The sequence below is a fragment of the Amphiura filiformis genome, chromosome 2 (assembly GCF_039555335.1).
Source record: "Amphiura filiformis chromosome 2, Afil_fr2py, whole genome shotgun sequence".
Taxonomy (NCBI): domain Eukaryota; kingdom Metazoa; phylum Echinodermata; class Ophiuroidea; order Amphilepidida; family Amphiuridae; genus Amphiura; species Amphiura filiformis.
In genome coordinates, this window is record NC_092629.1 from 39,550,108 (window position 1) to 39,622,196 (window position 72,089).

General features: G+C 36.7%; 1 protein-coding gene across 1 annotated transcript; it reads right to left on the bottom strand.

Moving 5' to 3' along the window:
- Nucleotides 1-13,504: 13,504 nt before the first annotated feature.
- LOC140136004 (uncharacterized) lies at nucleotides 13,505-16,744 on the bottom strand. Its single transcript, XM_072157714.1, is given in 3 exon segments — nucleotides 13,505-15,072; nucleotides 15,075-16,256; nucleotides 16,259-16,744. Coding segments are annotated over 3 exon segments (3,213 nt in total). The 5' UTR covers nucleotides 16,722-16,744.
- Between the last annotated feature and the right edge of the window lie 55,345 nt (nucleotides 16,745-72,089).

Here is a 72,089-nt window from a genome sequence, read left to right on the forward strand (position 1 = left end):
TTGCTTTCCTTGCTATCTTCTGTAGATAGCATTTAGGGCCTTGATTCACACCTCTAATTTTTTTTTTTATGTTTAATGATTTTTTTAATGATATGACTGTCTACCGAAGATAGCAATCATGCCGGGTTTATATGAGACAAAAAGTAATTTTTTGCGTACTGAAAGAATCATCATTGTTTTTTGTTTTGTTTTCTTTTCTTTTTGTTTTCTTTTTGTTTTGCTTTATTGTTTTGTTTATTATTTTATTTCCTTCATGGTCCCAATAATCTCTGCTTTATAAGTGCCGTTTTAAATTTTGGTCAACTTCTTCATTTTAACATTTCTTTATAGCTTTGAATTCGGCCTAATGCCGATTTTTTTCCCCCTAGGCGCGCGGCAAATTAATGCCGTTTTACCGGCCCCGGGATTTTTCGCACTGAATCCTCCCATTTTGCCTTCTGAATCATCATCATCTAGAACGCGTGTTAGGCAATGTTATTTTGGAACATTATTATTTTGAATGTTTTTTGCTTTCCTTGCTATCTTCTGTAGATAGCATTTAGGGCCTTGATTCACACCTCTATTTTTTTTATGTTTAATGATTTTTTTAATGATATGACTGTCTACCGAAGATAGCAATCATGCCGGGTTTATGTGAGACAAAAAGTAATTTTTTGCGTACTGAAAGAATCATCATTGGGAGTAACTACAGAATACCCCTCTCGGGGGCATAGTTGTATAAAGTTGTAACATGTTTGTATGTATTGGAATAGGGTGTTTTGTGCTTGAGTGGGGTATTCTGTTTTAATGATTTGTGTATGGTAATGTTGTGAGTGTGTTATTCTGGAGACTAAGTATAGGTCTTGGTTTTTTGTGGGCGCAGTTGGCGCAGACGTAGTCGAAAAACCGACAGAGTTGGCGTTTGACGTGGACGCAGTTTAAATTGGCGGGTTGATCAATGCAGCGTAGATGCATTATTTAAGTTGCAGATGAAACAAAGGAAGTATGTTTGCTGGTACTACTCGGGAGTAGGCCTATAGGCCCTAGGTGTCGGTTTTTAACAAGGCGCAGTCGGCGCAGACGTAGTTGAAAATTGACAGGTTTTTAAAAATGGGGCGTGGACGTAGTATTGCGGGGGGATTTGTCCCCGTTATACCGTTGAAGGAGTTCAAGATGTGGTATTTATTTGTGTGATTGTATTTGAATTAGTTGTTGGTACATGTATAGGCCTACTAGGACAAATTCTATGTCTAGTTTTTATGTCGGCGTAGTCGGCGCAGACGTAGCTGAAAATTAACAGGTTTGGGCTTTGGGCTTGGACGTGGATAAAATTGGTGATTTTATGAATGGGACATAGTGTTTGGGGGATTTGTGCCCATGATGTTGAATTAGTATAATATGTTAAATTGTGTGTGAAGTAGTGGTGGCAGACTGGCAGTACATGAACAGTATGTTGGACATAGGTCTTGTAAGTCGGCGCAGTCGGCGCAGCCGTAGTTGAAAATGGCAGATTTTGCGTTTGGGCGTGGACGTAGTTAAAAGTGGTGATTTTAAAAATGGAGCGTGGACGCAGTATTGCGGGGGGATTTGTCCCCCAATGGCGTTGAAGGAGTAGGCCTACAAGATCAGTGTTGTTTTGTGTTTGAATTTGTTGTTGGTACATGTAAATTGGACAAAGTATAGGTCCTGGTTTAATGTCGGCGCAGACGTAGTCGAAATTTAGCATGTTTGGGCTTTGGGTGTGGTCGTAATTAAAATGGGTGATCATTGGGGCATGGACGCAGTGTTGGAGGGGGATTTGTCCCCGTTGAAGTTGAATTGGGATGGTATGTTGTTTTGTGTTTGATACCAGAAGTGTTTGAGTGTTTTGCTGCTACATGCAGTGTTTGGACCGTAGGTCTTGGTTCAGTTTTATGTCGGCGCAGTCGGCGCAGACGTAGTTCAAAAATAGCAGGTTTTGCGTTTAGGCGTGGACGTAGTTAAATTATGTTAACTGTATCAAATAAATACCCTTATCTGGAATGAACTTTTGTTTTGGTTTTTAATACTGGAACATTTACGAAAATATTGCAGGCTATTCTTTATTTTTTTGCTTCAGGACTAATGTTGCTAAAGTTTTTACCCCCCCCTCTAAGTGCACAAAACTTTTAACCTCCTCTTCATACACCCAAAACTTTTGAATCCCCTATATTCAGAACTCCAAAATTTTATAACCCCCCTACATATTTTTCAGCCCCCCTAATAATTGAAGATTCAGTATGTTTTGAAAGTGATATTAGTTCTTTAAGGATGACTTTGGCTATAGGGGTGGGCTTTGGCACGATTTTATGGCACATGATTATTTTGTTCATTGCAATTTTTTCGCGCGCATTTGTCCTGGTAATTAATGTTTTTAGTTGAACGATGCGATGTGGAAATTTTGGCCCCTGGCTCGGCGGTGATCCCCTTCGCATTTTAGCATTGATAGCAAATTTTCACGGGAAAAGAGATTTTTTGGGACAGCTTGGAAAAGTTAGGTTACAGATCTGAAGGGCCAAAGCTGAATCATGTTGCCTTGCACAGGGCACCCCGAGAAAATGGTCTCTGGCAGGAGTGATGATGAGTTCACTGACCTTTTAACAAGTTCAACCATGGTTCAACAAAAGTCAATACGATTACGTAATTGTTCATGTGATGACACACACAGAGGGAAAGTCAATATTTACATTTCTTGGTCATAAACCTCACCTCCATGCAGTAGCCTTTATTATACGCATTATAGCTGATCTGGGTAATCAAAACAAATCTACCCATCGTGGCTTAGGGTTTTAATAACATGCTTAATTTCCGGGATTGATTGAATTTAAATAATGGATACACATTTTAAGTTTAGCATCAGTTTTTGTTATTTAGTTAAGTTGTGTTTTTGAGAATTAAAAAAAAATATTTTGTTTAAATCATTAGAAAATATGTACCATATTGGCTGAAATTTTTAGGTTGAAAAGTCGGGTGTGAGAAGTTAGGGTCACAAATTGTACCAACCCGAAATTTTTATCACTTTGTAATATTTTCATTTGGTATGTTTCTTATTAATATTTTTTGAGGAAAAAGTGAGGATTTTTATCACTTTGTAATTTTTTCATTTGTTATGTTTCTTATTTATAGTTTGTGAGGAAAAGTGATAGTTTTTCATCACTTTGCACATTTTGAATTTTTATGTCTTTTAATATTTTGTGAGGAAAAAGTGAGAATTTTGTCATAACTTTGCAAATTTTTTATTTACTATGTTTCTTATATTTTTCTGGTGAAAAAAAGTGAGGATTTTTACTACTTTTATATTTTTGATTTTTAATGTTTTCTATCATTTTGTGATGACAAAAGTGAGGATTTTTCATCACTTCGCAAATTTTTCATTTGTTACGTTTCACATTATTTTGTATGGAAAAAAGATTTTGAAATTACTTCGGATTTTTTTAAAATTTTCTGTATAATGTACAATGTTGCTTTAAGCCCATGGATTGAGAAATTTAATATTATTATTCCATGTCTTGATATTGTTTGATTGCATTTTGTAATATTGTTTTCAAAGTGATGAAAAAAGTGATGAATTATATATTATGATGTCCAAAAAATAGGTGCCAAAATTTCTCCCCCAAATCGTGCCATATCTAATTATATTTCGAATGTGATAGAAATCCTCACGTATCTCATCACAAAATAATTTTAAAAATGAATGAAAAATTGGCGTCGTAATGAACAACTTTTTCATCACAAAATAATAAGAAATATAACAAATGAAAACATTCCAAAGTGATAAAAAATCCTCACTTTTTCCTCACAAAATAATAAGAAACGTTAAACATAACAAATGAGAAGTTGGCGAAATGATGAAAATAATTCTCACTGTTGTCATCACAAAACATGATGATAACAAGTGAAAAATTTCCAAAGTAATACAAAAATTCCTTACTTTTCCTCACAAAGTAATAAGAAACATAACAAACGAGAAATTTCTAAAGTGTTAAAATATCCTTACTTTTATCATCACAAAATAATAAGAAACATAAAAAACTGCAAAGTGAGGATTCTTTCTCATTTTTAACTTTCCTTAACGGGCCTCAATTGTCTGAAATTGATAACGTTTTATTTTTAAAGAGGGACTATGAATTTAATTCCAATATCATATTATTGAAATTCTCATCAATATTAACTGTATAGTTACTACTAGCTAAAACTACTGTTCTTTGAATGGTACAAAATGCAGATGTTCAATCGAAATACATATTATGCAATATAGGACTGTCCGCATTTTTTAGGTGGGTAATGTGTATAAAACAAATGAATATCTACGTCATTATCATTTGTTTCCCAATTTTAAAACAAGATGTTTTAGAAAAGGAAAACAAATCATACATACAAAAAAAAATCACATTTTTGACCAAAAACACCTTCCAACCCAAAAATCACATTAATTTTGACCAAAAGTCACATTTATGATTTTTGACCAACAAAAAAATCAAATTATTGATCAAAAAGCACATTTTAGACCAAAAACTAATTTTTTGATCAAAAATCACATTTTAAACCAAAATATCACAATGTAAACCAAAAATCACATTATAAACCAAACATCACATGAATTGAGTAAAATTACCCGGTGTTGAGTAGGCCTAAGGGGAAAGATTTTACTCTGCTGTTTAGTAAAATTTTGCACAATACCGTACCTGGGCAAATGATAGCATTTTTTGCAAATCATTTATTAGACGAGTGGATTCTATAGCCATTTTGGGTGCTGAAACCGAATCCGGAAAGCTTTTTTGCCGGGTTTTTTGCATAAAATGTATCTACATTGGTTCAGTGGACTTTTTCAAAATGGCCGGCAGTATATTGTGGTAGGGTTAGGGTTAACCGGCCAATATTAAAAGTACATGACCTAAAATTACAGCTATAGGTTAGATGTTCAGAAATTTGGTACTTTGGTAAAATAGTGAGTGAGGGCAAGGCATAGCTAGCCAACTCCCGTGTTAATTGAATGGAGATTTGACCGAAAATTTTGGTAAACGGACCGCTCACTTCTGAAGAATGCCACACGAAAACGGTACAAGCTACATTTAAAGTACTCTCTGTTCGATCATCATGATGAGTTTCTTATATAGTATGCCGAAATGGGGTACTGAAGGTGATTGACAAAGGGTCGTACTTCGCTGATGAGTAAGTGACAGTGAACATGAAAATCAGCGCCCATAACCCAAGTTAGTAGCTAGTTAGCGGAGACCGTCGCGGGACTGATTATTGATTATTGAAGTGCCTTATTTTATAGATATACGCACGATTTAGGGCAAGAAAAAAAACCCGGGACACTTTTGGAGACATCTATACTAATAAAATAATAAGCGGTCTCTATCTGTCTGTCTATCTATCTGTCTGTCTATCTGTCTGTCCAGCTATGCGTTTCGCCGTGCTTCGACGCATCGCGCTGAAATTTCGCATATAGATATGTATCGGGAAAAGCATGTTGGCCATGTGGTTTTGAAGGTCATCGGAGGTCAAGGTCACAGGTCAAAATTTCAAACTTTGTCCGATCGGGCCCAAACTTGGTGGGTGGAATCCTTGATAGGAAGGGAATATAATGCGAGAAATAAAATCGAGGTCAACCAAGGTCAAAGGTCATTACGGAGGGGTCAAATTTCAAACTTTGTCCGATCGGGCTCAGACTTGGTGGGTCGAAACCTTTGTATGAGGGGAGCATGAAAAACATTATATGGAGGTCATCCGAGGTCAAAGGTCAAAGGTCATGGATTTCAAACTTTGTCCTATCGGGTTCAAACTTGGTGGGTGCAATCCTTGATACGAGGGGTAATATATGCGCAAAATAAAATTGAGGTAAACCGAGGTCAAAGGTCATGTAGGGGCTAAATTTCAACTTTGCCCTATTTGCCTTAATTTATAGGTGGAATCCTTTGTATGACTGAGGGGAGCATGAAAAAAATTGCACCAAGGTCATCCGAGTTCAAAGGTCATCTGGGGTCAAACAGTATCGCTATCATGCCAGTGCTCTCACAGCATCTGGGCTCTCACAGCCGCAGGTGCACTAGTTATCATCATCATCATCATCATCATCATCATCATCATCATCATCATCATCATCATCATCATCATCACTTTCTACATTTTTTCTAAACAACATACTGTTTTAATAAGATTTTTTCTTAAAATGCATGTAACTATAATTATTGTTTAGAGCGTGATGAAATAAAACATCACGATTTTCATCACAAAACAAATATAATGCATAAGAAATCGTTTGTTTTAGAGCGTGATGAAATGAAAATTGAAAGTGTTATACAACTCCCGGATACATCTTAAAAAACAAATTTCCATCTCATGATTGAATAGGAAGTTTGGTCAAACAGAGTATAAGGCATGATATTGATAATAAATACATAGTCTTAGGAAGCAAAAACATTTAATATTTCAACCATTTACTAGAAACATTTTACCTTCATTTGTAAATATTTATAAAAACGAAATATTTGGAGCAAACATGAATAGAAATTTACAGATCTGAAACATACTTATGAGACCTACCTAGAAACAAAAATTCAGCTTTGGTACTCAACTCCATCATAGTTAGATGGCTCTTGAAAATAGGGAGAAAAACCTGTTATTTCTTGTTTAAGGGTGTTGAATTCGGCAACCATGGCAACAAAATATGCACAATTTTACTTAGTATATGTGCATATTTTTGGGTCGTACATTACAGACCACTCTAGATGTGTGTATTAGCCTCTAAAACACACCCAGAACAAATTTCATATGACACTTGTGAAAAAACTTGGTCAAATTTTGCTGATTTTGTTGTCATGGTTGCTGAATTCAACACCCTTAGACAAGAAATAGTAGGTTTTCCACCCTATTTTCAAGCTGCCATCTAACTATGATGGAGTTGAGTACCAAAGCTGATTTTTTGTTTCTAGGTAGGTCTCATAAGTATGTTTCAGGGCTGTAAATTTCAATTCATGTTTCAACTGTCAACATGGTCAACCATTGGTCTGAAAGAGGGGGGTCTCCAGCAAATTTTCACCCGAACCCAACTTCGTATACCGCCCATTCCTCCATTAATGGTTTGATTTGCTCAAACTTGCTTGTGGGCTTAGATATGTACCTATAGACAATGTATCTATGACATTTGAGTCATATGACCACATATTTTTGACACCAGGGGACCCCCAAAATGACAAAATCACACTTGCGGTTGAATAAATGACCAACTTTGGGTGCTCATAACTTTAAAAGGAAAGCAGATATCTGAAATTTAGAGCCAGATTCTGAACATATGACATAAGGTTAGCTAGAATCCAAGATTGCGGCTTTATATCTGTTCAGAACAAGAAGTTATGAGCCACCAAAGTTGGTAAAAATCACCAATGACACTCGCGAGTGCCAAAAAGGGGGGTGGTCGGGCCAAAATTCAAAGGGCCATTTCTCAAAAACGACATGGCCTATGAAGCCAAATTTTGTATGGGTTCATTGTGGCCACAAAGAATATTCTGATGGAATTTCATCAAAATCTGAGAGGGTCACCTGGGAACTTTTTCAGAAATTGGTTGATTTGATATGGACTGACCCTGTTTAAAATTTCAACCATTTACTAGAAACATTCTACCTTCATTTGTAAATATTTATAAAAACGAAATATTTGGAGCAAACATCGTTTTCAAAATAATTTTTCAACTCCAAAATAACATTATGTTTAGAATGATTTGTACAAAGTTTTCAAAAATGTTTTTGGAATGTTATAAGAACGTAAAACATTTTAATAACATTTAAATGTCGCGTTATATAAAGGTCGTGAAAAATTTTTAAAAACGTGATTGTAAATACTTGGACAAACATGTTTTTCAAAATATTTTTGCAACTCCAAAATAACATTCTGTTTAGAATGATTTGTACCAAGTTTTCAAAAATGTTTTAGGAATGTTACAAAAACGTTTTTACATTGTTGAGCAACGATAATGCTGTAGGATGTAAAACATATAGCCCTTAAGTTAGGCCAAATAAACAAAATTAACATGTTTCACGTCTTCTTTGTTTCCTTTGTTGAGGTTTCTTCAATTAAATTTGTATTTTGTGAAAGTCAGTTATTTTAACAAAACAATATATGCCTTGCTAATAAACTAGAAACACTTTAGGAATAGGGGTCCTATATGTCAGTATAACAAATAAAAAGATTTCTCCTCTTTTGTGCAGACATAGTGTATGCTAGAATAACTATGATTATGGGTATTCACGATTCTGCTCTAAAAAATAAAATGCCCTTTCCTCCACCTTGTTTTGAATAAGTCGGATGGAAAACAGGTTGTTTATTATTGAACTTGGCCTTCACTATATAATACATTAAAACATATTAGAAACACTTTGACCAAGTTTCAGGGCAAATTTATGCAAAATAAAAGTACCCCGAACATTTATGCATGGATTTTTAGCAAAATATTGGCAAAAATTATATGTTAATGAGCTTCTCCAGTCATTTTAGCTTATTGACTTGATTGATTATTGATAAAGACAATACGATACAAAGAAAATATAAATTGATGTATTTTGAAAACTGTAGGCCTATGTCCGATTGATTCCAAAGAAAAGGCATATTGATCAGTGTAGGCCTACTTTGGTCTACTCAATTAATCTGTTTAGAGCACTTTTATAATGCCTGCATAACCACCTTAAACAGCTCAAGACACAAAATGTTAGGCAGTAAGTAGTCCAGTTTAAATATTATTGTCTTCATGTATTAATTTGTAAGTATTTAGTGGTGGAGGGTTTTATGTAATGTTATTCTTCTATTTTGTACAGAGCGCAGTAAACATACGAACACATTGTTCACCCAATTGTAATTAGGTAATGTAAAACAAAGCTTTAACATAGAACTTATTATGTGTTACAATCAACAATATCATTCGGAATCCGGCAATCGTACTTTCGTTTAATATAAGACATCAAGAATGTAGCAATGGAAACAGGCCTTCCTGTTGAATTGTCAAAATGACAATGGGCTGAGATTGAACGTACCAGCCCAGAGGATGATTTAAGGAAGCCCCATCATGCACTGTAAAAGTGTTATCACTAGAGTTTCAACCAGAGGATGATTTAAGGAAGCCCCATGATGCATTGTAAAAGTGTTATCACTAGAGTTTCAACTGCCACTTTACTTTTCAAATCCCATTGAACTCTGTGCAAAAGATGTTGTTTTAGAATTGCCCGTGTGTCATTATTACTTGGTCGATTTCAGATCTAAAGTGATGTATGCATGAAGGATAATTCACACCTTCTGTAGATAACATAAAATGTGAAATCGACCAACTTTTTGAAGGTGTTTTTATTGTAAATATATCTGTCCAAATTCAAATTTAACCATGCACATGTGTATGCAGTGGGCGGGCAGTGGTGTCATGTTCACTCACACAGCTGTGCTAACCGCAAGACTTGCTGGGAAGTGCTTTTAAAATCATCCTCTGAGTTTCAACTGCCACTATATTTTTCAAATCCCATTGAACTCTGTGCAAAAGATGTTGTTTAAGAATTGTCCGTGTGTCATTATTACTTGGTCGATTTCAGATGTAAAGTGATGTATGCACGAAGGATAAATCACACCTTCTGTAGATAAGATAACATAAAATGTGAAATCGGCCAACTTTTTGAAGGTGTTTTTATTGTAAATATATCTGTCCAAATTCAAATTTAACCATGCACGTGTACGTGTGTATGCAGTGGGCGGGCAGTGGTGTCATGTTCACCCCACAGCTATGCTAACCGCAAGACTTGCTGGGAAGTGCTTAAATCATCCTCTGGTACCAGCCGTGGGACGTGCAATATACAGCCTCCCCGTTTTGGGCCCGTGCTCCATAGCCAAAATTATCAAAAAAGTATCATTATCACCTTCAAAACATGCGGAATCTACAATTACATGCTTATGAAGCTTGCATATTTTCAAAAGAATGACACATAGCCATGATTACCATTATCAACTCTATTGTACACCTTTCTGTATTTCTTAATAAGGCAAACAAATTCGTGTACATTCTAATCTTGTTATAACTGTATGACTACAATCATCTCACTTATATTTGCATCCAATTTTGTAAGTATATTTTGTTATTACTATCAATAAACCATCAAGAATTAAACAATAATTGTGTATATGGTATATCTCTGTCTTTGAGTCACATTTGTATACCATATCCAACTTGAACCTCGGGGGGAGGGGCACTCAATTTTGGAAGTGACGGGTATGTGCCTACCGGAGTCGCGAAGTAGGGGCATATCGGGTACAAAGCGTTATTTTTAAAACTACGGGGGTCATTGGGTACAAACAAAATAAAAAAGGGGTCATCGAGTATAAGATTTAAAGAAAGGGTCATCGGGTAGAAAATTGTGACAAAATGTAGCAAAATTTTGAAACTTTCGGCATAATTGTGAAAAAATGAAGCAAAATTGGACAGGTTTCTGCATTGTTTAGTTGCATTTAGATGATGCTATTATAGAAAAAAGGGGTTATGGGTAGCCGCAACCAAAGAAAGGGGTTCATTGGGTAGCCGCAACTAAAAAAAAAGGGGGGGGGGGGTCATCGGGTATGGATTGTAAAGTCCATTTTATCAAGTTAAAATTGGGAAAATTCTCCCGCGAATTGATGGCTGAACTACATTCTAAAAAATAATAGAATCCAAATTATATGACTTTGGTCTTGTTGCGATGCATTGCACTTACTATTACATATTTTCTTATATCAACAAACAGCAAAATACATAAAAATTAATGAGACTGATTGAGACTCTTTTTATGGTTTTTACAACTCAAGTAAAAATTTGATACGATTGATTCTAAATATACTACAAAAAATAAGGTATCTCGTCCCAACGCGCAGTCGGGCTTTCTTGTTAGAACGAGGCATTCCCTCATACATTATGTTTAGTCGTGCATTGTGTTTACGCAAGTGTGTCTATGTCCTGTTAAGAAGCATGCTGTTTTCAAAGCCCCATATCGAATTCAGAACTACGTCTACGCCGACTGCGCCAACATAAAAGCAAGACCTATAAGCCCTCTATCGAATTGAGAACTACGTCTGCGCCGACTGCGCCAACATAAAACCAAGACCTACACGCAAGTGTGTCTATGTCCTGTTAAGAAGCATGTTGTTTTCAAAGCCCTATATCGAATTCAGAACTACGTCTACGCCGACTGCGCCAACATAAAACCAAGACCTATAAGCCCTCTATCGAATTCAGAACTACGTCTGCGCCGACTGCGCCAACATAAAACCAAGAATTGCGTGCATATCAGTAGTATAGGTATGGAGGTTTCCAGGAGGGTGAATGAGCAAGTTTCAGGGGCAGATTTGGATATGCTTGGATATGGGACAAATCCTGCCCTCTGATTGGACAATCCCAATGGGTCAAGGGGTGAGTCATCAAAATCCTGCCCTCTGATTGGACTGTTCAAGGTTATGGGGGCGTGGTTAGTGACACGAGCAGAAAATACAGGGGCAAGAGCAGGAACAGCAGGGGCAAGGGTTGGAAATCAGGGGCAGTACCAGGTTGTTTATAGGATGGTAGTTAAGGACAACAGTATAAATATTTGTTTTTGTTAAGAATCCAAAACAACTGCAGTAGGTTAAAGTGAAATAAAATTTTCCGATATTTCAAGAGGTGTTACTAGTGTGTAAAGTACTGTAGGGTATTGTAACCTATGTTGTATTTATACTAACTTACGGGTATCTTGTTTGGTCGTTAAAACCTTAAGAGGGCTATTTAATAAATTGTTACTAGCAGTTATAATGTTATATACCTATATTTTGTAGCGATACCTATTCTAAGCATAAAGAACTCAAACAAAACCACAAGAAATAAAGTAACATTACAAGTAGAAATATATGTTCTGTATTTTAAAAATCTTTTATTATAGACTTTCAAAGGCTGTTTGTAAACATTACATGATATGTCTTGTACAGTATACATTTAATTAATAAGTATATTAATCATACTATTATACAGGTTGCGAATTATTTTATATGAATGTCACTTTACATTTTGAAATCATAATTTTAAGCACATTTCTCATGTTTACACATCATAACTTGCATCCAATCGGAAGCGACCTGAAATGTTAAGTCCCTTTTGGAAACGGAACATTACTCTAAATGGTTTGTGTTAACTCTCCCCATTGTTTTGGCTTGAAATGGTTGAAACTGAAAGTGATATTAACATCATTTACAGTTGTTTTATGTGTTTTAACACTTAAAACGTTTTGGTGTTGGTAAAGCAAAGTTTAGTTCCTATTTAAATGCTGTCTTCATCATCAGCTTCCATTCCTTCATCAGCATCTTCATCGTACAGGAATAGACCATCGAATTTGGCTTGATATTTAGCCACCACTCTTTTGATAGCTTTGTTAATATCCACGCCTTTGTCCAGTTTGTCTTCAAGCTCTTCTGTGAGTTCTTGATACAGGTCATCATCTTTCAAATGGGCATAACTCCATAAAAATGTGGTAAAATGTTTTAGAAAGATACGTTTAACAGACCACAAGGTCTTCGTGTAGGCTTTCTCACTGGCCTGCTCTTGGTCCAATCCCTCGGCAATGTACTTTTCATATTTTTCAGCTCTCATCTCTACAGTGGCTTCCATGGCTTGTGCATACCATTCTTGATATGCACTATTATCTTCCAGCTCATCGCTTGTCTCTTCATCCGATGACTCCTCCTCAGATTCAGAATTATCTACTTCAGAATCTTTGGATTCGTTGTTGTCATTTACTTTTGAATCATCCAAGTCCATATCATCATCTTCTGAATCACCTTCCTCTTGGTCAGACTCTTCTTCATGATGTACATTTTTCTCATGTCGCCTAAGATCATATTGGCGAGTGAACCCTCTATCACACAGGGAACACTGGTGAGGTTTAGCAGCAAGAACATTCATGTTGACCCTTTGATGGTTTGTGCACAAATGACGAGAAGATGGACTGACATTAGCATAAATTAACTCATGATTCAAGCGATGATAAAACCCATTTTGATGGACTATTTATAATATGGTGCAATGTTTTTGAACGCACTATCGACGCTGCGTAACGCTTTTGAATGCATTATCGACGCTGCGTAACGCTTTTTGAACGCATTATCAACGCTGCGTAACGCTTTTGAACGCACTGCAAACGCTGTGTAACGCTTTTGAACGCACTATCGACGCTGCGTAACGCTTTTGAACTCACTACAAACGCCGCACAACGCTTTTCGACAACTACTGATACTACACAACACATTTTGACGGCGTAACGCTTTTTTAAGCACTAAGTACGCGGCTTAACACATTTTAGGTTGCAGACGGCGCATTTGCTCATTCTACCCAGCTACTTGAGATTTTCATTGATTTTATTAACAGATTATTTTTCTCTTTTAAAATGTACAACATTTGATATAGTATACATTTACATTTAATTATAAGTATTAGGCCTACAGATTTAAAAATTATAAAAGTTAGTTTTCATTTCATCATATGTCTAAATATGTTGTAGACACCCCATCTTCTAGGACTTTTCGCTTTGGGTAGAAGAAGGTGAAAGCATCTCTTGTTTGGGTGTATGTGAAGATACTGTTATCTTTCACTCTGAAACCACGATTAACACCACTTTGCGCCTTCTTCTCTGTCAATACCTGAAGATAGAGATCTTTGTTAATGATGTTATTATTTTTGTTTACACCTTTGCAACTGAATTTATCTTTAGGCCCAAAACAATAATATGTTTTGCTACAGAGGGCGATCATACCGTCTCCTTCCCACTCCACTTTAAAAAGACCAGGGGTTCGCTTATCGTAATGTCTGTGTTCTTCAGTATCAGTCCTGGGAATCCAGTTTGGCTTGTCGTGTTGAAACCGGTCTTTAAGGTCATCTTTCACAAGATCATCAAGGTGTTCTGCAGAAATAGCTATATATGCGGAGTCTGTGTCCATTTCTATGTATTGGTAGTCTGATCGATCAATGTATTTATCTAAGAAGTCAAAATAAAATTGTAGCATGCGTAGCTTTGCATATTGATACACAAAGAATCCTATTTGAATTGGTAAGTCTTCCTTGATGTATTTTTTTGCCATGATCACCTCATGACAATCACCAGTAATTTCATTGATATCACGGAAGAGATGTTCATTGATTCTTTTCCTGGCCTCTATAGTGTCTGCAATTTTGACATTTGTGTGTCTCTCCTTATTGGTGATAGTCTTTCCATAAGAAGAGTTGCCGATAAGTTTCATGGTGTCAGCAATTATTGTTTTGGAAGAATTCATGTCCCCAGCTCTGCGGGCTTCTGATACAACATTGCCAAACTCTTTGAAACAGGCCTTTGGCAAATATTCAATCACCTGATATATTTGTGTAACCTCTAAACCATGCTGAAGATACCACTTCAAGAGAGGAGTTGAAAGCAGGATCTTTTCTCCAAACATGCTTCCAATTAAACTTCTTCTTGGAGTAGACATGATGTTGTTGTCTTCTGCAAACTTTGCCATGAAGGGACCTATGTCACTCATGGAGATGTCAACATTTTTGAAGATAGGTGGCATTTCTTCAAAATACGGTTTGAGACGTTCTGGCACACGAATGTCGCATTCAATACATCCAAATAACTTGTCTTGAAGAACCCCCTGTATGATTTCATCTTGAGTCAGAGTGGTTTTCTTATAGAGAGGTGGTCTAACAGAGTGGACAAAAGCTTGTAGCTCTTTGTTGGATCTTTTTAGTCTGGTAAATTCACATTCCCACATCTCCACAAAATCATATCCCTCATTTTCTATATACTGTTTCTTCTCCAAGGTCCTCTTGTAACGTTCCTTCATTTCTGGTGTTTCATGTTGAGGATTCATTGCACACTTGTGCCCATGAAATCTACATCCTTGCATTTCGAAGACTTGGTTGGTCTCAGTACAAAAGCCATCAACTGGAAGCATACGTGGCCCGATTCGCTTTTCAGTGTTGTTGCCATTGTGTCTAATGTTGATTCCTCGAGTGTATGCCTCCCATCTCAACCATTCTTGAGCTACCATTGAAATTTTGTGTGTTGTTCTCGCTTGAACCCAGTTTCCTGACGTCTTCTGATATACATTCCTGTCGGCATGTCTTGTGTAATGGCCCAAAGATATAATGCGTTAGCATCATAGCCCACTATCTTCTTACACAACTTGCCACCACGAATCTGTGTTTTTTCAATTTCATGATACCTGTGAAAGATGATCGACGGGCCGCCTACTAGGTTTTTTTCTTTAAAGAGCTGGTGAAGGTCTTTGTTAGTCTCATCAAACAAGGTGAATGTGGCTTCAGGACTCGTCTTAAATAGGTACTTCATTGTTAGGCCTGGAACTGACATCCCATCCTTAAAGGTATCTATACCTCTCTCCCTATAGAAAGAATCCATTTTGTCAAGTGCTTCAATGAAAGGTTCTACGTCTAGATTGTTGTACCACACCAGAAAATCGTGCATGGTAACCATACCATTCTCTTTCCAAACTTGCTGACAGTATTGGTAGTCATCATCTGATATATTCGTACCTTTGAGTCGACTAAAGAATGCATCTTTCGGTGGTAGCTGTGTTGTATCTAACTTTTCTATCGAATCCAACCATTCATAAGGAAATATCCCCTTCTGGAGTTGACAGTTATAAGCCTTCAGGAACTTATCGTAGCTGGAGCCTGGAGCTAGATAGTTCGTAACATCCAGAAACTTGAAACAGTTGGTCTTGATACACATATGATTATGGTTTCGTTTCACAATGAATTGAATCTTGTCATTGTTCTGAAGGAAGCTATATATGTATGGTTTGATGACATTGATGTCATACTTTCCGCTGTTGAACCCTATCACCGGGAGTTCAGTTATGTAACTTTCCAAGCGAGTTTTCAGTTTGACAAAATGTTTGCGTTGCTTTATACCATTGTCAGGTTTTGAAGTATCTTCCCTTGGAGTCAGTGCTTCTATTCTTCTATCTAATTCTTTGAAAATGGGTTGGTACAATTCATGCAACAAAGCTGTGCTATGCTGGCTTATATCTAGCAAATAATTCATCATTTGGTTGACCAACTCCTGAGAATTACCATCGGATACAAAGCATTTTGGCACCTCAAAGTTAGGAATGTTGCTGCATACAGATACGCTGACTGGAACATGTTGGGCTTCCCATGTCAGTTTCTCTGATGTCTGTGAAGCAGTAGACTTGTCTAAGAAACACTCGAAGTCATATACAGCTCTGTAGGAAAGAACTTCATGTGCTCTGGAATACTGAAACCTTCATCCTCAAGCAGTGCAAAGATTGTAGGTGGGCTAATGTAATATCCTCCTGGGTAGATATGTCTTGTTCCATTTGCGTCACACGTAGCCTCGTGGCGAGTCAATTGCCATCCTGACTTCCACAATTTGTGACATTTCTTACATTTGAAGGATTTGCTGTACTGGGCAAGATTTGTTATGTAACTGAAGTGGTTTTCATATTTGTTGATATACATAGTACTATCATACTTGTTAACACTACGCTGCACCAGTCGGGCTACTACATTCAGAGATCCACATCTATCATTTTTCATATCATGATAGTATGACTTGGTTGCTTTACCATTACCTTTCTCTACATCTTCCTCTTGTATCTCTCCTTCACGATCCTTCTCTATCATAACGACACTATCTGCTGCTTCGTTTACATCATCTCCATAGTCTCCCATCATAAACTCGTCCTCAAAAGCGTCAGCATCACCATCAGAGCGTGATTCAATAAGCTCATAAACAATAATATTGACTTTGAAAAGCTCTTCCAATGTGCTCAGCTCTGAGAGTCTCACCCCTTTGAACTTCTTGACTGGTTCTTGTGTGTACTCATGATATAACTTCTTCGTTAATGTCTCCAATCCCTTCCGATGACAATTCCGATGAAGAGCCAAGCATCTGAAGAAGCATAAATTGTCACTATATCCCTCTTGTTTTTTGTTTGGGTCATTGATCAAAGCCAGGACTGCTTGATTCTCTTGAATGTAGTTGGGCAATTGTACATCCCTTGCACCTATGGGATGATCTGGGATTCTATATACATACAGTGTCATGTTTGTTATGAGATCTACTACCCACTTAGAATTAGGTCTCTCTGCTTTTGCATATTCCAAGGGGTCTCTTTTCAGAAGTTCTGCCAAAAATTTCATGAAATCTGATCTGTTTTGAACAAGCATGGGCGTGTTTAACAATCTGTTATTTGAGGAAGCATAATGATATCTAAGCTTTCCATCTTCGTTATTCTTCAGTACAAAACCATATGCAACATTGATTTTAAATGCTGTTTTTTGCTTATCAAACACACCTAGTGCTATCTCACTCAAATAATCCAAATCTAGAGATAATAGTCTAAAGTTATACATGTCTCTAATTCTTCCTTTTGTTTTAAAGTCTTTGATTTTCTGCCACTGTTTGCGGTAAATATCTTGTAACACTTCATCATCCCTCAGATGTTGAAACAAATCCTCAGTCGGTAGTTCTTCATCAGCATCAGTTGTTTCAAGTCGTTGTCGCTTTGCTGGTTGACTTTCCTCTTGGCTTGCATCTTTGCCACTTTGAGCCAATGTTTCTGTGAGACAGAAATGAAAAAATGTGTACAGACTATAATTATGTATGATCAATATCAACATGCATGGGTCAGTGGAAGTGATTATAAACATATATAATATAGCAAATATTTATACTAGCACAGTTGCTATGTACCTTTGCACACTCAAACTATATAAAATAAAGAATTAAAACTTTAATAAAAACTTAAAAGAAGATATATTGCCAAAATTCTAAACTTCTTCCTTTTTTCATTTCTTTTTTCTTTATCGTTTAAAATATTGCAGGATATCATGAGTATGCTATTACTATAAATACCATAATTGATCAGTTATGATAAATTGTGTGTGTGTCTGTGTGTATTAAATAAATTGTATAGCTTCTCAGGTCAGCGATTGATCAATATTGTGTAAAAATAACTTCCAGCTACAGATCTGGGAAAGCCCTGTGCTATATTGACCATAGAGCCATGATAGATCTATTATGTCAATTGACCAACCTTACTAAATAAAAGGTCTTACTATTGATCATTTCATCAAATAACTTTAACAACTACTATATCTAAGTGGGTGCAGGTACATGGGTCACCACATTTCACTCTTGAAAAGGTGCTTCATAAACATGGGGAATTATTTGTGTGGAATTACTAGTCAAATTTGTCTCTGGATTTATCTTTGATAAAAAAATTGTAATTCATTTCTTTGTCAGGAACAATAATTTAACTGTACAAAACATTATCTCAGTTGAATTGTGTGTTCTTTTATAGAATGAGTTATTATTATCTTCATTATGCGTATTCTACCACGTCTAGCTTCTTGAATCTTCTAGCATTATGGTGAGTTTTAAAAGCTATGCATTGCATAGACACACTTGTGTGGGGGTGTATGGGTGTGGATATGCATAGTTTGATGTTTGAGTGCGTATTTGTTTATAATGGTGTTTGTCACAGGGTTTGTTGTTGAAGTTGTTGTGTTGCTCTTTCTGTGTAGGGTGTGTATTTGACTGTCAAACAGAGTTCGAAACTTACCTTCTGTATGTTCTGTAGGGAAATTCTGCTTGGGAAGTCTTGCACCACAACCTTCCGTATGGGTATGAACAGTCCGTTGGTGACGCTTAAAATTATAGGCACGTGTAAAGGTCTTGTCACAAACATAACATTGTAGAGGCTCCTTGTGCCTCACATTAATAATTTCACCTCTGTCATCAAAATGAGATTTCCGATGTGCTTTTAAATTATCAACTCGTGAAAATGATTTCGTGCAAATGTCACAAACGAAGGATACTCTCACTTGGCTATGCTGGGTACGTAAATGGCGTTTCAAATGATAGTTGCGATTAAATGTAGCATTACAGAAGGTACATTGGTGCTTTGCCATGATTTTTAACTTTAGTCTCTTAAGATTGGCATGAACTTGCTGGATACGAAGTATCTTAATCAGGTAGTTTATGTTGTAACTTGAATTAAAGCGAGCTCTAAGGCTGATTGGATCTTGGTAAGATCAGGAGAGTAAATGACCACCAGTCTTAATCAGACGCTCTTATATAGATAGGATCTGTATTGATCTAGACAAGTCCAGACATGTCTCCATAACATCATTGCTATTTTTGGAATCAATTCTTTTGTCTTAAAACAAGTCTAAACAAGTTCAAACTAGAAATTTACATGACGTCCTTGAGCTTAAGTAAATAAGAACGAGTCGTTGTCAAAATTCAATAAATATTATTGGAGAAGATGGTAAACAGAGTAATTTATTGATGATTGATCTTAATATTGATTGGAAGTCCTTGGTAGCATAATGTTCTGTTTTGTAAACAAAATATTGATACCTGTTGTTGTCAAGGACAGCAAGTATTGACTTTTTGCCTGAAGCTTTTCAGTAATGAGCTAGAATGAACTATTTATATTAAGATTTATGACAAGTTGAGAGTACTATTACTTTCTAATGTTTTTGTTGTTTGGGTCTATTTTATAATATGTTTCAGTAGCATTTAGCCCATTATAATAGGCACGATGTACTCACTATAGGTGTAATTTATTAAACGACCAAACAAGATACCCGTAAGTTAGTATAAATACAACATAGGTTACAATACCCTACAGTACTTTACACACTAGTAACACCTCTTGAAATATCGGAAAATTTTATTTCACTTTAACCTACTGCAGTTGTTTTGGATTCTTAACAAAAACAAATATTTATACTGTTGTCCTTAACTACCATCCTATAAACAACCTGGTACTGCCCCTGATTTCCAACCCTTGCCCCTGCTGTTCCTGCTCTTGCCCCTGTATTTTCTGCTCGTGTCACTAACCACGCCCCCATAACCTTGAACAGTCCAATCAGAGGGCAGGATTTTGATGACTCACCCCTTGACCCATTGGGATTGTCCAATCAGAGGGCAGGATTTGTCCCATATCCAAGCATATCCAAATCTGCCCCTGAAACTTGCTCATTCACCCTCCTGGAAACCTCCATACCTATACTACTCATATCCTATTTGGACATGGACGCACTTGGTTAATGGCCCATGGTGTGGAACCTTGGACGTACTCAAATAATGAGTTTTCAACTGAGTCTACGCCGACCAACACCGTCGGGCTGTTTTCAACCAACACGCCCTCTCTGTCTGAAATTATTTGTCCAAATACCAGAATCCAAAAAGCCATGTCGTGACTGTAGGGGATTATTTGTCCAACTACTAGATAGATGGCGCTTCGTTGAAGACATTGCGTCTACGCCGACCAACACCGTCGGGCTGTTTTCAACCAACACACCCTCTCTGTCTGAAATTATTTGTCCAAATACCAAAATCCCAAAAGCCATGTCGTGACTGTAGGGGATTATTTGTCCAACTACTAGATAGATGGCGCTTCGTTGAAGACATTTGTCCAAGAACCAAAATGTAAAAGAAATTATGATGTGACTATAGGGGGATTATTTGTCAAAATACAAGAAAATATCAAATTGAGGGGCTATTCCCTTTGAAGCAGCTCAGGGCTGTGCCCATGGTGTGGTGGGTATTGTGTAGTTATGCCCATCATTGTTTTTTCTTTTGTTTTCTTTTCTTTATGTTTTCTTTTTGTTTTCTTTTCTTTTTGTTTTCTTTTTGTTTTGCTTTTTTGTTTTGTTTATTATTTTATTTCCTTCATGTTCCCAATAATCTCTGCTATATAAGTGCCGTTTTAAATTTTGGTCAACTTCTTCATTTTAACATTTCTTTATAGCTTTGCATTCGGCCTAATGCCTTTTTTTCCTAGGCGCGCGGCAAATTAATGCCGTTTTACCGACCCCGGGATTTTTCGCACGGAATCCTCCCATTTTGCCTTCTGAATCATCATCATCTAGAACGCGTGTTAGGCAATGTTATTTTGGAACATTATTATTTTGAATGTTTTTTGCTTTCCTTGCTATCTTCTGTAGATAGCATTTAGGGCCTTGATTCACACCTCTAATTTTTTTCTTTATGTTTAATGATTTTTTAATGATATGACTGTCTACCGAAGATAGCAATCATGCCGGGTTTATATGAGACAAAAAGTAATTTTTGCGTACTGAAAGAATCATCATTGTTTTTTGTTTTGTTTTGTTTTGTTTTGTTTTTGTTTTCTTTTTGTTTTGCTTTTTTGTTTTGTTTATTATTTTATTTCCTTCATGTTTCCAATAATCTCTGCTATATAAGTGCCGTTTTAAATTTTGGTCAACTTCTTCATTTTAACATTTCTTTATAGCTTTGCATTCCGCCTAATCCCGATTTTTTTTCCCAGGCGCGCGGCAAATTAATGCCGTTTTACCGGCCCCGGGATTTTTCGCACTGAATCCTCCCATTTTGCCTTCTGAATCATCATCATCTAGAACGCGTGTTAGAACATTATTATTTTGAATGTTTTTTGCTTTCCTTGCTATCTTCTGCAGATAGCATTTAGGGCCTTGATTCACACCTCTAATTTTTTCTTTATGTTTAATGATTTTTTTTTAATGATATGACTGTCTACCGAAGATAGCAATCATGCCGGGTTTATATGAGACAAAAAGTAATTTTTTGCGTACTGAAAGAATCATCATTGTTTTTTGTTTTGTTTTCTTTTCTTTTTGTTTTCTTTTTGTTTTGTTTTCTTTTTGTTTCCTTTTTGTTTTGCTTTTTTGTTTTGTTTATTATTTTATTTCCTTCATGTTCCCAATAATCTCTGCTATATAAGTGCCGTTTTAAATTTTGGTCAACTTCTTCATTTTAACATTTCTTTATAGCTTTGCATTCGGCCTAATGCCTTTTTTTTTTTTTCCTAGGCGCGCGGCAAATTAATGCCGTTTTACCGGCCCCGGGATTTTCCGCACGGAATCCTCCCATTTTGCCTTCTGAATCATCATCATCTAGAACGCGTGTTAGGCAATGTTATTTTGGAACATTATTATTTTGAATGTTTTTTGCTTTCCTTGCTATCTTCTGTAGATAGCATTTAGGGCCTTGATTCACACCTCTAATTTTTTTCTTTATGTTTAATGATTTTTTAATGATATGACTGTCTACCGAAGATAGCAGTCATGCCGGGTTTATATGAGACAAAAAGTAATTTTTTGCGTACTGAAAGAATCATCATTGTTTTTGTTTTCTTTTCTTTTCTTTTTTTTTGTTTTCTTTTTGTTTTGCTTTTTTTGTTTTGTTTATTATTTTATTTCCTTCATGTTTCCAATAATCTCTGCTATATAAGTGCCGTTTTAAATTTTGGTCAACTTCTTCATTTTAACATTTCTTTATAGCTTTGCATTCGGCCTAATGCCGATTTTTTTTCTCTAGGCGCGCGGCAAATTAATGCCGTTTTACCGGCCCCGGGATTTTTCGCACTGAATCCTCCCATTTTGCCTTCTAAATCATCATCATCTAGAACGCGTGTTAGGCAATGTTATTTTGGAACATTTTTATTTTGAATGTTTTTTGCTTTCCTTGCTATCTTCTGTAGATAGCATTTAGGGAATATGATTCACACCTCTAATTTTTTTCTTATGTCTAATGATTTTTTTAATCATATGACTGTCTACCGAAGATAGCAATCATGCCGGGTTTATATGAGACAAAAAGTAATTTTTGCGTACTGAAAGAATCATCATTGTTTTTGTTTTGTTTTGTTTTTGTTTTTGTTTTCTTTTTGTTTTGCTTTTTTGTTTTGTTTATTATTTTATTTCCTTCATGTTACCAATAATCTCTGCTATATAAGTGCCGTTTTAAATTTTGGTCAACTTCTTCATTTTAACATTTCTTTATAGCTTTGCATTCGGCCTAATGCCGATTTTTTTTCCTAGGCACGCGGCAAATTAATGCCGTTTTACCGGCCCCGGGATTTTTCGCACTGAATCCTCCCATTTTGCCTTCTGAATCATCATCATCTTGAACGCGTGTTAGGCAATGTTATTTTGGAACATTATTATTTTATGAATGTTTTTTGCTTTCCTTGCTATCTTCTGTAGATAGCATTTAGGGCCTTGATTCATACCTCTAATTTTTTTCTTTATGTTTAATGATTTTTTAATGATATGACTGTCTACCGAAGATAGCAATCATGCCGGGTTTATATGAGACAAAAAGTAATTTTTTGCGTACTGAAAGAATCATCATTGTTTTTTGTTTTGTTTTGTTTTGTTTTGGTTTTCTTTTTGTTTTGCTTTTTCATTTTGTTTATTATTTTATTTCCTTCATGTTCCCAATAATCTCTGCTATATAAGTGCCGTTTTAAATATTGGTCAACTTCTTCATTTTAACATTTCTTTATAGCTTTGCATTCGGCCTAATGCCGATTTTTTTTTCCTAAGCGCGCGGCAAATTAATGCCGTTTAGCTGCTCCGCGTATTTTTGCACTGAATCCTCCCATTTTGCCTTCTGAATCATCATCATCTAGAACGCGTGTTAGGCAATGTTATTTTGGAACATTATTATTTTGAATGTTTTTTGGTTTCCTTGCTATCTTCTGTAGATAGCATTTAGGGCCTTGATTCACACATCTAATTTTTTTCTTTATGTTTAATGATTTTTTTAATGATTTGACTGTCTACCGAAGATAGCAATCATGCCGGGTTTATATGAGACAAAAAGTAATTTTTGCGTACTGAAAGAATCATCATTGTTTTTTGTTTTGTTTTGTTTTGTTTTTGTTTTGTTTTCGTTTTGCTTTTTTGTTTTGTTTATTATTTTATTTCCTTCATGTAGATAGCATTTAGGGCCTTGATTCACACCTCTAATTGTTTTCTTTATGTTTAATGATTTTTTTAATGATATGACTGTCTACCGAAGATAGCAATCATGCCGGGTTTATATGAGACAAAAAGTAATTTTTTGCGTACTGAAAGAATCATCATTGTTTTTTGTTTTGTTTTGTTTTTGTTTTGTTTTTGTTTTGCTTTTTTGTTTTGTTTATTATTTTATTTCCTTCATGTTCCCAATAATCTCTGCTATATAAGTGCCGTTTTAAATTTTGGTCAACTTCTTCATTTTAACATTTCTTTATAGCTTTGCATTCGGCCTAATGCCGATTTTTTTTTCCCTAAGCGCGCGGCAAATTAATGCCGTTTTACCGTCCCCGGGATTTTTCGCACTGAATCCTCCCATTTTGCCTTCTGAATCATCATCATCTAGAACGCGTGTTAGGCAATGTTATTTTGGAACATTATTATTTTGAATGTTTTTGCTTTCCTTGCTATCTTCTGTAGATAGCATTTAGTGCCTTGATTCATACCTCTACTTTTTTTCTTTTATGTTTAATGATTTCTTGTATAATAGACTGTCTACCGGATAGCTATCATGCCGGGTTTATATGAGACAAAAAGTAATTTTTTTGCGTACTGAAAGAATCATCATTGTTTTTTTTGGTTTGTTTTTTTTGTTTTCTATAAAGAAATGTTAAAATGACAAAGCTGACCAAAATTGCTATCTTCAGAAGATACCAAGCAAAAAAATAAAAAATGATAATATTAAAAAAAATATTGCCTAGCACTAGTTGTAGATGATGATTCAGTACGGCGCGAAGCGGCAAAACTGCATTGAACGGGGTTTGCGCGCTCAGAGAAAAAAAATCGGCATCAGGCCGACTGCAGAGCTATAAAAATATGTGAAAATGACGAAGCTGACCAAAATTTAAAACGGGACTTATAAAGCAGAGATTATCATCTGTCTGTTTCTATATTTTTACCTCTCCCCACCCCCACACTTTTTTTTTTAAAATAGCGCAGCATATAGGCCGAATGCCGATTTTTTAATTCGGGCAGAGTAACCGTGCGCGTTTTAGGATTTTTTCGCTATATCAACTGAAGATAGCATTTAGAATCTCATCCCGATTCATTGCATCTTTCTACTCTAGAAGTAATGTTTTATATTATTTTCTCTAAATATTTACTTCATCATGTAGCGGCGAGATTTTTCTTTTCCCGATCAGAAAGTTTAAAGCGATATTACAGACTCATCACTTTCCGCATCTGCCTGCTTCTCTATTTTTACCTCCCCCCTTTTTTTTTTTAATGCGCGGCATAGGCCTATACCCAGACAAACGAGATATACCCAGACAAACGGTGGTATGTCTATGGGCCTATAGTAGACTGCTGCCCTCAGTCGTCAACCATCTGGATTGACGACTGAGAAAACTACGTGGAAAAAAAGTGACGGGTTTTGCAACAGGATTCCTGTGGCATAGAGCGTGCGCAGTTGTGTCCAAATTGACCTTTTGACCGAGTTTGTTGTTTTTAGAAGTTCAGAGCGCGATCTTGTCACAGCGGCGCGGTACAGCGACGCGGTACACGGGCGCCGCTAGTCAGTCGCGCTACGGCGCATAACCAAAGTCGCATTGAGAGGGCGCAACACTAAATCACTCCGCATTTTATGTAACAACGAAATTCGGCTAATATAGTCCATAGTGAATATGAGATTGTAGCGACCATATCTACCGACATGTTCACTTTAAATCACTCAATATTGGCTCATATGAATTCGACAAGTGTCTTTAATGATAACATGCAGAAAAAAACTTGACAATTGATCTCAAAAGCAATTCTCTGTGGCGGATTAAGAGAAAACCCCATTTTGAAATGTGAGTGGTGAGTTTAGTATATTTTTAGCTATTTTTTTTGCACCGCAAAATAGCGAAAAAAGTCAATGGTCATCGATATATGTCGACAAAAGTTTTGGAATCTAGAGAAACAGAGCTTTAATTTGATACCAAATTTATTTTGCCAAGTATTGCAGGGACACCAGGAATGGCGCTTGAAGTAGGCCGAATTCACACGTTATCCTATGGGACGCTGAATTAGTGCTGCGCCCCCTTGTAACGGCCGTCGTTATGAACGCGTTCCTTTTACATTCTTCGCACAAAATAAGAGATGCGCTTCACAAAATGTGTTCTATTTCAATCATGATGATAAACAAAGATTACAAAAAGTCATCCTCGTGAAAAATTATTGGAAAAAAACACTTTATTGGCCGAGTAGGCGCCTACAAAGTCTAGATATGCGTCCAAAAATCCTCAAAAAGGCTCAAAAATGGATTTTAAGGTTAATAAGACATTGTTAATCTGCATGAAGCCGTTTTGCTGAATATTCAGTAGGCCTACGCAAAAAGATCGTAATTGTTACCACTGGAACGGGGGGGGGGGTATTTATACTTCAAACTCAGTAATAAATGATTTGCAAAAGAAAATGGCAACACTGATAATCTAGAAAAGAAATTAAACTTGGTTCAAAGACGTGCTCAAATTGTCGTCTGTCACTAGTTTTGTGGGTTTTGTACAAACTTTCGCATATTGGAGGAAAAGTCGAAATATTCGATTTTCGGCATTTCGGCACTGATCTTTAAAACATCATTTCTCTTGAACGGAATATCGCAGAGACATGAAATCTTCGGTGTTGAGCTTCAAATTTTCTCTAGTTTACATAATGAGTAATAAATGTGGATTTTAAAACCTTTTAACACCTTATAAGAGGGCGCAACACTAAATCACTCCGCATTTTATGTAACAACGAAATTCGGCTAATATAGTCCATAGTGAATATGAGATTGTAGCGACCATATCTACCGACATGTTCACTTTAAATCACTCAATATTGGCTCATATGAATTCGACAAGTGTCTTTAATGATAACATGCAGAAAAAAACTTGACAATTGATCTCAAAAGCAATTCTCTGTGGCGGATTAAGAGAAAACCCCATTTTGAAATGTGAGTGGTGAGTTTAGTATATTTTTAGCTATTTTTTTTTTTGCACCGCAAAATAGCGAAAAAAGTCAATGGTCATCGATATATGTCGACAAAAGTTTTGGAATCTAGAGAAACAGAGCTTTAATTTGATACCAAATTTATTTTGCCAAGTATTGCAGGGACACCAGGAATGGCGCTTGAAGTAGGCCGAATTCACACGTTATCCTATGGGACGCTGAATTAGTGCTGCGCCCCTTGTAACGGCCGTCGTTATGAACGCGTTCCTTTTACATTCTTCGCACAAAATAAGAGATGCGCTTCACAAAATGTGTTCTATTTCAATCATGATGATAAACAAAGATTACAAAAAGTCATCCTCGTGAAAAATTATTGGAAAAAAACACTTTATTGGCCGAGTAGGCGCCTACAAAGTCTAGATATGCGTCCAAAAATCCTCAAAAAGGCTCAAAATGGCTTTTAAGGTTAATAAGACATTGTAAGCTGCATGAAGCCGTTCTGCTGAATATTCAGTAGGCCTACGCAAAAGATCGTAATTGTTACCACTGGAACGGGGGGGTATTTATACTTCAAACTCAGTAATAAATGATTTGCAAAAGAAAATGGCAACACTGATAATCTAGAAAAGAAATTAAACTTGGTTCAAAGACGTGCTCAAATTGTCGTCTGTCACTAGTTTTGTGGGTTTTGTACAAACTTTCGCATATTGGAGGAAAAGTCGAAATATTCGATTTTCGGCATTTCGGCACTGATCTTTAAAACATCATTTCTCTTGAACGGAATATCGCAGAGACATGAAATCTTCGGTGTTGAGCTTCAAATTTTCTCTAGTTTACATAATGAGTAATAAATGTGGATTTTAAAACCTTTTAACACCTTATAAGAGGGCGCAACACTAAATCACTCCGCATTTTATGTAACAACGAAATTCGGCTAATATAGTCCATATAGTGAATATGAGATTGTAGCGACCATATCTACCGACATGTTCACTTTAAATCACTCAATATTGGCTCATATGAATTCGACAAGTGTCTTTAATGATAACATGCAGAAAAAAACTTGACAATTGATCTCAAAAGCAATTCTCTGTGGCGGATTAAGAGAAAACCCCATTTTGAAATGTGAGTGGTGAGTTTAGTATATTTTTAGCTATTTTTTTTTGCACCGCAAAATAGCGAAAAAAGTCAATGGTCATCGATATATGTCGACAAAAGTTTTGGAATCTAGAGAAACAGAGCTTTAATTTGATACCAAATTTATTTTGCCAAGTATTGCAGGGACACCAGGAATGGCGCTTGAAGTAGGCCGAATTCACACGTTATCCTATGGGACGCTGAATTAGTGCTGCGCCCCTTGTAACGGCCGTCGTTATGAACGCGTTCCTTTTACATTCTTCGCACAAAATAAGAGATGCGCTTCACAAAATGTGTTCTATTTCAATCATGATGATAAACAAAGATAACAAAAAGTCATCCTCGTGAAAAATTATTGGAAAAAACACTTTATTGGCAGAGTAGGCGCCTACAAAGTCTAGATATGCGTCCAAAAATCCTCAAAAGGCTCAAAAATGGATTTTAAGGTTAATAAGACATTGTTAATCTGCATGAAGCCGTTTTGCTGAATATTCAGTAGGCCTACGCAAAAAGATCGTAATTGTTACCACTGGAACGGGGGGGTATTTATACTTCAAACTCAGTAATAAATGATTTGCAAAAGAAAATGGCAACACTGATAATCTAGAAAAGAAATTAAACTTGGTTCAAAGACGTGCTCAAATTGTCGTCTGTCACTAGTTTTGTGGGTTTTGTACAAACTTTCGCATATTGGAGGAAAAGTCGAAATATTCGATTTTCGGCATTTCGGCACTGATCTTTAAAACATCATTTCTCTTGAACGGAATATCGCAGAGACATGAAATCTTCGGTGTTGAGCTTCAAATTTTCTCTAGTTTACATAATGAGTAATAAATGTGGATTTTAAAACCTTTTAACACCCGGCCGTCGTTATGAACGCGTTCCTTTTACATTCTTCGCACAAAATAAGAGATGCGCTTCACAAAATGTGTTCTATTTCAATCATGATGATAAACAAAGATTACAAAAAGTCATCCCCATGAAAAATTATTGGAAAAAACACTTTATTGGCCGAGTAGGCGCCTACAAAGTCTAGATATGCGTCCAAAAATCCTCAAAAAGGCTCAAAAATGGATTTTAAGGTTAATAAGACATTGTTAATCTGCATGAAGCCGTTTTGCTGAATATTCAGTAGGCCTACGCAAAAAGATCGTAATTGTTACCACTGGAACGGGGGGGTATTTATACTTCAAACTCAGTAATAAATGATTTGCAAAAGAAAATGGCAACACTGATAATCTAGAAAAGAAATTAAACTTGGTTCAAAGACGTGCTCAAATTGTCGTCTGTCACTAGTTTTGTGGGTTTTGTACAAACTTTCGCATATTGGAGGAAAAGTCGAAATATTCGATTTTCGGCATTTCGGCACTGATCTTTAAAACATCATTTCTCTTGAACGGAATATCGCAGAGACATGAAATCTTCGGTGTTGAGCTTCAAATTTTCTCTAGTTTACATAATGAGTAATAAATGTGGATTTTAAAACCTTTTAACACCTTATAAGAGGGCGCAACACTAAATCACTCCGCATTTTATGTAACAACGAAATTCGGCTAATATAGTCCATATTGCGTATAAGATTGTAGCGACCATATCTACCGACATGTTCACTTTAAATCACTCAATATTGGCTCATATGAATTCGACAAGTGTCTTTAATGATAACATGCAGAAAAAAACTTGACAATTGATCTCAAAAGCAATTCTCTGTGGCGGATTAAGAGAAAACCCCATTTTGAAATGTGAGTGGGGAGTTAAGTATATTTTTAGTTATTTTTTTTTGCACCGAAAAAAAAAAAAAAAAGTCAATGGTCATCGATATATGTCGACAAAAGTTTTGGAATCTAGAGAAACAGAGCTTTAATTTGATACCAAATTTATTTTGCCAAGTATTGCAGGGACACCAGGAATGGCGCTTGAAGTAGGCCGAATTCACACGTTATCCTATGGGACGCTGAATTAGTGCTGCGCCCCCTTGAATAGTTTTCAGAAGTCCGTCATGATTTGGGCTGTAAGATAATCAGTCGTCACTACGAAGCATGACAGTACATGCGAAGTGTAGACGGCTGATTGGAATTAGTCTAGGCCTATAGACCTTTTTCTCAGACGTCACCAATCAATCGATATTGGGGTCCAGCATTCGAGTCATCAGCACCCAAACGCAAATACCGCGCCGGCGCGAGCGATCAACTTTGCGCCACTCTAGGCGTCCTGCGCGGAATTGCCAGCTCGCAGTACGCGTTTAGTTCTTCACGGTGTAAAAAGTAAACAAAATTGTGAAACAAAACAAAGATTGAATTTTAAATAACATCGCGGTTTTTCCGTATCTTTTGTATTTTATGGCATCAAAACTAACTGGAACAAAGGTAACTAGTACTACAGTTACCGTAAACAATTATTTTATGGAAGCTAACGTGAAATATGACAAAACAGAGGAGAAAATACGCAATATTTGGTGTTTTTACATCGTGGACACGTGAGAAACGCACGTGTTGTTTGTTTACATCTCAGACCCCAATATCGATTAGGTGACGTCATTAGAAAAAGGTCTATAGGCCGAATGCCGATATTTTTTTTTATTCGCGCAGAGTAACCGTGCGCGTTTTAGGATTTTTCGCTATATCTACTGAAGATAGGCCTAGCATTTAGAATCTCATATAGTCCCAAATTAACGCCTATAGTCCCGAATTAAACCAAAACAAAATATTGCAGCATTTGAAATTTTAATTTGATTCTCAGTAGATATTGCACCAGTAGGCCTAATTCGATTCGAAAATATATATCTCCCGCAGGGGACAATGAAAACATAGGCCTGCATTTTATTTCAGCTTTATACTAGTATTCAGTAGATAGAACAGTAGAACAAAAAAAAACACATGCAATTAAAATTATAAATCAAAACAAAATGAAGCAGCATTTGAAATTTTAATTTGATCTTCAGAAGATAGCACACCAGTAACATGATTCTATAAAATATCGCTTTTAGGGTTTATATACCACTAAATCCGCCTGTGAAGCGGTTTCCGGTAAAAGTTTATCACGCCTATAGTCCCAAATTTTGCATAAAAATTCTAGAAAATCGGTACAATATTAACAATTTTAGTGTTGAAAATCGTGTTTTACTAGAACTTGTGAATGTGATCTCTACAAATTTGAAAACTAAAATGCGAACATTTGAGTGATATTTACGATTATGTGCGCATGAACAAACGAGGTCAGAACGCGGTTAGCAGTCGGATGTAAACACGGGAAAATGGGCGGCCATTTTTATAGCACTAATTTTCTCAAAGTTCATAGTCCTAAAATGTGTAGTCATTTTCAGAAATGTTATGCAGAATTTTGTTCTAGTTAAGATGATATCAAATATATATTTCACTGTTGGACGTAACTCGACTTATGGCCAAAACGCGACCCCTATTTAGCACGTAAAGTCTATGGAAAGCTTTTTTGTGTTATGTACCCTTTTTCTCGTTCAGCAGACAAAAACGACAACCAACAGGCATTTAAATCTGAGCTATCTGCAGTTGATAGCAAAATCACACGAATCCGACAAACACCAAAATGACGTGAAACAGATAGAGAAATGTAAAAGCTTTATTTCAAAGTTTGTTTCAGCGTCATACGGTATTCGGATCTTGAGATATTTCAATTTTAATATTACCCATGTAAATCAATGCAGGAGCTCTATAGACACCAGCACCAGAATCGAGCAAATTACGGCATGTCTCGGCACATTTTCTTTTAGTATAAAAATCGGCACTAGGCCGAATGCAAAGCTATAAAGAAATGTTAAAATGACAAAGCTGACCAAAATTGGTATCTTCAGAAGATAGCAAGCAAAAAATAAAAAAATGATAATATTAAAAACAAAATTGCCTAGCACGTGAGTTGTAGATGATGATTCAGTACGGCACGAAGTGGCAAAACTGCATTGAACGGGGTTTGCGCGCTCAGAGAAAAAAAATCGCCATCATCAGGCCGACTGCAGAGCTATAAAAATATGTGAAAATGACGAAGCTGACCAAAATTTAAAACGGGACTTATAAAGCAGATATTATCATCTGTCTGTTTCTATATTTTTACCTCTCCCCACCCCCACACTTTTTTTTTTTTAATAGCGCGGCATATAGGCCGAATGCCGATTTTTTTAATTCGGGCAGAGTAACCGTGCGCGTTTTAGGATTTTTTCGCTATATCTACTGAAGATAGCATTTAGAATCTCATCCCGATTCATTGCATGTTTCTACTCTAGAAGTAATGTTTTACATTATTTTCTCTAAATATTTACTTCATCATGTAGCGGCGAGATTTTTCTTTTCCCGATCAGAAAGTTTAAAGCGATATTACAGACTCATTACTTTCCGCATCTGCCTGCTTCTCTATTTTACCATCCCCTTTTTTTTTTTTAATGCGCGGCATATAGGCCGAATGCCGATTTTTTTAATTCGCGCTGAGTAACTGTGCGCGTTTTAGGATTTTTTTCGCTATATCTACTGAAGATAGGCCTAGCATTTTAGAATCTCATATAGTCCCAAATTAACGCCTATAGTCCCAAATTAAACCAAAACAAAATGTCGCAACATTTGAAATTTTAATTTGATTCTCAGTAGATATTGCACCAGTAGGCCTAATTCGATTCGAAAATATATATCTCCCGCAGGGGACAATGAAAACATACCGGTAGGCCTGCATTTTATTTCAGCCTAGTATTCAGTAGGTAGAACAGTAGAACAAACAAAACCATGCAATTATAGGGTTCATATACCACTAAATCCGCCTGTGAAGCGGTTTCCGGTAAAAGTTTATCACGCCTATAGTCCCAAACTTTGCATAAAAATTCTAAAAATCGGTACAATATTAACAATTTTAGTGTTGAAAATCGTGTTTTACTAGAACTTGTGAATGTGATCTCTACAAATTTGAAAAGAAAATGCGAAAATTTGAGTGATATTTACGATTATGTGCGCATGAACAAACGAGGTCAGAACGCGGTTAGCAGTCGGATGTACACTCTTGTTCCGGCAGTTAACAGTCGCCAAGTATAAGAAGAAAAGTTTAAGAATTTTAAACAATGAATGTTCAAAGGCGTGATTTTGCGCTTAATCTGCAAAGTTTAACGTATGTTAAACTCGAGCGTATAAAGGTGGTTATTTTTTGTTACGTTAAAAGGCGTTAAACTGTGTAATGTTTAGTGGAATTGTACTTTACCACTCAGCAACCTGCACAACCGATTCTTTAGAAATGCTTAGTCGCGCTGAAAGTCGATCGATACATGTTAAAATCAGCACAATTCAGAGATACACCTTTTTGCTATGAAATTAATTTTCTCGGTCAAATATAAAGCAATAATTTTTTTTTTTCTTCAGTAATGTCAGTTAAAAACTTGGTGCTTGGATATACATTTTTTTTTAAATCCTGGTGTTAAAATTAAGCATCAAATTGTGTCTTTTAGTGTGATATTTTTGATTTTTATAGGCCTTGAATTCGCCCGCGAGCTTTTTACGGAATTCATGTTTTAGCGTCTCAAACTAATATAGTTTGCTAAAGAAAGATATTTCCCACCCCTGTAAGGCACATCGTGTGGGTCTATATGTTATAGTTTTGTCAGAATTTACGTTTTTGTTTTACCCTTTTTCCCTTCATGCTCCGAAAATGTCAAACTCAGTACTTTTATCTCGAGAGCAACCAGCAGAAATAGTCGATATTTCCTTTGTTATTATCCAGGTCAATTTTCCATTGAAAGCAAATTGCCCGACCAGCGATTTGGTAGCCCAAATCCCCAATTGAGTGTTCTGGTTAAACATGATCAGTAGGAGCGCTATAGGCCTGGGAATTTCTTTGCTATATTGAAGTTCTAGCAACACTGTAGCCATGCCGGTATTCCTATTAACCCAGGGATATCGATCCATAATGCTAGTATTAGCCTTAGATTTCACGCGTTGATTTTGAACATTTTTCAGCCGACAGTAAAAGATGGTGAAATCAAAACGGAAATTCTGACAAAACTATGATATATCGCTCACGGTGATGTGCGTTAGAAAGTTGGGAAATATCCTTCATTAGCGAACTATCATACTTTGAAAAGCTAAAAGGTTGATCCAAAAAAAGGCTCGCGGGCAGAGTTTAAGCCTATCAAAATCGAAAATCTTACACTAAATGACTAAATTTCACGCCTAAGTTTAACACTAGGATTTGAAAAAAAAATACAGCATCAAGCACTACAATTTTTCCTGACATTCACTGAAAAAATTGAAAAGGATTACTTTCCATTTGGCCGAGAAAATTAATTTTACATTGAAAAGGTGTAACTCAAAATTTAGCTCATTTCAACACCAAATTCGATCGTTTGTATTGCCTCATTAAATGACTGAGTGAGCCTTGCATAACAAAAGAATCGGTTGTGCAGGTTGCTGAGTGAATTATAAGAGTCATTTGTTTTGTGTGCCTTGGCAAAGTGATAATTACAATCCTTACATAATGTGAGGAATTGATTATTGATCCATTCTGGTTGTGAGCCCTTAACACGTAAATGGGATAAGAACGTAGGTGAGTCATTCCGTCTCAACTGACTCTCTTTTCAAGAAAGTTGCAACTTGCAAGGTGACCCTCTCAGATTGTTATGAAACTCCCCCTAAATATTGTTTTAGAGCATAGGGCCAGAATGAACACACACAAAAATGTAGCCTTGTACTCCAAATCGTTCTAAAATCCCTCTAAAGATTTGTCAAGACCCCCCCTCGTTCGCTGTCGTTTTTTTACATTTTTTTGAACACTCATATTTTCTTAAAGGTGAACCTCATTGAAAATAAAGTTATATATCAATGGAAAGCTTATGATGCCAGGAAGCAGAAAAGAATATTTTTTATTTGCCTAACGTACCAGGATAGACATAATCTCCATGCAAAGATTGGATATTGGCACCCCCCTAAATTACAAAACGAAATCGTTCAAATTGGGCGCTTTCGTTGATGACGTCAGCACGGGGACACACAGTTTCTTCCGGGTTTGATTGTAAACACAATGTCCATGCATTACTAGTGTGGCATGCATCGGGCCAATGCACGAACTCAGTCATTGTCAACTTACTTTACATGAAAAATATCTTCAATAAATGATAAGAATAACATGAAGGAAACATGATCAAATCAAGAATGAAGATCCTGAATAAAGTGTGTGGATTAAAAAATGGGAAAAGTGCTGGCCGGGGTGATTTGGGATAGGCCAAGCCATCCACGATATGCAGGGAATATTACAGTAAAGCACGAAGAGCGAAGATTCGCCGAAGAATCGGAATGAAAACAGATTGCAATAACTGCTAGTGCTACCAGTTCAGATCGTCACACAAAGTTGAGATGAACTTATCACAATGAGAAAATGAAGGAATAGAATAAGGTACATGTAGGGGATTTTTTAATTATTTCTGAACTTTACAACCGGTCATGTATGATAGGCGAACTCGTAGATTCATACGGGATGAACTCAGTGACTGAGTCTCAGTCGCCGAGTGTTCCGTATCCGCGACTGTACGTACTGTACTTGCAGACAAAATGACCGATTTGATATTCACATTCTGATATTTCCAACTTATTGCTACTTCATCAGCAAAATTTATTCCTGTAAATGTTCCAAATATAAGGGAACGATTGATCAAATCTGCTGAAACACGGCGAACGAAGCGAGTCGCTGTGTTTAATGCATACCCACCTTGATCGGCGTGGCTCCCTGTAATTTCTTCAGCAGCAATTTACGCATCGTGTTCGGTAATCCTTAATACATGAATGTTTCACTTTTTCAGTACACTGATTGTACTATCATTAACAGAATCGTGACACAAGTGACAATATTTCAGATTTCAGAATTCCATCAAATAACGGTCTAATAAGCCTAAATTGTATTTATTTTATAATAAAGTACCTGTTTCTTTCAATCGTGATTGTGTGAACTGTGGAAAGAATGTACCGGGAGAATGTATTACCGCAATGCGCTAAATATGAAAACCTTTATATGGGCTGGATTTGATGAAATCGGCGGTTTTTTTATTAATTTTTTGATTACTACAAGACGATATTTTAAAAAATCAGATATTTTAAAATGAATCAAGAATAGGGAATGTCACAAACAAGTTATTTAATTTGTTATTCGATCATGTTTATTCAGTCCATGACATGAACGGTATACGGTAGCAGCAAGCATTTGCGCATGGAATTGATCACAGCGCAAAATTCCAACTCAATTACCCAGTTATACCCGGCCAGTTATGACTGATTTTGTCAATAATTTACGGAAAATTTTCGTGTTGACAATAATTCTATTATTATATATAGAAGGAATCAGCAACTTGAAGATTCTTCTCATTTCAAGCTTTATTGTGAAAATCAGACTTGCCGGGCAGCTTGCAAAGTACAGGAAGCAAGTCTTGTTTACATGTTTCCGAGTAGGATCACGTGACTGCGAACCCTGAGCTTACTTCACGAGCATTCCCAAGGTCATAGACGATTTATTTGGGTGTTATTTAGGAAAATAAAAAAAGACCAAAAATTCATTCATTTTTTTAATTTTTCAGCTTTATTGGCCATCAAAAAAATCGGAAAAAATAATTTTTAGTATCCTGATATCATAAGCTTTCCATTGATATATAACTTTATTTTCAATGAGGTTCACCTTTAATGCAAGCAGATACTAGGCTCAAAGTTAGTACTCTGGGTAACCCTATATTTTCAGAATCTTCAATCGAAAACTGTTTCTTGCGCAATTTTTGACTTAGGGTTAGCTGAAAATGCACATTTGTGCCACACGGTAGTACTTTGTCCTATTTTCAAGGTCACATATTTTCAAAACGAAAGGGTCACTGTAGGTTAAATACCACTAATATGCCTGGGCGATACATTGAAATACGATGAGTAACTATTTGTTTTCATGGCATTCGAAAAGACTGCATTAAAATCGCTGAAATTGATCAAGTTATATAGCCAAAAAGTGCTTTTTAGAGTTTGATGCTTCAAAATGGTACATTTTCTCTCATTATATGACATTTTTGATGTAATAGTACCAAAATTCATACGCACGGCTTCGGTTTTAGTAAATAGTCGCCCTATCATATTGTAACTTTCAGCTTCGAGGGCGCACTATCATTTTAAGGTGTTTACGGTTCAGTGCGTTAAAACAAGAAAAGTCTCAGGTCAACCTATGTTGAATTTTTGATCATTTGGCATCTAAATCATATAGTTTCACCTGAAATTGGTGGCATTGAACTGTGAGAGTTCTGAATATGAGAAAATTCCACCCGAAATTAGGCATTTTCCCATTGAAACACGTGTAATACATAATTAGTGGTATTTAACCTATAGAAACACTGAATTCTATGGATCTGATATTCGTCATGGAGACTTTTCTAGCTATTTTTTGCTTACATTTCAAAATATTTAACTGTATTTGCCCTGGCAAGAAAACGTGCATCTTCTTCGACTACTAAGGTATGTTTTTAGAACCCGTTGAGGTAGTAGGCCCCTAACGGGTTGAGGGGGGGACTTGTGGCATTAGTATTGGGTTTACGGCTGGTTTCTGTGATTTCAGGGCTTCTAAATTCAACAACCTTCGCTTGCCTTCGTATACATATAGAAAGCTTAATGATGATGAAAAATCAATGTTGATGATCATATAGACATGCCACTTTGTTAATTAGACCCACATGCACATTTTGTTGGTGATTTTCTTGCCCTAAATAACGTACATAGGCCTATACGTGTAAATACAGTATAGACCTAGGCTATGCATTTTGCTTAAGCTTTAAGGCGCATGTAAGGCCTATAGTCACGTGCAAAATAAAACCTAGTCTTTGTGTACACGTTGTCTATGGGCTTCTACAGCATCCTGTGTGGCCTCACTCTATCCTAACTCAAGCCGGAACCCTAATTTGATCTATAGGCCTAACTCTATTTTAAACCCATATCTAATCCTCGGACCTAGCCGTATCTCTATCCCTATCCAAGAGCCTAGCCCTATAAAAACCCTATTCCTAATGCGAACCTGACCCTAATCAACAATTCTAACACTAAACAGCAAGCCTAAATCGGAACACTAACCCTAAATCAATCTTAATCTGATCTGATCGTGCTAGGACAGGCTACAGATACGAATCTCCAGATATATTCCCAGGTTGAAGCAAAAACAGCGAAACAGTCATCATACAGGGTGTCCGAAAATCATTGATAATTTACTCGTCATGATGTTTTCCAGAAATTTTCTTGTTAAAACATGTATTTCAAATGTCAATGTTTACATTCATGGCATTTTACCGAGATTGGAGCACCTTTGTGCTTATATAGGTTAAACATACTGCAGTTACTGTCCGTTTTCCTATACACAATACACAGTGCTCTCACCATTGACGCGTGACCCCTACAAATGATGTATTTTGGGACAATGGACACTTGTCTAGTTAACATCACTGTGTGAAAAATAACCAGCCAATATTTTATTTATTCTCCAAAACTTCTAGCAAATATATTTCTCTAACATGACCTAAAATTACAGCTAGGTTAGATGTTCAGAAATGGTCGCACTTTTGTAAAATATGAGTGAGGGCAAGGCATAGCTAGCCAACTCCCCGTGTTATTTGAATGGAGATTTGACCGAAAATATTGGTATCGGACCGCTCACTTCTGAAGGATGCCACAAAAAACCGGTAAAAGCTACATTTAAATTATTCTAAATAGGTTCTAGAAAATAAAGTTTTGTAACATGTCCTAAATTTTTAGCTAATTTAGGTGTTTGGAGAGGGTCGTACTTTTGTGTTTTAGGAAGGACATGTAAACGACAGATAACACCAAAAATATGAAGAAATTATTTCTAAACCGTGTTAAGTCAAAAATCATTATGTTGCTCATTTTCAAGAATGCTGGTTTACAAAAAGCACGACATTGTCTGATTTCGTGAACAAAGCCACACATAACATTGTTTCCTTTCGTTTCCTTTGTAATCGGTTACCCATCTGAAGCTATGAATACCAGCTTTATTGCGATATCGCACATGAAAACAGTCACTTGTGCACAACCAGAGAAGATCCGATTTAATCAGTTGAGCTGTTTCAATGAGTGTTATCTTGGTTTAATAGCTTTTAATGGGGTTAAGTCCTGCAAAGGTCGAGATGAATTCTACTGTAGACATGACTGCATCATGATACCACTAATAGGCCTGGGCGATACATTGAAATACGATGAGTAACTATTTGTTTTCATGGCATTCGAAAAGACTGCATTAAAATCGCTGAAATTGATCAAGTTATATAGCCAAAAAGTGCTTTTTAGAGTTTGATGCTTCAAAATGGTACATTTTCTCTCATTATATGACATTTTTGATGTAATAGTACCAAAATTCATACGCACGGCTTCGGTTTTTAGTAAATAGTCGCCCTATCATATTGTAACTTTCAGCTTCGAGGGCGCACTATCATTTTAAGGTGTTTACGGTTCAGTGCGTTAAAACAAGAAAAGTCTCAGGTCAACCTATGTTGAATTTTTGATCATTTGGCATCTAAATCATATAGTTTCACCTGAAATTGGTGGCATTGAACTGTGAGAGTTCTGAATATGAGAAAATTCCACCCGAAATTAGGCATTTTCCCATTGAAACACGTGTAATACATAATTAGTGGTATTTAACCTATAGAAACACTGAATTCTATGGATCTGATATTCGTCATGGAGACTTTTCTAGCTATTTTTTGCTTACATTTCAAAATATTTAACTGTATTTGCCCTGGCAAGAAAACGTGCATCTTCTTCGACTACTAAGGTATGTTTTTAGAACCCGTTGAGGTAGTAGGCCCCTAACGGGTTGAGGGGGGGGGGGGACTTGTGGCATTAGTATTGGGTTTACGGCTGGTTTCTGTGATTTCAGGGCTTCTAAATTCAACAACCTTCGCTTGCCTTCGTATACATATAGAAAGCTTAATGATGATGAAAAATCAATGTTGATGATCATATAGACATGCCACTTTGTTAATTAGACCCACATGCACATTTTGTTGGTGATTTTCTTGCCCTAAATAACGTACATAGGCCTATACGTGTAAATACAGTATAGACCTAGGCTATGCATTTTGCTTAAGCTTTTTAAGGCGCATGTAAGGCCTATAGTCACGTGCAAAATAAAACCTAGTCTTTGTGTACACGTTGTCTATGGGCTTCTACAGCATCCTGTGTGGCCTCACTCTATCCTAACTCAAGCCGGAACCCTAATTTGATCTATAGGCCTAACTCTATTTTAAACCCATATCTAATCCTCGGACCTAGCCGTATCTCTATCCCTATCCAAGAGCCTAGCCCTATAAAAACCCTATTCCTAATGCGAACCTGACCCTAATCAACAATTCTAACACTAAACAGCAAGCCTAAATCGGAACACTAACCCTAAATCAATCTTAATCTGATCTGATCGTGCTAGGACAGGCTACAGATACGAATCTCCAGATATAGTCCCAGGTTGAAGCAAAAACAGCGAAACAGTCATCATACAGGGTGTCCGAAAATCATTGATAATTTACTCGTCATGATGTTTTCCAGAAATTTTCTTGTTAAAACATGTATTTCAAATGTCAATGTTTACATTCATGGCATTTTACCCGAGATTGGAGCACCTTTGTGCTTATATAGGTTAAACATACTGCAGTTACTGTCCGTTTTCCTATACACAATACACAGTGCTCTCACCATTGACGCGTGACCCCTACAAATGATGTATTTTGGGACAATGGACACTTGTCTAGTTAACATCACTGTGTGAAAAATAACCAGCCAATATTTTATTTATTCTCCAAAACTTCTAGCAAATATATTTCTCTAACATGACCTAAAATTACAGCTAGGTTAGATGTTCAGAAATGGTCGCACTTTTGTAAAATATGAGTGAGGGCAAGGCATAGCTAGCCAACTCCCCGTGTTATTTGAATGGAGATTTGACCGAAAATATTGGTATCGGACCGCTCACTTCTGAAGGATGCCACAAAAAACCGGTAAAAGCTACATTTAAATTATTCTAAATAGGTTCTAGAAAATAAAGTTTTGTAACATGTCCTAAATTTTAGCTAATTTAGGTGTTTGGAGAGGTCGTACTTTTGTGTTTTAGGAAGGACATGTAAACGACAGATAACACCAAAAATATGAAGAAATTATTTCTAAACCGTGTTAAGTCAAAAATCATTATGTTGCTCATTTTCAAGAATGCTGGTTTACAAAAAGCACGACATTGTCTGATTTCGTGAACAAAGCCACACATAACATTGTTTCCTTTCGTTTCCTTTGTAATCGGTTACCCATCTGAAGCTATGAATACCAGCTTTATTGCGATATCGCACATGAAAACAGTCACTTGTGCACAACCAGAGAAGATCCGATTTAATCAGTTGAGCTGTTTCAATGAGTGTTATCTTGGTTTAATAGCTTTTAATGGGGTTAAGTCCTGCAAAGGTCGAGATGAATTCTACTGTAGACATGACTGCATCATGATACCACTAATAGGCCTGGGCGATACATTGAAATACGATGAGTAACTATTTGTTTTCATGGCATTCGAAAAGACTGCATTAAAATCGCTGAAATTGATCAAGTTATATAGCCAAAAAAGTGCTTTTTAGAGTTTGATGCTTCAAAATGGTACATTTTCTCTCATTATATGACATTTTTTTTTTTATTGTACCAAAATTCATACGCACGGCTTCGGTTTTTAGTAAATAGTCGCCCTATCATATTGTAACTTTCAGCTTCGAGGGCGCACTATCATTTTAAGGTGTTTACGGTTCAGTGCGTTAAAACAAGAAAAGTCTCAGGTCAACCTATGTTGAATTTTTTTGATCATTTGGCATCTAAATCATATAGTTTCACCTGAAATTGGTGGCATTGAACTGTGAGAGTTCTGAATATGAGAAAATTCCACCCGAAATTAGGCATTTTCCCATTGAAACACGTGTAATACATAATTAGTGGTATTTAACCTATAGAAACACTGAATTCTATGGATCTGATATTCGTCATGGAGACTTTTCTAGCTATTTTTTGCTTACATTTCAAAATATTTAACTGTATTTGCCCTGGCAAGAAAACGTGCATCTTCTTCGACTACTAAGGTATGTTTTTAGAACCCGTTGAGGTAGTAGGCCCCTAACGGGTTGAGGGGGGGACTTGTGGCATTAGTATTGGGTTTACGGCTGGTTTCTGTGATTTCAGGGCTTCTAAATTCAACAACCTTCGCTTGCCTTCGTATACATATAGAAAGCTTAATGATGATGAAAAATCAATGTTGATGATCATATAGACATGCCACTTTGTTAATTAGACCCACATGCACATTTTGTTGGTGATTTTCTTGCCCTAAATAACGTACATAGGCCTATACGTGTAAATACAGTATAGACCTAGGCTATGCATTTTGCTTAAGCTTTTAAGGCGCATGTAAGGCCTATAGTCACGTGCAAAATAAAACCTAGTCTTTGTGTACACGTTGTCTATGGCTTCTACAGCATCCTGTGTGGCCTCACTCTATCCTAACTCAAGCCGGAACCCTAATTTGATCTATAGGCCTAACTCTATTTTAAACCCATATCTAATCCTCGGACCTAGCCGTATCTCTATCCCTATCCAAGAGCCTAGCCCTATAAAAACCCTATTCCTAATGCGAACCTGACCCTAATCAACAATTCTAACACTAAACAGCAAGCCTAAATCGGAACACTAACCCTGAATCAATCTTAATCTGATCTGATCGTGCTAGGACAGGCTACAGATACGAATCTCCAGATATGGTCCTAGGTTGAAGCAAAACAGCGAAACAGTCATCATACAGGGTGTCCGAAAATCATTGATAATTTACTCGTCATGATGTTTTCCAGAAATTTTCTTGTTAAAACATGTATTTCAAATGTCAATGTTTACATTCATGGCATTTTACCCGAGATTGGAGCACCTTTGTGCTTATATAGGTTAAACATACTGCAGTTACTGTCCGTTTTCCTATACACAATACACAGTGCTCTCACCATTGACGCGTGACCCCTACAAATGATGTATTTTGGGACAATGGACACTTGTCTAGTTAACATCACTGTGTGAAAAATAACCAGCCAATATTTTATTTATTCTCCAAAACTTCTAGCAAATATATTTCTCTAACATGACCTAAAATTACAGCTAGGTTAGATGTTCAGAAATGGTCGCACTTTTGTAAAATATGAGTGAGGGCAAGGCATAGCTAGCCAACTCCCCGTGTTATTTGAATGGAGATTTGACCGAAAATATTGGTATCGGACCGCTCACTTCTGAAGGATGCAACAAAAAAACCGGTAAAAGCTACATTTAAATTATTATTCTAAATAGGTTCTAGAAAATAAAGTTTTGTAACATGTCCTAAATTTTTAGCTAATTTAGGTGTTTGGAGAGGGTCGTACTTTTGTGTTTTAGGAAGGACATGTAAACGACAGATAACACCAAAAATATGAAGAAATTATTTCTAAACCGTGTTAAGTCAAAAATCATTATGTTGCTCATTTTCAAGAATGCTGGTTTACAAAAAGCACGACATTGTCTGATTTCGTGAACAAAGCCACACATAACATTGTTTCCTTTCGTTTCCTTTGTAATCGGTTACCCATCTGAAGCTATGAATACCAGCTTTATTGCGATATCGCACATGAAAACAGTCACTTGTGCACAACCAGAGAAGATCCGATTTAATCAGTTGAGCTGTTTCAATGAGTGTTATCTTGGTTTAATAGCTTTTAATGGGGTTAAGTCCTGCAAAGGTCGAGATGAATTCTACTGTAGACATGACTGCATCATGATACCACTAATAGGCCTGGGCGATACATTGAAATACGATGAGTAACTATTTGTTTTCATGGCATTCGAAAAGACTGCATTAAAATCGCTGAAATTGATCAAGTTATATAGCCAAAAAGTGCTTTTTAGAGTTTGATGCTTCAAAATGGTACATTTTCTCTCATTATATGACATTTTTGATGTAATAGTACCAAAATTCATACGCACGGCTTCGGTTTTTAGTAAATAGTCGCCCTATCATATTGTAACTTTCAGCTTCGAGGGCGCACTATCATTTTAAGGTGTTTACGGTTCAGTGCGTTAAAACAAGAAAAGTCTCAGGTCAACCTATGTTGAATTTTTGATCATTTGGCATCTAAATCATATAGTTTCACCTGAAATTGGTGGCATTGAACTGTGAGAGTTCTGAATATGAGAAAATTCCACCCGAAATTAGGCATTTTCCCATTGAAACACGTGTAATACATAATTAGTGGTATTTAACCTATAGAAACACTGAATTCTATGGATCTGATATTCGTCATGGAGACTTTTCTAGCTATTTTTTTCTTTCATTTCAAAATATTTAACTGTATTTGCCCTGGCAAGAAAACGTGCATCTTCTTCGACTACTAAGGTATGTTTTTAGAACCCGTTGAGGTAGTAGGCCCTAACGGGTTGAGTGGGGGGGGGGACTTGTGGCATTAGTATTGGGTTTACGGCTGGTTTCTGTGATTTCAGGGCTTCTAAATTCAACAACCTTCGCTTGCCTTCGTATACATATAGAAAGCTTAATGATGATGAAAAATCAATGTTGATGATCATATAGACATGCCACTTTGTTAATTAGACCCACATGCACATTTTGTTGGTGATTTTCTTGCCCTAAATAACGTACATAGGCCTATACGTGTAAATACAGTATAGACCTAGGCTATGCATTTTGCTTAAGCTTTAAGGCGCATGTAAGGCCTATAGTCACGTGCAAAATAAAACCTAGTCTTTGTGTACACGTTGTCTATGGGCTTCTACAGCATCCTGTGTGGCCTCACTCTATCCTAACTCAAGCCGGAACCCTAATTTGATCTATAGGCCTAACTCTATTTTAAACCCATATCTAATCCTCGGACCTAGCCGTATCTCTATCCCTATCCAAGAGCCTAGCCCTATAAAAACCCTATTCCTAATGCGAACCTGACCCTAATCAACAATTCTAACACTAAACAGCAAGCCTAAATCGGAACACTAACCCTAAATCAATCTTAATCTGATCTGATCGTGCTAGGACAGGCTACAGATACGAATCTCCAGATATAGTCCCAGGTTGAAGCAAAAACAGCGAAACAGTCATCATACAGGGTGTCCGAAAATCATTGATAATTTACTCGTCATGATGTTTTCCAGAAATTTTCTTGTTAAAACATGTATTTCAAATGTCAATGTTTACATTCATGGCATTTTACCGAGATTGGAGCACCTTTGTGCTTATATAGGTTAAACATACTGCAGTTACTGTCCGTTTTCCTATACACAATACACAGTGCTCTCACCATTGACGCGTGACCCCTACAAATGATGTATTTTGGGACAATGGACACTTGTCTAGTTAACATCACTGTGTGAAAAATAACCAGCCAATATTTTATTTATTCTCCAAAACTTCTAGCAAATATATTTCTCTAACATGACCTAAAATTACAGCTAGGTTAGATGTTCAGAAATGGTCGCACTTTTGTAAAATATGAGTGAGGGCAAGGCATAGCTAGCCAACTCCCCGTGTTATTTGAATGGAGATTTGACCGAAAATATTGGTATCGGACCGCTCACTTCTGAAGGATGCAACAAAAAAACCGGTAAAAGCTACATTTAAATTATTCTAAATAGGTTCTAGAAAATAAAGTTTTGTAACATGTCCTAAATTTTTAGCTAATTTAGGTGTTTGGAGAGGGTCGTACTTTTGTGTTTTAGGAAGGACATGTAAACGACAGATAACACCAAAAATATGAAGAAATTATTTCTAAACCGTGTTAAGTCAAAAATCATTATGTTGCTCATTTTCAAGAATGCTGGTTTACAAAAAGCACGACATTGTCTGATTTCGTGAACAAAGCCACACATAACATTGTTTCCTTTCGTTTCCTTTGTAATCGGTTACCCAACTGAAGCTATGAATACCAGCTTTATTGCGATATCGCACATGAAAACAGTCACTTGTGCACAACCAGAGAAGATCCGATTTAATCAGTTGAGCTGTTTCAATGAGTGTTATCTTGGTTTAATAGCTTTTAATGGGGTTAAGTCCTGCAAAGGTCGAGATGAATTCTACTGTAGACATGACTGCATCATGATACCACTAATAGGCCTGGGCGATACATTGAAATACGATGAGTAACTATTTGTTTTCATGGCATTCGAAAAGACTGCATTAAAATCGCTGAAATTGATCAAGTTATATAGCCAAAAAGTGCTTTTTAGAGTTTGATGCTTCAAAATGGTACATTTTCTCTCATTATATGACATTTTTGATGTAATAGTACCAAAATTCACACGCACGGCTTCGGTTTTTAGTAAATAGTCGCCCTATCATATTGTAACTTTCAGCTTCGAGGGCGCACTATCATTTTAAGGTGTTTACGGTTCAGTGCGTTAAAACAAGAAAAGTCTCAGGTCAACCTATGTTGAATTTTTGATCATTTGGCATCTAAATCATATAGTTTCACCTGAAATTGGTGGCATTGAACTGTGAGAGTTCTGAATATGAGAAAATTCCACCCGAAATTAGGCATTTTCCCATTGAAACACGTGTAATACATAATTAGTGGTATTTAACCTATAGAAACACTGAATTCTATGGATCTGATATTCGTCATGGAGACTTTTCTAGCTATTTTTTGCTTACATTTCAAAATATTTAACTGTATTTGCCCTGGCAAGAAAACGTGCATCTTCTTCGACTACTAAGGTATGTTTTTAGAACCCGTTGAGGTAGTAGGCCCCTAACGGGTTGAGTGGGGGGGGACTTGTGGCATTAGTATTGGGTTTACGGCTGGTTTCTGTGATTTCAGGGCTTCTAAATTCAACAACCTTCGCTTGCCTTCGTATACATATAGAAAGCTTAATGATGATGAAAATCAATGTTGATGATCATATAGACATGCCACTTTGTTAATTAGACCCACATGCACATTTTGTTGGTGATTTTCTTGCCCTAAATAACGTACATAGGCCTATACGTGTAAATACAGTATAGACCTAGGCTATGCATTTTGCTTAAGCTTTAAGGCGCATGTAAGGCCTATAGTCACGTGCAAAATAAAACCTAGTCTTTGTGTACACGTTGTCTATGGGCTTCTACAGCATCCTGTGTGGCCTCACTCTATCCTAACTCAAGCCGGAACCCTAATTTGATCTATAGGCCTAACTCTATTTTAAACCCATATCTAATCCTCGGACCTAGCCGTATCTCTATCCCTATCCAAGAGCCTAGCCCTATAAAAACCCTATTCCTAATGCGAACCTGACCCTAATCAACAATTCTAACACTAAACAGCAAGCCTAAATCGGAACACTAACCCTAAATCAATCTTAATCTGATCTGATCGTGCTAGGACAGGCTACAGATACGAATCTCCAGATATAGTCCCAGGTTGAAGCAAAAACAGCGAAACAGTCATCATACAGGGTGTCCGAAAATCATTGATAATTTACTCGTCATGATGTTTTCCAGAAATTTTCTTGTTAAAACATGTATTTCAAATGTCAATGTTTACATTCATGGCATTTTATCCGAGATTGGAGCACCTTTGTGCTTATATAGGTTAAACATACTGCAGTTACTGTCCGTTTTCCTATACACAATACACAGTGCTCTCACCATTGACGCGTGACCCCTACAAATGATGTATTTTGGGACAATGGACACTAGTCTAGTTAACATCACTGTGTGAAAAATAACCAGCCAATATTTTATTTATTCTCCAAAACTTCTAGCAAATATATTTCTCTAACATGACCTAAAATTACAGCTAGGTTAGATGTTCAGAAATGGTCGCACTTTTGTAAAATATGAGTGAGGGCAAGGCATAGCTAGCCAACTCCCCGTGTTATTTGAATGGAGATTTGACCGAAAATATTGGTATCGGACCGCTCACTTCTGAAGGATGCAACAAAAAAACCGGTAAAAGCTACATTTAAATTATTCTAAATAGGTTCTAGAAAATAAAGTTTTGTAACATGTCCTAAATTTTTAGCTAATTTAGGTGTTTGGAGAGGGTCGTACTTTTGTGTTTTAGGAAGGACATGTAAACGACAGATAACACCAAAAATATGAAGAAATTATTTCTAAACCGTGTTAAGTCAAAAATCATTATGTTGCTCATTTTCAAGAATGCTGGTTTACAAAAAGCACGACATTGTCTGATTTCGTGAACAAAGCCACACATAACATTGTTTCCTTTCGTTTCCTTTATAATCGGTTACCCAACTGAAGCTATGAATACCAGCTTTATTGCGATATCGCACATGAAAACAGTCACTTGTGCACAACCAGAGAAGATCCGATTTAATCAGTTGAGCTGTTTCAATGAGTGTTATCTTGGTTTAATAGCTTTTAATGGGGTTAAGTCCTGCAAAGGTCGAGATGAATTCTACTGTAGACATGACTGCATCATGATACCACTAATAGGCCTGGGCGATACATTGAAATACGATGAGTAACTATTTGTTTTCATGGCATTCGAAAAGACTGCATTAAAATCGCTGAAATTGATCAAGTTATATAGCCAAAAAGTGCTTTTTAGAGTTTGATGCTTCAAAATGGTACATTTTCTCTCATTATATGACATTTTTGATGTAATAGTACCAAAATTCATACGCACGGCTTCGGTTTTTAGTAAATAGTCGCCCTATCATATTGTAACTTTCAGCTTCGAGGGCGCACTATCATTTTAAGGTGTTTACGGTTCAGTGCGTTAAAACAAGAAAAGTCTCAGGTCAACCTATGTTGAATTTTTGATCATTTGGCATCTAAATCATATAGTTTCACCTGAAATTGGTGGCATTGAACTGTGAGAGTTCTGAATATGAGAAAATTCCACCCGAAATTAGGCATTTTCCCATTGAAACACGTGTAATACATAATTAGTGGTATTTAACCTATAGAAACACTGAATTCTATGGATCTGATATTCGTCATGGAGACTTTTCTAGCTATTTTTTGCTTACATTTCAAAATATTTAACTGTATTTGCCCTGGCAAGAAAACGTGCATCTTCTTCGACTACTAAGGTATGTTTTTAGAACCCGTTGAGGTAGTAGGCCCCTAACGGGTTGAGTGGGGGGGACTTGTGGCATTAGTATTGGGTTTACGGCTGGTTTCTGTGATTTCAGGGCTTCTAAATTCAACAACCTTCGCTTGCCTTCGTATACATATAGAAAGCTTAATGATGATGAAAAATCAATGTTGATGATCATATAGACATGCCACTTTGTTAATTAGACCCACATGCACATTTTGTTGGTGATTTTCTTGCCCTAAATAACGTACATAGGCCTATACGTGTAAATACAGTATAGACCTAGGCTATGCATTTTGCTTAAGCTTTAAGGCGCATGTAAGGCCTATAGTCACGTGCAAAATAAAACCTAGTCTTTGTGTACACGTTGTCTATGGGCTTCTACAGCATCCTGTGTGGCCTCACTCTATCCTAACTCAAGCCGGAACCCTAATTTGATAGGCCTAACTCTATTTTAAACCCATATCTAATCCTCGGACCTAGCCGTATCTCTATCCCTATCCAAGAGCCTAGCCCTATAAAACCCTATTCCTAATGCGAACCTGACCCTAATCAACAATTCTAACACTAAACAGCAAGCCTAAATCGGAACACTAACCCTAAATCAATCTTAATCTGATCTGATCGTGCTAGGACAGGCTACAGATACGAATCTCCAGATATAGTCCCAGGTTGAAGCAAAAACAGCGAAACAGTCATCATACAGGGTGTCCGAAAATCATTGATAATTTACTCGTCATGATGTTTTCCAGAAATTTTCTTGTTAAAACATGTATTTCAAATGTCAATGTTTACATTCATGGCATTTTACCCGAGATTGGAGCACCTTTGTGCTTATATAGGTTAAACATACTGCAGTTACTGTCCGTTTTCCTATACACAATACACAGTGCTCTCACCATTGACGCGTGACCCCTACAAATGATGTATTTTGGGACAATGGACACTTGTCTAGTTAACATCACTGTGTGAAAAATAACCAGCCAATATTTTATTTATTCTCCAAAACTTCTAGCAAATATATTTCTCTAACATGACCTAAAATTACAGCTAGGTTAGATGTTCAGAAATGGTCGCACTTTTGTAAAATATGAGTGAGGGCAAGGCATAGCTAGCCAACTCCCCGTGTTATTTGAATGGAGATTTGACCGAAAATATTGGTATCGGACCGCTCACTTCTGAAGGATGCCACAAAAAACCGGTAAAAGCTACATTTAAATTATTCTAAATAGGTTCTAGAAAATAAAGTTTTGTAACATGTCCTAAATTTTTAGCTAATTTAGGTGTTTGGAGAGGGTCGTACTTTTGTGTTTTAGGAAGGACATGTAAACGACAGATAACACCAAAAATATGAAGAAATTATTTCTAAACCGTGTTAAGTCAAAAATCATTATGTTGCTCATTTTCAAGAATGCTGGTTTACAAAAAGCACGACATTGTCTGATTTCGTGAACAAAGCCACACATAACATTGTTTCCTTTCGTTTCCTTTGTAATCGGTTACCCAACTGAAGCTATGAATACCAGCTTTATTGCGATATCGCACATGAAAACAGTCACTTGTGCACAACCAGAGAAGATCCGATTTAATCAGTTGAGCTGTTTCAATGAGTGTTATCTTGGTTTAATAGCTTTTAATGGGGTTAAGTCCTGCAAAGGTCGAGATGAATTCTACTGTAGACATGACTGCATCATGATACCACTAATAGGCCTGGGCGATACATTGAAATACGATGAGTAACTATTTGTTTTCATGGCATTCGAAAAGACTGCATTAAAATCGCTGAAATTGATCAAGTTATATAGCCAAAAAAGTGCTTTTTAGAGTTTGATGCTTCAAAATGGTACATTTTCTCTCATTATATGACATTTTTGATGTAATAGTACCAAAATTCATACGCACGGCTTCGGTTTTTAGTAAATAGTCGCCCTATCATATTGTAACTTTCAGCTTCGAGGGCGCACTATCATTTTAAGGTGTTTACGGTTCAGTGCGTTAAAACAAGAAAAGTCTCAGGTCAACCTATGTTGAATTTTTGATCATTTGGCATCTAAATCATATAGTTTCACCTGAAATTGGTGGCATTGAACTGTGAGAGTTCTGAATATGAGAAAATTCCACCCGAAATTAGGCATTTTCCCATTGAAACACGTGTAATACATAATTAGTGGTATTTAACCTATAGAAACACTGAATTCTATGGATCTGATATTCGTCATGGAGACTTTTCTAGCTATTTTTTGCTTACATTTCAAAATATTTAACTGTATTTGCCCTGGCAAGAAAACGTGCATCTTCTTCGACTACTAAGGTATGTTTTAGAACCCGTTGAGGTAGTAGGCCCCTAACGGGTTGAGTGGGGGGGACTTGTGGCATTAGTATTGGGTTTACGGCTGGTTTCTGTGATTTCAGGGCTTCTAAATTCAACAACCTTCGCTTGCCTTCGTATACATATAGAAAGCTTAATGATGATGAAAAATCAATGTTGATGATCATATAGACATGCCACTTTGTTAATTAGACCCACATGCACATTTTGTTGGTGATTTTCTTGCCCTAAATAACGTACATAGGCCTATACGTGTAAATACAGTATAGACCTAGGCTATGCATTTTGCTTAAGCTTTAAGGCGCATGTAAGGCCTATAGTCACGTGCAAAATAAAACCTAGTCTTTGTGTACACGTTGTCTATGGGCTTCTACAGCATCCTGTGTGGCCTCACTCTATCCTAACTCAAGCCGGAACCCTAATTTGATCTATAGGCCTAACTCTATTTTAAACCCATATCTAATCCTCGGACCTAGCCGTATCTCTATCCCTATCCAAGAGCCTAGCCCTATAAAAACCCTATTCCTAATGCGAACCTGACCCTAATCAACAATTCTAACACTAAACAGCAAGCCTAAATCGGAACACTAACCCTAAATCAATCTTAATCTGATCTGATCGTGCTAGGACAGGCTACAGATACGAATCTCCAGATATAGTCCCAGGTTGAAGCAAAAACAGCGAAACAGTCATCATACAGGGTGTCCGAAAATCATTGATAATTTACTCGTCATGATGTTTTCCAGAAATTTTCTTGTTAAAACATGTATTTCAAATGTCAATGTTTACATTCATGGCATTTTACCCGAGATTGGAGCACCTTTGTGCTTATATAGGTTAAACATACTGCAGTTACTGTCCGTTTTCCTATACACAATACACAGTGCTCTCACCATTGACGCGTGACCCCTACAAATGATGTATTTTGGGACAATGGACACTTGTCTAGTTAACATCACTGTGTGAAAAATAACCAGCCAATATTTTATTTATTCTCCAAAACTTCTAGCAAATATATTTCTCTAACATGACCTAAAATTACAGCTAGGTTAGATGTTCAGAAATGGTCGCACTTTTGTAAAATATGAGTGAGGGCAAGGCATAGCTAGCCAACTCCCGTGTTATTTGAATGGAGATTTGACCGAAAATATTGGTATCGGACCGCTCACTTCTGAAGGATGCCACAAAAAACCCGGTAAAAGCTACATTTAAATTATTCTAAATAGGTTCTAGAAAATAAAGTTTTGTAACATGTCCTAAATTTTTAGCTAATTTAGGTGTTTGGAGAGGGTCGTACTTTTGTGTTTTAGGAAGGACATGTAAACGACAGATAACACCAAAAATATGAAGAAATTATTTCTAAACCGTGTTAAGTCAAAAATCATTATGTTGCTCATTTTCAAGAATGCTGGTTTACAAAAAGCACGACATTGTCTGATTTCGTGAACAAAGCCACACATAACATTGTTTCCTTTCGTTTCCTTTGTAATCGGTTACCCAACTGAAGCTATGAATACCAGCTTTATTGCGATATCGCACATGAAAACAGTCACTTGTGCACAACCAGAGAAGATCCGATTTAATCAGTTGAGCTGTTTCAATGAGTGTTATCTTGGTTTAATAGCTTTTAATGGGGTTAAGTCCTGCAAAGGTCGAGATGAATTCTACTGTAGACATGACTGCATCATGATACCACTAATAGGCCTGGGCGATACATTGAAATACGATGAGTAACTATTTGTTTTCATGGCATTCGAAAAGACTGCATTAAAATCGCTGAAATTGATCAAGTTATATAGCCAAAAAGTGCTTTTTAGAGTTTGATGCTTCAAAATGGTACATTTTCTCTCATTATATGACATTTTTGATGTAATAGTACCAAAATTCATACGCACGGCTTCGGTTTTAGTAAATAGTCGCCCTATCATATTGTAACTTTCAGCTTCGAGGGCGCACTATCATTTTAAGGTGTTTACGGTTCAGTGCGTTAAAACAAGAAAAGTCTCAGGTCAACCTATGTTGAATTTTTGATCATTTGGCATCTAAATCATATAGTTTCACCTGAAATTGGTGGCATTGAACTGTGAGAGTTCTGAATATGAGAAAATTCCACCCGAAATTAGGCATTTTCCCATTGAAACACGTGTAATACATAATTAGTGGTATTTAACCTATAGAAACACTGAATTCTATGGATCTGATATTCGTCATGGAGACTTTTCTAGCTATTTTTTGCTTACATTTCAAAATATTTAACTGTATTTGCCCTGGCAAGAAAACGTGCATCTTCTTCGACTACTAAGGTATGTTTTTAGAACCCGTTGAGGTAGTAGGCCCCTAACGGGTTGAGTGGGGGGACTTGTGGCATTAGTATTGGGTTTACGGCTGGTTTCTGTGATTTCAGGGCTTCTAAATTCAACAACCTTCGCTTGCCTTCGTATACATATAGAAAGCTTAATGATGATGAAAAATCAATGTTGATGATCATATAGACATGCCACTTTGTTAATTAGACCCACATGCACATTTTGTTGGTGATTTTCTTGCCCTAAATAACGTACATAGGCCTATACGTGTAAATACAGTATAGACCTAGGCTATGCATTTTGCTTAAGCTTTAAGGCGCATGTAAGGCCTATAGTCACGTGCAAAATAAAACCTAGTCTTTGTGTACACGTTGTCTATGGGCTTCTACAGCATCCTGTGTGGCCTCACTCTATCCTAACTCAAGCCGGAACCCTAATTTGATCTATAGGCCTAACTCTATTTTAAACCCATATCTAATCCTCGGACCTAGCCGTATCTCTATCCCTATCCAAGAGCCTAGCCCTATAAAAACCCTATTCCTAATGCGAACCTGACCCTAATCAACAATTCTAACACTAAACAGCAAGCCTAAATCGGAACACTAACCCTAAATCAATCTTAATCTGATCTGATCGTGCTAGGACAGGCTACAGATACGAATCTCCAGATATAGTCCCAGGTTGAAGCAAAAACAGCGAAACAGTCATCATACAGGGTGTCCGAAAATCATTGATAATTTACTCGTCATGATGTTTTCCAGAAATTTTCTTGTTAAAACATGTATTTCAAATGTCAATGTTTACATTCATGGCATTTTACCTGAGATTGGAGCACCTTTGTGCTTATATAGGTTAAACATACTGCAGTTACTGTCCGTTTTCCTATACACAATACACAGTGCTCTCACCATTGACGCGTGACCCCTACAAATGATGTATTTTGGGACAATGGACACTTGTCTAGTTAACATCACTGTGTGAAAAATAACCAGCCAATATTTTATTTATTCTCCAAAACTTCTAGCAAATATATTTCTCTAACATGACCTAAAATTACAGCTAGGTTAGATGTTCAGAAATGGTCGCACTTTTGTAAAATATGAGTGAGGGCAAGGCATAGCTAGCCAACTCCCCGTGTTATTTGAATGGAGATTTGACCGAAAATATTGGTATCGGACCGCTCACTTCTGAAGGATGCCACAAAAAACCCGGTAAAAGCTACATTTAAATTATTCTAAATAGGTTCTAGAAAATAAAGTTTTGTAACATGTCCTAAATTTTTAGCTAATTTAGGTGTTTGGAGAGGGTCGTACTTTTGTGTTTTAGGAAGGACATGTAAACGACAGATAACACCAAAAATATGAAGAAATTATTTCTAAACCGTGTTAAGTCAAAAATCATTATGTTGCTCATTTTCAAGAATGCTGGTTTACAAAAAGCACGACATTGTCTGATTTCGTGAACAAAGCCACACATAACATTGTTTCCTTTCGTTTCCTTTGTAATCGGTTACCCAACTGAAGCTATGAATACCAGCTTTATTGCGATATCGCACATGAAAACAGTCACTTGTGCACAACCAGAGAAGATCCGATTTAATCAGTTGAGCTGTTTCAATGAGTGTTATCTTGGTTTAATAGCTTTTAATGGGGTTAAGTCCTGCAAAGGTCGAGATGAATTCTACTGTAGACATGACTGCATCATGATACCACTAATAGGCCTGGGCGATACATTGAAATACGATGAGTAACTATTTGTTTTCATGGCATTCGAAAAGACTGCATTAAAATCGCTGAAATTGATCAAGTTATATAGCCAAAAAGTGCTTTTTAGAGTTTGATGCTTCAAAATGGTACATTTTCTCTCATTATATGACATTTTTGATGTAATAGTACCAAAATTCATACGCACGGCTTCGGTTTTTAGTAAATAGTCGCCCTATCATATTGTAACTTTCAGCTTCGAGGGCGCACTATCATTTTAAGGTGTTTACGGTTCAGTGCGTTAAAACAAGAAAAGTCTCAGGTCAACCTATGTTGAATTTTTGATCATTTGGCATCTAAATCATATAGTTTCACCTGAAATTGGTGGCATTGAACTGTGAGAGTTCTGAATATGAGAAAATTCCACCCGAAATTAGGCATTTTCCCATTGAAACACGTGTAATACATAATTAGTGGTATTTAACCTATAGAAACACTGAATTCTATGGATCTGATATTCGTCATGGAGACTTTTCTAGCTATTTTTTGCTTACATTTCAAAATATTTAACTGTATTTGCCCTGGCAAGAAAACGTGCATCTTCTTCGACTACTAAGGTATGTTTTTAGAACCCGTTGAGGTAGTAGGCCCCTAACGGGTTGAGTGGGGGGGACTTGTGGCATTAGTATTGGGTTTACGGCTGGTTTCTGTGATTTCAGGGCTTCTAAATTCAACAACCTTCGCTTGCCTTCGTATACATATAGAAAGCTTAATGATGATGAAAAATCAATGTTGATGATCATATAGACATGCCACTTTGTTAATTAGACCCACATGCACATTTTGTTGGTGATTTTCTTGCCCTAAATAACGTACATAGGCCTATACGTGTAAATACAGTATAGACCTAGGCTATGCATTTTGCTTTTTTTTTTAAGGCGCATGTAAGGCCTATAGTCACGTGCAAAATAAAACCTAGTCTTTGTGTACACGTTGTCTATGGGCTTCTACAGCATCCTGTGTGGCCTCACTCTATCCTAACTCAAGCCGGAACCCTAATTTGATCTATAGGCCTAACTCTATTTTAAACCCATATCTAATCCTCGGACCTAGCCGTATCTCTATCCCTATCCAAGAGCCTAGCCCTATAAAAACCCTATTCCTAATGCGAACCTGACCCTAATCAACAATTCTAACACTAAACAGCAAGCCTAAATCGGAACACTAACCCTAAATCAATCTTAATCTGATCTGATCGTGCTAGGACAGGCTACAGATACGAATCTCCAGATATAGTCCCAGGTTGAAGCAAAAACAGCGAAACAGTCATCATACAGGGTGTCCGAAAATCATTGATAATTTACTCGTCATGATGTTTTCCAGAAATTTTCTTGTTAAAACATGTATTTCAAATGTCAATGTTTACATTCATGGCATTTTACCCGAGATTGGAGCACCTTTGTGCTTATATAGGTTAAACATACTGCAGTTACTGTCCGTTTTCCTATACACAATACACAGTGCTCTCACCATTGACGCGTGACCCCTACAAATGATGTATTTTGGGACAATGGACACTTGTCTAGTTAACATCACTGTGTGAAAAATAACCAGCCAATATTTTATTTATTCTCCAAAACTTCTAGCAAATATATTTCTCTAACATGACCTAAAATTACAGCTAGGTTAGATGTTCAGAAATGGTCGCACTTTTGTAAAATATGAGTGAGGGCAAGGCATAGCTAGCCAACTCCCCGTGTTATTTGAATGGAGATTTGACCGAAAATATTGGTATCGGACCGCTCACTTCTGAAGGATGCCAAAAAAAACCCGGTAAAAGCTACATTTAAATTATTCTAAATAGGTTCTAGAAAATAAAGTTTTGTAACATGTCCTAAATTTTTAGCTAATTTAGGTGTTTGGAGAGGGTCGTACTTTTGTGTTTTAGGAAGGACATGTAAACGACAGATAACACCAAAAATATGAAGAAATTATTTCTAAACCGTGTTAAGTCAAAAATCATTATGTTGCTCATTTTCAAGAATGCTGGTTTACAAAAAGCACGACATTGTCTGATTTCGTGAACAAAGCCACACATAACATTGTTTCCTTTCGTTTCCTTTATAATCGGTTACCCAACTGAAGCTATGAATACCAGCTTTATTGCGATATCGCACATGAAAACAGTCACTTGTGCACAACCAGAGAAGATCCGATTTAATCAGTTGAGCTGTTTCAATGAGTGTTATCTTGGTTTAATAGCTTTTAATGGGGTTAAGTCCTGCAAAGGTCGAGATGAATTCTACTGTAGACATGACTGCATCATGATACCACTAATAGGCCTGGGCGATACATTGAAATACGATGAGTAACTATTTGTTTTCATGGCATTCGAAAAGACTGCATTAAAATCGCTGAAATTGATCAAGTTATATAGCCAAAAAAGTGCTTTTTAGAGTTTGATGCTTCAAAATGGTACATTTTCTCTCATTATATGACATTTTTGATGTAATAGTACCAAAATTCATACGCACGGCTTCGGTTTTTAGTAAATAGTCGCCCTATCATATTGTAACTTTCAGCTTCGAGGGCGCACTATCATTTTAAGGTGTTTACGGTTCAGTGCGTTAAAACAAGAAAAGTCTCAGGTCAACCTATGTTGAATTTTTGATCATTTGGCATCTAAATCATATAGTTTCACCTGAAATTGGTGGCATTGAACTGTGAGAGTTCTGAATATGAGAAAATTCCACCCGAAATTAGGCATTTTCCCATTGAAACACGTGTAATACATAATTAGTGGTATTTAACCTATAGAAACACTGAATTCTATGGATCTGATATTCGTCATGGAGACTTTTCTAGCTATTTTTTGCTTACATTTCAAAATATTTAACTGTATTTGCCCTGGCAAGAAAACGTGCATCTTCTTCGACTACTAAGGTATGTTTTTAGAACCCGTTGAGGTAGTAGGCCCCTAACGGGTTGAGTGGGGGGGACTTGTGGCATTAGTATTGGGTTTACGGCTGGTTTCTGTGATTTCAGGGCTTCTAAATTCAACAACCTTCGCTTGCCTTCGTATACATATAGAAAGCTTAATGATGATGAAAAATCAATGTTGATGATCATATAGACATGCCACTTTGTTAATTAGACCCACATGCACATTTTGTTGGTGATTTTCTTGCCCTAAATAACGTACATAGGCCTATACGTGTAAATACAGTATAGACCTAGGCTATGCATTTTGCTTAAGCTTTAAGGCGCATGTAAGGCCTATAGTCACGTGCAAAATAAAACCTAGTCTTTGTGTACACGTTGTCTATGGGCTTCTACAGCATCCTGTGTGGCCTCACTCTATCCTAACTCAAGCCGGAACCCTAATTTGATCTATAGGCCTAACTCTATTTTAAACCCATATCTAATCCTCGGACCTAGCCGTATCTCTATCCCTATCCAAGAGCCTAGCCCTATAAAAACCCTATTCCTAATGCGAACCTGACCCTAATCAACAATTCTAACACTAAACAGCAAGCCTAAATCGGAACACTAACCCTAAATCAATCTTAATCTGATCTGATCGTGCTAGGACAGGCTACAGATACGAATCTCCAGATATAGTCCCAGGTTGAAGCAAAAACAGCGAAACAGTCATCATACAGGGTGTCCGAAAATCATTGATAATTTACTCGTCATGATGTTTTCCAGAAATTTTCTTGTTAAAACATGTATTTCAAATGTCAATGTTTACATTCATGGCATTTTACCGAGATTGGAGCACCTTTGTGCTTATATAGGTTAAACATACTGCAGTTACTGTCCGTTTTCCTATACACAATACACAGTGCTCTCACCATTGACGCGTGACCCCTACAAATGATGTATTTTGGGACAATGGACACTTGTCTAGTTAACATCACTGTGTGAAAAATAACCAGCCAATATTTTATTTATTCTCCAAAACTTCTAGCAAATATATTTCTCTAACATGACCTAAAATTACAGCTAGGTTAGATGTTCAGAAATGGTCGCACTTTTGTAAAATATGAGTGAGGGCAAGGCATAGCTAGCCAACTCCCCGTGTTATTTGAATGGAGATTTGACAGAAAAGATAGGTATCGGACCGCTCACTTCGGAAGGATGAAACAAAAAAACCGGTAAAAGCTACATTTAAATTATTCTAAATAGGTTCTAGAAAATAAAGTTTTGTAACATGTCCTAAATTTTTAGCTAATTTAGGTGTTTGGAGAGGGTCGTACTTTTGTGTTTTAGGAAGGACATGTAAACGACAGATAACACCAAAAATATGAAGAAATTATTTCTAAACCGTGTTAAGTCAAAAATCATTATGTTGCTCATTTTCAAGAATGCTGGTTTACAAAAGCACGACATTGTCTGATTTCGTGAACAAAGCCACACATAACATTGTTTCCTTTCGTTTCCTTTGTAATCGGTTACCCAACTGAAGCTATGAATACCAGCTTTATTGCGATATCGCACATGAAAACAGTCACTTGTGCACAACCAGAGAAGATCCGATTTAATCAGTTGAGCTGTTTCAATGAGTGTTATCTTGGTTTAATAGCTTTTAATGGGGTTAAGTCCTGCAAAGGTCGAGATGAATTCTACTGTAGACATGACTGCATCATGATACCACTAATAGGCCTGGGCGATACATTGAAATACGATGAGTAACTATTTGTTTTCATGGCATTCGAAAAGACTGCATTAAAATCGCTGAAATTGATCAAGTTATATAGCCAAAAAGTGCTTTTTAGAGTTTGATGCTTCAAAATGGTACATTTTCTCTCATTATATGACATTTTTGATGTAATAGTACCAAAATTCATACGCACGGCTTCGGTTTTTAGTAAATAGTCGCCCTATCATATTGTAACTTTCAGCTTCGAGGGCGCACTATCATTTTAAGGTGTTTACGGTTCAGTGCGTTAAAACAAGAAAAGTCTCAGGTCAACCTATGTTGAATTTTTGATCATTTGGCATCTAAATCATATAGTTTCACCTGAAATTGGTGGCATTGAACTGTGAGAGTTCTGAATATGAGAAAATTCCACCCGAAATTAGGCATTTTCCCATTGAAACACGTGTAATACATAATTAGTGGTATTTAACCTATAGAAACACTGAATTCTATGGATCTGATATTCGTCATGGAGACTTTTCTAGCTATTTTTTGCTTACATTTCAAAATATTTAACTGTATTTGCCCTGGCAAGAAAACGTGCATCTTCTTCGACTACTAAGGTATGTTTTTAGAACCCGTTGAGGTAGTAGGCCCCTAACGGGTTGAGTGGGGGGGACTTGTGGCATTAGTATTGGGTTTACGGCTGGTTTCTGTGATTTCAGGGCTTCTAAATTCAACAACCTTCGCTTGCCTTCGTATACATATAGAAAGCTTAATGATGATGAAAAATCAATGTTGATGATCATATAGACATGCCACTTTGTTAATTAGACCCACATGCACATTTTGTTGGTGATTTTCTTGCCCTAAATAACGTACATAGGCCTATACGTGTAAATACAGTATAGACCTAGGCTATGCATTTTGCTTAAGCTTTAAGGCGCATGTAAGGCCTATAGTCACGTGCAAAATAAAACCTAGTCTTTGTGTACACGTTGTCTATGGGCTTCTACAGCATCCTGTGTGGCCTCACTCTATCCTAACTCAAGCCGGAACCCTAATTTGATCTATAGGCCTAACTCTATTTTAAACCCATATCTAATCCTCGGACCTAGCCGTATCTCTATCCCTATCCAAGAGCCTAGCCCTATAAAAACCCTATTCCTAATGCGAACCTGACCCTAATCAACAATTCTAACACTAAACAGCAAGCCTAAATCGGAACACTAACCCTAAATCAATCTTAATCTGATCTGATCGTGCTAGGACAGGCTACAGATACGAATCTCCAGATATAGTCCCAGGTTGAAGCAAAAACAGCGAAACAGTCATCATACAGGGTGTCCGAAAATCATTGATAATTTACTCGTCATGATGTTTTCCAGAAATTTTCTTGTTAAAACATGTATTTCAAATGTCAATGTTTACATTCATGGCATTTTACCCGAGATTGGAGCACCTTTGTGCTTATATAGGTTAAACATACTGCAGTTACTGTCCGTTTTCCTATACACAATACACAGTGCTCTCACCATTGACGCGTGACCCCTACAAATGATGTATTTTGGGACAATGGACACTTGTCTAGTTAACATCACTGTGTGAAAAAATAACCAGCCAATATTTTATTTATTCTCCAAAACTTCTAGCAAATATATTTCTCTAACATGACCTAAAATTACAGCTAGGTTAGATGTTCAGAAATGGTCGCACTTTTGTAAAATATGAGTGAGGGCAAGGCATAGCTAGCCAACTCCCCGTGTTATTTGAATGGAGATTTGACCGAAAATATTGGTATCGGACCGCTCACTTCTGAAGGATGCCACAAAAAACCGGTAAAAGCTACATTTAAATTATTCTAAATAGGTTCTAGAAAATAAAGTTTTGTAACATGTCCTAAATTTTTAGCTAATTTAGGTGTTTGGAGAGGGTCGTACTTTTGTGTTTTAGGAAGGACATGTAAACGACAGATAACACCAAAAATATGAAGAAATTATTTCTAAACCGTGTTAAGTCAAAAATCATTATGTTGCTCATTTTCAAGAATGCTGGTTTACAAAAAGCACGACATTGTCTGATTTCGTGAACAAAGCCACACATAACATTGTTTCCTTTCGTTTCCTTTGTAATCGGTTACCCAACTGAAGCTATGAATACCAGCTTTATTGCGATATCGCACATGAAAACAGTCACTTGTGCACAACCAGAGAAGATCCGATTTAATCAGTTGAGCTGTTTCAATGAGTGTTATCTTGGTTTAATAGCTTTTAATGGGGTTAAGTCCTGCAAAGGTCGAGATGAATTCTACTGTAGACATGACTGCATCATGATACCACTAATAGGCCTGGGCGATACATTGAAATACGATGAGTAACTATTTGTTTTCATGGCATTCGAAAAGACTGCATTAAAATCGCTGAAATTGATCAAGTTATATAGCCAAAAAAGTGCTTTTTAGAGTTTGATGCTTCAAAATGGTACATTTTCTCTCATTATATGACATTTTTGATGTAATAGTACCAAAATTCATACGCACGGCTTCGGTTTTTAGTAAATAGTCGCCCTATCATATTGTAACTTTCAGCTTCGAGGGCGCACTATCATTTTAAGGTGTTTACGGTTCAGTGCGTTAAAACAAGAAAAGTCTCAGGTCAACCTATGTTGAATTTTTGATCATTTGGCATCTAAATCATATAGTTTCACCTGAAATTGGTGGCATTGAACTGTGAGAGTTCTGAATATGAGAAAATTCCACCCGAAATTAGGCATTTTCCCATTGAAACACGTGTAATACATAATTAGTGGTATTTAACCTATAGAAACACTGAATTCTATGGATCTGATATTCGTCATGGAGACTTTTCTAGCTATTTTTTGCTTACATTTCAAAATATTTAACTGTATTTGCCCTGGCAAGAAAACGTGCATCTTCTTCGACTACTAAGGTATGTTTTTAGAACCCGTTGAGGTAGTAGGCCCCTAACGGGTTGAGTGGGGGGGACTTGTGGCATTAGTATTGGGTTTACGGCTGGTTTCTGTGATTTCAGGGCTTCTAAATTCAACAACCTTCGCTTGCCTTCGTATACATATAGAAAGCTTAATGATGATGAAAATCAATGTTGATGATCATATAGACATGCCACTTTGTTAATTAGACCCACATGCACATTTTGTTGGTGATTTTCTTGCCCTAAATAACGTACATAGGCCTATACGTGTAAATACAGTATAGACCTAGGCTATGCATTTTGCTTAAGCTTTAAGGCGCATGTAAGGCCTATAGTCACGTGCAAAATAAAACCTAGTCTTTGTGTACACGTTGTCTATGGGCTTCTACAGCATCCTGTGTGGCCTCACTCTATCCTAACTCAAGCCGGAACCCTAATTTGATCTATAGGCCTAACTCTATTTTAAACCCATATCTAATCCTCGGACCTAGCCGTATCTCTATCCCTATCCAAGAGCCTAGCCCTATAAAAACCCTATTCCTAATGCGAACCTGACCCTAATCAACAATTCTAACACTAAACAGCAAGCCTAAATCGGAACACTAACCCTAAATCAATCTTAATCTGATCTGATCGTGCTAGGACAGGCTACAGATACGAATCTCCAGATATAGTCCCAGGTTGAAGCAAAAACAGCGAAACAGTCATCATACAGGGTGTCCGAAAATCATTGATAATTTACTCGTCATGATGTTTTCCAGAAATTTTCTTGTTAAAACATGTATTTCAAATGTCAATGTTTACATTCATGGCATTTACCCGAGATTGGAGCACCTTTGTGCTTATATAGGTTAAACATACTGCAGTTACTGTCCGTTTTCCTATACACAATACACAGTGCTCTCACCATTGACGCGTGACCCCTACAAATGATGTATTTTGGGACAATGGACACTTGTCTAGTTAACATCACTGTGTGAAAAATAACCAGCCAATATTTTATTTATTCTCCAAAACTTCTAGCAAATATATTTCTCTAACATGACCTAAAATTACAGCTAGGTTAGATGTTCAGAAATGGTCGCACTTTTGTAAAATATGAGTGAGGGCAAGGCATAGCTAGCCAACTCCCCGTGTTATTTGAATGGAGATTTGACCGAAAATATTGGTATCGGACCGCTCACTTCTGAAGGATGCCACAAAAAACCGGTAAAAGCTACATTTAAATTATTCTAAGTAGGTTCTAGAAAATAAAGTTTTGTAACATGTCCTAAATTTTTAGCTAATTTAGGTGTTTGGAGAGGGTCGTACTTTTGTGTGTTAGGAAGGACATGTAAACGACAGATAACACCAAAAATATGAAGAAATTATTTCTAAACCGTGTTAAGTCAAAAATCATTATGTTGCTCATTTTCAAGAATGCTGGTTTACAAAAAGCACGACATTGTCTGATTTCGTGAACAAAGCCACACATAACATTGTTTCCTTTCGTTTCCTTTGTAATCGGTTACCCAACTGAAGCTATGAATACCAGCTTTATTGCGATATCGCACATGAAAACAGTCACTTGTGCACAACCAGAGAAGATCCGATTTAATCAGTTGAGCTGTTTCAATGAGTGTTATCTTGGTTTAATAGCTTTTAATGGGGTTAAGTCCTGCAAAGGTCGAGATGAATTCTACTGTAGACATGACTGCATCATGATACCACTAATAGGCCTGGGCGATACATTGAAATACGATGAGTAACTATTTGTTTTCATGGCATTCGAAAAGACTGCATTAAAATCGCTGAAATTGATCAAGTTATATAGCCAAAAAAGTGCTTTTTAGAGTTTGATGCTTCAAAATGGTACATTTTCTCTCATTATATGACATTTTTGATGTAATAGTACCAAAATTCATACGCACGGCTTCGGTTTTTAGTAAATAGTCGCCCTATCATATTGTAACTTTCAGCTTCGAGGGCGCACTATCATTTTAAGGTGTTTACGGTTCAGTGCGTTAAAACAAGAAAAGTCTCAGGTCAACCTATGTTGAATTTTTGATCATTTGGCATCTAAATCATATAGTTTCACCTGAAATTGGTGGCATTGAACTGTGAGAGTTCTGAATATGAGAAAATTCCACCCGAAATTAGGCATTTTCCCATTGAAACACGTGTAATACATAATTAGTGGTATTTAACCTATAGAAACACTGAATTCTATGGATCTGATATTCGTCATGGAGACTTTTCTAGCTATTTTTTGCTTACATTTCAAAATATTTAACTGTATTTGCCCTGGCAAGAAAACGTGCATCTTCTTCGACTACTAAGGTATGTTTTTAGAACCCGTTGAGGTAGTAGGCCCCTAACGGGTTGAGTGGGGGGGACTTGTGGCATTAGTATTGGGTTTACGGCTGGTTTCTGTGATTTCAGGGCTTCTAAATTCAACAACCTTCGCTTGCCTTCGTATACATATAGAAAGCTTAATGATGATGAAAAATCAATGTTGATGATCATATAGACATGCCACTTTGTTAATTAGACCCACATGCACATTTTGTTGGTGATTTTCTTGCCCTAAATAACGTACATAGGCCTATACGTGTAAATACAGTATAGACCTAGGCTATGCATTTTGCTTAAGCTTTAAGGCGCATGTAAGGCCTATAGTCACGTGCAAAATAAAACCTAGTCTTTGTGTACACGTTGTCTATGGGCTTCTACAGCATCCTGTGTGGCCTCACTCTATCCTAACTCAAGCCGGAACCCTAATTTGATCTATAGGCCTAACTCTATTTTAAACCCATATCTAATCCTCGGACCTAGCCGTATCTCTATCCCTATCCAAGAGCCTAGCCCTATAAAAACCCTATTCCTAATGCGAACCTGACCCTAATCAACAATTCTAACACTAAACAGCAAGCCTAAATCGGAACACTAACCCTAAATCAATCTTAATCTGATCTGATCGTGCTAGGACAGGCTACAGATACGAATCTCCAGATATAGTCCCAGGTTGAAGCAAAAACAGCGAAACAGTCATCATACAGGGTGTCCGAAAATCATTGATAATTTACTCGTCATGATGTTTTCCAGAAATTTTCTTGTTAAAACATGTATTTCAAATGTCAATGTTTACATTCATGGCATTTTACCCGAGATTGGAGCACCTTTGTGCTTATATAGGTTAAACATACTGCAGTTACTGTCCGTTTTCCTATACACAATACACAGTGCTCTCACCATTGACGCGTGACCCCTACAAATGATGTATTTTGGGACAATGGACACTTGTCTAGTTAACATCACTGTGTGAAAAATAACCAGCCAATATTTTATTTATTCTCCAAAACTTCTAGCAAATATATTTCTCTAACATGACCTAAAATTACAGCTAGGTTAGATGTTCAGAAATGGTCGCACTTTTGTAAAATATGAGTGAGGGCAAGGCATAGCTAGCCAACTCCCGTGTTATTTGAATGGAGATTTGACCGAAAATATTGGTATCGGACCGCTCACTTCTGAAGGATGCCACAAAAAACCGGTAAAAGCTACATTTAAATTATTCTAAATAGGTTCTAGAAAATAAAGTTTTGTAACATGTCCTAAATTTTTAGCTAATTTAGGTGTTTGGAGAGGGTCGTACTTTTGTGTTTTAGGAAGGACATGTAAACGACAGATAACACCAAAAATATGAAGAAATTATTTCTAAACCGTGTTAAGTCAAAAATCATTATGTTGCTCATTTTCAAGAATGCTGGTTTACAAAAAGCACGACATTGTCTGATTTCGTGAACAAAGCCACACATAACATTGTTTCCTTTCGTTTCCTTTATAATCGGTTACCCAACTGAAGCTATGAATACCAGCTTTATTGCGATATCGCACATGAAAACAGTCACTTGTGCACAACCAGAGAAGATCCGATTTAATCAGTTGAGCTGTTTCAATGAGTGTTATCTTGGTTTAATAGCTTTTAATGGGGTTAAGTCCTGCAAAGGTCGAGATGAATTCTACTGTAGACATGACTGCATCATGATACCACTAATAGGCCTGGGCGATACATTGAAATACGATGAGTAACTATTTGTTTTCATGGCATTCGAAAAGACTGCATTAAAATCGCTGAAATTGATCAAGTTATATAGCCAAAAAAGTGCTTTTTAGAGTTTGATGCTTCAAAATGGTACATTTTCTCTCATTATATGACATTTTTGATGTAATAGTACCAAAATTCATACGCACGGCTTCGGTTTTTAGTAAATAGTCGCCCTATCATATTGTAACTTTCAGCTTCGAGGGCGCACTATCATTTTAAGGTGTTTACGGTTCAGTGCGTTAAAACAAGAAAAGTCTCAGGTCAACCTATGTTGAATTTTTGATCATTTGGCATCTAAATCATATAGTTTCACCTGAAATTGGTGGCATTGAACTGTGAGAGTTCTGAATATGAGAAAATTCCACCCGAAATTAGGCATTTTCCCATTGAAACACGTGTAATACATAATTAGTGGTATTTAACCTATAGAAACACTGAATTCTATGGATCTGATATTCGTCATGGAGACTTTTCTAGCTATTTTTTGCTTACATTTCAAAATATTTAACTGTATTTGCCCTGGCAAGAAAACGTGCATCTTCTTCGACTACTAAGGTATGTTTTAGAACCCGTTGAGGTAGTAGGCCCCTAACGGGTTGAGTGGGGGGGACTTGTGGCATTAGTATTGGGTTTACGGCTGGTTTCTGTGATTTCAGGGCTTCTAAATTCAACAACCTTCGCTTGCCTTCGTATACATATAGAAAGCTTAATGATGATGAAAAATCAATGTTGATGATCATATAGACATGCCACTTTGTTAATTAGACCCACATGCACATTTTGTTGGTGATTTTCTTGCCCTAAATAACGTACATAGGCCTATACGTGTAAATACAGTATAGACCTAGGCTATGCATTTTGCTTAAGCTTTAAGGCGCATGTAAGGCCTATAGTCACGTGCAAAATAAAACCTAGTCTTTGTGTACACGTTGTCTATGGGCTTCTACAGCATCCTGTGTGGCCTCACTCTATCCTAACTCAAGCCGGAACCCTAATTTGATCTATAGGCCTAACTCTATTTTAAACCCATATCTAATCCTCGGACCTAGCCGTATCTCTATCCCTATCCAAGAGCCTAGCCCTATAAAAACCCTATTCCTAATGCGAACCTGACCCTAATCAACAATTCTAACACTAAACAGCAAGCCTAAATCGGAACACTAACCCTAAATCAATCTTAATCTGATCTGATCGTGCTAGGACAGGCTACAGATACGAATCTCCAGATATAGTCCCAGGTTGAAGCAAAAACAGCGAAACAGTCATCATACAGGGTGTCCGAAAATCATTGATAATTTACTCGTCATGATGTTTTCCAGAAATTTTCTTGTTAAAACATGTATTTCAAATGTCAATGTTTACATTCATGGCATTTTACCCGAGATTGGAGCACCTTTGTGCTTATATAGGTTAAACATACTGCAGTTACTGTCCGTTTTCCTATACACAATACACAGTGCTCTCACCATTGACGCGTGACCCCTACAAATGATGTATTTTGGGACAATGGACACTTGTCTAGTTAACATCACTGTGTGAAAAATAACCAGCCAATATTTTATTTATTCTCCAAAACTTCTAGCAAATATATTTCTCTAACATGACCTAAAATTACAGCTAGGTTAGATGTTCAGAAATGGTCGCACTTTTGTAAAATATGAGTGAGGGCAAGGCATAGCTAGCCAACTCCCCGTGTTATTTGAATGGAGATTTGACCGAAAATATTGGTATCGGACCGCTCACTTCTGAAGGATGCCACAAAAAACCGGTAAAAGCTACATTTAAATTATTCTAAATAGGTTCTAGAAAATAAAGTTTTGTAACATGTCCTAAATTTTTAGCTAATTTAGGTGTTTGGAGAGGGTCGTACTTTTGTGTTTTAGGAAGGACATGTAAACGACAGATAACACCAAAAATATGAAGAAATTATTTCTAAACCGTGTTAAGTCAAAAATCATTATGTTGCTCATTTTCAAGAATGCTGGTTTACAAAAAGCACGACATTGTCTGATTTCGTGAACAAAGCCACACATAACATTGTTTCCTTTCGTTTCCTTTGTAATCGGTTACCCAACTGAAGCTATGAATACCAGCTTTATTGCGATATCGCACATGAAAACAGTCACTTGTGCACAACCAGAGAAGATCCGATTTAATCAGTTGAGCTGTTTCAATGAGTGTTATCTTGGTTTAATAGCTTTTAATGGGGTTAAGTCCTGCAAAGGTCGAGATGAATTCTACTGTAGACATGACTGCATCATGATACCACTAATAGGCCTGGGCGATACATTGAAATACGATGAGTAACTATTTGTTTTCATGGCATTCGAAAAGACTGCATTAAAATCGCTGAAATTGATCAAGTTATATAGCCAAAAAAGTGCTTTTTAGAGTTTGATGCTTCAAAATGGTACATTTTCTCTCATTATATGACATTTTTGATGTAATAGTACCAAAATTCATACGCACGGCTTCGGTTTTTAGTAAATAGTCGCCCTATCATATTGTAACTTTCAGCTTCGAGGGCGCACTATCATTTTAAGGTGTTTACGGTTCAGTGCGTTAAAACAAGAAAAGTCTCAGGTCAACCTATGTTGAATTTTTGATCATTTGGCATCTAAATCATATAGTTTCACCTGAAATTGGTGGCATTGAACTGTGAGAGTTCTGAATATGAGAAAATTCCACCCGAAATTAGGCATTTTCCCATTGAAACACGTGTAATACATAATTAGTGGTATTTAACCTATAGAAACACTGAATTCTATGGATCTGATATTCGTCATGGAGACTTTTCTAGCTATTTTTTGCTTACATTTCAAAATATTTAACTGTATTTGCCCTGGCAAGAAAACGTGCATCTTCTTCGACTACTAAGGTATGTTTTTAGAACCCGTTGAGGTAGTAGGCCCCTAACGGGTTGAGTGGGGGGGACTTGTGGCATTAGTATTGGGTTTACGGCTGGTTTCTGTGATTTCAGGGCTTCTAAATTCAACAACCTTCGCTTGCCTTCGTATACATATAGAAAGCTTAATGATGATGAAAAATCAATGTTGATGATCATATAGACATGCCACTTTGTTAATTAGACCCACATGCACATTTTGTTGGTGATTTTCTTGCCCTAAATAACGTACATAGGCCTATACGTGTAAATACAGTATAGACCTAGGCTATGCATTTTGCTTAAGCTTTAAGGCGCATGTAAGGCCTATAGTCACGTGCAAAATAAAACCTAGTCTTTGTGTACACGTTGTCTATGGGCTTCTACAGCATCCTGTGTGGCCTCACTCTATCCTAACTCAAGCCGGAACCCTAATTTGATCTATAGGCCTAACTCTATTTTAAACCCATATCTAATCCTCGGACCTAGCCGTATCTCTATCCCTATCCAAGAGCCTAGCCCTATAAAAACCCTATTCCTAATGCGAACCTGACCCTAATCAACAATTCTAACACTAAACAGCAAGCCTAAATCGGAACACTAACCCTAAATCAATCTTAATCTGATCTGATCGTGCTAGGACAGGCTACAGATACGAATCTCCAGATATAGTCCCAGGTTGAAGCAAAAACAGCGAAACAGTCATCATACAGGGTGTCCGAAAATCATTGATAATTTACTCGTCATGATGTTTTCCAGAAATTTTCTTGTTAAAACATGTATTTCAAATGTCAATGTTTACATTCATGGCATTTTACCCGAGATTGGAGCACCTTTGTGCTTATATAGGTTAAACATACTGCAGTTACTGTCCGTTTTCCTATACACAATACACAGTGCTCTCACCATTGACGCGTGACCCCTACAAATGATGTATTTTGGGACAATGGACACTTGTCTAGTTAACATCACTGTGTGAAAAATAACCAGCCAATATTTTATTTATTCTCCAAAACTTCTAGCAAATATATTTCTCTAACATGACCTAAAATTACAGCTAGGTTAGATGTTCAGAAATGGTCGCACTTTTGTAAAATATGAGTGAGGGCAAGGCATAGCTAGCCAACTCCCCGTGTTATTTGAATGGAGATTTGACCGAAAATATTGGTATCGGACCGCTCACTTCTGAAGGATGCCACAAAAAACCGGTAAAAGCTACATTTAAATTATTCTAAATAGGTTCTAGAAAATAAAGTTTTGTAACATGTCCTAAATTTTTAGCTAATTTAGGTGTTTGGAGAGGGTCGTACTTTTGTGTTTTAGGAAGGACATGTAAACGACAGATAACACCAAAAATATGAAGAAATTATTTCTAAACCGTGTTAAGTCAAAAATCATTATGTTGCTCATTTTCAAGAATGCTGGTTTACAAAAAGCACGACATTGTCTGATTTCGTGAACAAAGCCACACATAACATTGTTTCCTTTCGTTTCCTTTGTAATCGGTTACCCAACTGAAGCTATGAATACCAGCTTTATTGCGATATCGCACATGAAAACAGTCACTTGTGCACAACCAGAGAAGATCCGATTTAATCAGTTGAGCTGTTTCAATGAGTGTTATCTTGGTTTAATAGCTTTTAATGGGGTTAAGTCCTGCAAAGGTCGAGATGAATTCTACTGTAGACATGACTGCATCATGATACCACTAATAGGCCTGGGCGATACATTGAAATACGATGAGTAACTATTTGTTTTCATGGCATTCGAAAAGACTGCATTAAAATCGCTGAAATTGATCAAGTTATATAGCCAAAAAGTGCTTTTTAGAGTTTGATGCTTCAAAATGGTACATTTTCTCTCATTATATGACATTTTTGATGTAATAGTACCAAAATTCATACGCACGGCTTCGGTTTTTAGTAAATAGTCGCCCTATCATATTGTAACTTTCAGCTTCGAGGGCGCACTATCATTTTAAGGTGTTTACGGTTCAGTGCGTTAAAACAAGAAAAGTCTCAGGTCAACCTATGTTGAATTTTTGATCATTTGGCATCTAAATCATATAGTTTCACCTGAAATTGGTGGCATTGAACTGTGAGAGTTCTGAATATGAGAAAATTCCACCCGAAATTAGGCATTTTCCCATTGAAACACGTGTAATACATAATTA